The sequence below is a fragment of the Dreissena polymorpha genome, chromosome 1 (genome assembly GCF_020536995.1).
Source record: "Dreissena polymorpha isolate Duluth1 chromosome 1, UMN_Dpol_1.0, whole genome shotgun sequence".
NCBI lineage: Eukaryota > Metazoa > Mollusca > Bivalvia > Myida > Dreissenidae > Dreissena > Dreissena polymorpha.
Window position 1 is genome coordinate 63,288,492 of NC_068355.1, and position 58,940 is coordinate 63,347,431.

At 39.9% G+C, this 58,940-nt stretch overlaps 1 protein-coding gene across 3 annotated transcripts; it reads left to right on the forward strand.

The window, feature by feature from the left end:
- Positions 1-4,252: 4,252 nt before the first annotated feature.
- LOC127831994 (major vault protein-like) lies at positions 4,253-44,242 on the forward strand. 3 transcript variants are annotated; one of them, XR_008026616.1, is made up of 14 exons: positions 5,051-5,201; positions 23,078-23,229; positions 28,687-28,882; positions 29,997-30,120; positions 30,827-31,179; positions 32,399-32,509; positions 32,714-32,833; positions 34,755-34,904; positions 36,005-36,246; positions 36,428-36,625; positions 37,994-38,350; positions 39,716-39,935; positions 40,656-42,664; positions 42,750-44,242. XR_008026616.1 is itself a non-coding variant. In XM_052357133.1 (13 exons), the coding sequence occupies exons 2-13, from the start codon at positions 23,090-23,092 to the stop codon at positions 41,034-41,036; spliced, it is 2,592 nt and encodes an 863-aa protein (XP_052213093.1). In that variant the 5' UTR covers positions 4,253-4,333; positions 23,078-23,089; the 3' UTR covers positions 41,037-44,242. The 3 variants fall into 3 exon arrangements, 2 of the variants coding, with proteins under 2 accessions (XP_052213093.1, XP_052213085.1); XM_052357133.1 differs by lacking the exon at positions 5,051-5,201 and adding an exon at positions 4,253-4,333 and having other exon boundaries at positions 40,656-44,242; XM_052357125.1 differs by having other exon boundaries at positions 40,656-44,242.
- Positions 44,243-58,940: the final 14,698 nt, after the last annotated feature.

Genomic DNA, 58,940 nt, shown 5'->3' on the forward strand with positions numbered 1-58,940 from the left:
TTTATTTGAAGATTTTGTTGTACCTGAAATTTTATCGTATAATGTCGAAATACCGCATGCATCTTGTTTGGCGCTCTTGATTAGACTGAAAAGTTTTTGGAGTTTAATTTTGAACTGGATTCAACTGTTTCTCAATTTTGGTCTTGTATGCCTAAAATATATATCCAATGTAATTATTATATGAAAATGTGATGGTCTTGTTGATCTGGTGTTTTAGATTTAAATTTTTAGATTAATTTTTGTTGTTTCATTCTTTCTTCATTTTGATGTAGAGTTTATCCCTTTTCCTCAATAAGCGTTTGATGGGCTGTGTTATCCATGGTAGGGAGACTTTTGGACCTATTCTTTTTATGTGAACGTTATCTGAAATTCCTGTGAATATAGCATTACATAATTTCTCCCAGATGAATTCCACTGATGCTGTTGAATAATATGACAAAATATCATTAGACACACCCTCCATGCACTCTTTGAATCCATCTCAGTATATTTTCTTATATTTATGTTTTTGATGCATTTGTGTCGATTTAACACTGGCTGTGAAGGAAACAAGTTCGTGGTTTGAGATACCTGGAAAACAAGAAATATCATTTATTAGTGTGTGATTAGTAGTGAGAAAAAACCTCTTGTACTAACAGTAACCATTTGGGTCAGCCCAAATTCTGAAAGTAAGTAAATGAAATCATCATAAAGATTAATAAAATTACAATTGGGTTTAATAGATGGAACATGATCTGTACTCCATTAGAATTTTGGGTAGTTGAAGTCACCTAGGATCCAGAGATTTCTTTTTAATTTACTTGCAAGATCTAAAGATTTTTCTAAATTCCAATGCGCTGTTGGTATCTGCTGCTTAAAGTCTGTAATAAGCTGCAATGTATAAAGGTTAACATGTTTCAAAAAGCTATTTCACCCAAATGATCTCGCAATCTGTTTTGAGTTGTTTTTGCTCAGATGCGATGATTGAATTTTTGACGAGGATAAATACTCCGCCTCCTTTACTTGATGTGTCTTGCCTGAAAGAGGAATAACCTAAACCTTGTGGAAAAAATTCACTATCTTTATGATCGTTATGTAGCCAGGACTCTGTTCCTACGACAATATCTGGTCGGTGGTGATCAAGTAATGCTATAAATCAAGGCTTTTTGTTCACTATGAATTGACAATTTACTAGGATAAGCTTTAATTTAGGATACTGTTTATCATATGACGCTTGGCGTTATGTTTAAGCTGGCGTACTTTGTCGTCTTGAGTCGGGTGAGTCAGTGCGAAGGTCACTCAAAGTGGAAAAGCTATTTTGCAATTTCAGGGAATCCATGGACAAAGATGAGTTGGTAGAAAAATTTACCGCATCACAAATCGAGCACGCGTCACAGGCAACTAGATGATCATTTGAAGTTTGACTGATGTCCAGTGGCAGCTGATGTGAAACCAATTTATACAGGAGTCACATTCAATGGCTGGTTCATTATCTTCTTTTTGACATCGGGAGACATGGACATAAGTAAAATACATAAATAAAATAATGACATGTTACGTGATGGTTTGACAGGTGGGGTAGGACCGCAGCGGCGCATGCTTTCCAAAAGACAAGTGCAGGCGACTGTTCTGGCTGGACGTAAGCTATTGCCTGTTCACTCAAAAAAGGAATACTGTGTCAGCCTCAGCCTGTGGAAACAACCTCAGACAGAAGACTGTAATAAATACTGTTAACAAAATACCTGAAAACATTATGTGCAGGGAAATTGTTGTTGTTGTTGAAATGTACACAAACAAAATGATACAAAGTATATAAAAATAATACTATGGGCTTCCCTCTTGTGTAAGAAACCACGCCTTTACGAAATAATAATTAATTTGGACGTTTAAACCGACTGTTTGTCAGGCAACGAACCCCAAATGCAATCGTCGTGTCCAAGTGGTGATGGAGGTTTCCTCACAATGCAGTTTCGTCACACTGATTTTATGAAGGAGGGCAGTGGAGTTTTCGTCACACTGCTATATTGTATTGAAAAAAATGATATTGTGCATGCGTTAAAATGATCAATCTACTTGCGTTATTAATCTTGTTCACATCGCGAAATTGTATTACCGAATATACTGGAAATATGAACTTTTTCGAAGTAATGTAATATACCAGTCGTGAGAATTTAACCAATATAAACTATTAACTGTAAAATAATACGGTCTTTTACAACTTTTCTTTTTTCGTCAATCGCGGTTGACAGTCCCTTTAACACTTGCATAACACTTTGAATATTATCCTTTATTCTACCATAATATCAACTTTCTCTTGTCGCGTAATATATGAATTAAACACATACTCGTGGAGCAAATAAAAACACGTCTACACCCTATCGACAACCAATTTACAATCATAAGATATTTCAATTATTGATGACTTGATATTGCAAACATATTAATTAGTGCGTTGCAAACAATCAATTAGCGGCACACGCCTTTAATTGCCAATTAAACGAGTTGGCTTAAATTGGCAGCGTGGATTATACAAACTGTGTGCATTTATACATATAGAGTAAATAGCGTCTGTTAAACAAGAGTATATAACAGGGGAGTTGTTTAATTGCAACAACAAATCCAATCATGGCTTCAGAATATCCATGCGTACACTATGAATGGAACGTTAATGACGATGATCGCGCAATATCGTGTGATCAATGCGCAAAAATCGCAACATCTGTCTTGTGACACAGGAATCATTCTAAGACAGTATCGCAAAATGATGAAGGGTGCTGTAGTCGAATGGAAATGTCGCATATGCAGCCGACCAGCAGAAGTCCTACCGGAGGTACCAATGGAAACCGCCGACATAGCAGAGGAGTCGGAACTCACAGCAGAAGTCCTACCGGAGGTACCGATGGAAACCGCCGACATATCAGAGGAGTCGAAACTCACGATACCTGAGATATCGGAGAGTCAAGATAGCTCATACATGTCAGAACTCTCGAGACACAATAAGAGACCAAGTAGAAGATCGGTCATTTTATATAACTGGCCGGAACATCGAAGCACCGATCGTGCCACTGGACCAATCAATACCGGAGCGTCCTCTAGGTGAAGTAATAAGTGGGGGAAGTAAGATAGGCGGCAACAAGCTGATAAGCAGTGTTGGATAAACATCCACTGCTAGGGCACGTACATTATAAATAATAATGATGTTAATATTATGTATATATAATAATTATTTAAGATAATAATAATTCAAAATAATAATAATTTAAAATAATAATAATCATTCAAAATAATAATAATTCAAAATAATAATAATAATTCGTAATAATAAAAAATAAATAATAATAATAATAATTTCTCGTATTATTTCAGCGTATTTTGCGAAGCAGGTGAAGGCTCTTGCAGAGGTTATGTACGGGTCTAAAAAGAATGTGTTCCAACCGGCAGCAAGCATAGTGGAAGACGACGTCAACCTACCGCAACCGGCGAACCTCATCAGGGCTGCTAACCTCTACAGACAAAACATGCAACCAAAAGACCCAACCGATTTGAACTTTGATGTTATACTAATAATAATTTATGAAGATGATAACGACCGCCATTGATATTCAATAATTGATAATTATATATAATATATTGTAAGATATATTGCAGCTCGATATCGACTTCATCGGCGTAGACTTCTTGGTGGATGACGTGCGTGTGGAACTCGCGCAACTTAAAGAAGCCCGTAGATGGATCACTGACGGAACTTTTAAGGTGGTAAAAAGTCCCTTCTACCAGCTCTTCACAATCCACACCTTCGTAAAAAAGCGAGGAAACTAAACAAGTACCCCTGGTGTATGTGTTCTGATGTCGAGGAGATCAAAGGAGGATTACATCCACGTGCTCACACGCATCAACCAACGTATTGAAAACCCGCAGGTGGGTTGGTTCATGTTGGACTTTGAAGCAGGTAAATTAACAAAACAGTTGTAAGATTGCATTGGTTGGTATTTTAATAGATCTACATGTATAATCAAATCAATTCAATTCAAAACTTCAATTTATCTAAATGTATTTAATTCATGAACAGAAAATTAAAAAAACAACATGTTTTAACATGGAAGAAAGGTGTCAATCAAAGGTGCTAAAGTTCTCCGGTATTATTCACATCTATATATTACCATGGTGACGAACCCTCTACCCGTTTTCAACAGTAAATTCATTGCGACGAAATTGCAGTGTGACGAAACCTGTATAAGTTCGTCATTTCTATTTTAAAATATCTGGTTCCCGACTTTCGTCAAATTGGTAATTGCTATAAATAAATATTGATTAGAAAGTAAGGAAGTGAACAAGACCAACCGCCGGTTAAGTGGTAAGAAATTTCGTTATATGTAACGAAAACATTTCTTTTAAATTAAATAAATATCACCTAATGATACACAAATATTTATTGCAACATTATATATATATATTGTTATTTTGTAAATGTTGAGTATTTCGCAATTTAATTACATCGAAGGCGGGGGTACACCACGGGGAATCATGACAATCGTTCGTGCGTTATAAATATTAAAGAAATGTGTTCTATATTATTATTTCAACACACATATTTTGTTATGCCTAAAATATGATTGTGTGCTCTATTTTAACATGATTTTTTTATTATAAATAGATTCAATCATTTGCATAAACAGAGACGTAGATCTATGTCTCCGGCAAAAATAAATATTACTGTATTAATTGATTTCAACTTCAAGCCTGTACGTGTACATGAGTTTGAGGTATTTATTTATGAGTCCATTTCATAATAATACAATCGCAATTCACAATAGGGATTGCATGTATACAGCCCCCCCCCCCCCGTATTTCGCAATATATAGAAACTGAACTCTTAAACTGAAAACGTAGGCACATTTTATATCACATTGAGACAGACTGTGTAAAGATTGTGAAATCCTTCACACCGAATTGATCAACTGGCAATGTTGAGGTGTATATATTGTTATAAAAATAGATATGAATCAAAGAATTACTTGCTATATATAATTTAAGCCTGTAGACTTTACCTGTACATAGCTAGCTGCATTAGTTCATGCTAGAGAATATCAATTAAAGGATAATTAAGTATATATGTTATATTTTGCATGTTAACTATCAATTTAGTGATATTTCAATAATGATTACTGTGTTCATGAAAGTACTGAATTATAATATTCATTAAATCTCTTTGCAGTATTAATGTAAGTATATCTTATTTGTTGTTATTTGTACTTCAATAAGTTAATTTTATAAAATGTTTACTAAATTAAAGTATAAAACATGGTTCACGCTGGGTAAGCGGATACTTTGATAACAGATGGCACTTCGATACCAGATAACAACAAAAGCCACGCGCGAGAGTTGAGTTATTCAGTTTTTTTGCATTTATGTTCTGTTCATTTGGTTTTCAGAGATGTAACATTGTTTGGTCTATTAATGGTAAAGTACTTCATATTGCGGAGCAAGAAGTTCGTGAAAAAACAGTGGATTATAAAAAAAGAGATAATATTTCATCGATAATCATCATAAATTCGATGATCAGTACGTATTTAAACAAAATAAAAATACTCGAACATAAATCAAAAACGTGCCAACTAATTGAAATAAAAGATCAATATGTCCATTAATGTATCAACATGTTAAATTTTAGTTAACTGACGTATTTGAGGAAATTCAAATGTTTTCAGAGTCGGATGCCAAATTTTCATGGACACTTCTTTTACCGATCATCTGAAAAACAATGGCACTTCGATTCCAGATAACTCGACACTTTTTACCAGATATTACACACTCTATTTAGTGAATCAGAAATGCAGAATTCACTGTTGAATACTGTAATAGTAAGCAGGCAATAAATATAAATGTATGTACTGATGTAAATTAAAAACAAATGACCAAAAAATGTTCATATCCCTTTGGAATATGATAATAAAAGGGAAAGGGAAGTATAAAGGGAAGTGCTTCCTATAAGTAGAGCTCAATGTAAAGGGAGTTTTCCAATCTCTCTTAAATTTTGTGGCTAAGCATTAGTATCGTCTTCATGATGCGATTTTAATGAGCACCAATTACCAAGGATTTTATGAGGTGTATTTGCCGCTTTAAGACCCCTTGCTCCCCTTATCTAGAGTCCTGCTATAAGTTCGATTGAACACAGTCGTGTTGATCCACATGGTCTGTTGTATTTTCAATTATCTTAATCTCAATTTACCACTTAAAAACAAGTTGATTACTTAGACAATGATTTTCGGTTGTCACTTGAAATATATTACTTCTGAAATAAGCATTTGAATCTTATTTAAAATTAGCACTTACAATATTAATTATATGAATTAATAGTAATAAGACTTTTGAAAACGAACAAAGCCATTGGTTCTATTTTACATGTGTATGTAATTATGTTATGCATAGATTCCCAATGTGTCGGGCTTGACAATGCAAATTGATTCGTACTTTAAAATGTTTGGTAAGAATAGCCACAATATACATAAATGCATTTCAGGTAGAAGATAAAACTCTGTTATCAGAGTGCCCAATTTGTTGAAAGTCTCTGTTATCCGAAGGGCCCTATTTCGTGAATCAAAGTATCCGCAACTTCATGAATACCACCTATAAAAACATGCTCTGTCTTGGTTTATATTTCATTGAATACTATCAAAATTTTAGTATTTGAAGCACAGTAATTACTTTACATGCTGGAATATAAAACATTTTTTTGCAATATTTCTAAGTAGTTTTATTTTGTTGAAATGTTTACTGTTCATCCAGTTTATGCTGTTTTCCGACCGAATTTTCTATTTTTTGGGGAAAAAATCTACCATTCTTCCGGGATTTTTTACCAGGTTTTCCGAAGCAAAAAACTGGTTATTAGATTGGCGAATGCGGGCGGGCTGGCTGGCTGGCTGGCGGGCTGGCGGAACAAGCTTGTCCGGGCCATAACTATGTCGTTCATTGTCAGATTTTAAAATCATTTGGCACATTTGTTCACCATCATTGGACGGTGTGTCGCGCGAAATAATTACGTCTATATCTCCAAGGTCAAGGTCACACTTTGAGTTCAAAGGTCAAAAATGGCCATAAATGAGCTTGTCCGAGCCATTACTATGTCGTTCATTGTCAGATTTTAAAATCATTTGGCACATTTGTTCACCATCATTGGACGGTGTGTCGCGCGAAATAATTACGTCGATATCTCCAAGGTCAAGGTCACACTTTGAGTTCAAAGGTAAAAAATAGCCATAAATGAGCTTGTCTGGGCTATAACCATGTCATTCATTATGATATTTTAAAATCATTTGGCACATTTTTTCACCATCATGGGACGGTGTGTCGCACAAAAGAATCACGTCAATATCTCCAATGTCAAGGTCGCCACGACTAAAAATAGATTTATTTTAAAACAAACTTACAAAGGGTGTTAATTTTGTTTGTTCATTTAAAAAGTTCAGTTTGAGTTGTCTCCCTTTATCAGATTTTTTTTCACAATGAAAACCTGGTTTTGTGACAATTTTGTCCCTTGTTTATCTGCATACCCAGTGTGGTTAGTTAAATAAATTATGTTTTCAACATATTAAAAAAGTACAAGTCATTTGAACATTGTGTTTGTTTATTTAGGTTAAATATTTTATTCATCAATGACATCAATTTTTATTATTTAATGTTTTTGAACAAATACAGTTAGAAAATTATCTTTATATTAACTTCAGTTAAACATAATGAATGCACTTAATTTAATTCATAACTGTTCTTTATTGTTTTCTATCAGAACCACTTTAATGTATTCATGTTAGCCATTTATAAGAACTTTGAAATAACTTTAAAGGTGTTACTTCATGAATGTTTAGACAGAGCTTAAAAATACAAAAATCCCTGAATGCAGTCTCAAGAGTATGATCAAAGGAAGTACATAAAGCACTACTTTTTAGCAAAATAAACATACACATAATATCAGATTCAAATGTTAATGACTCTGATGTTTCTGTGACTGAATAATTGAAATTTAGGTTTGTTCATTTTATTGCAAAATGCATTTACTAATGAATGAATGAATAATAAATAATTATCTGAAACATGAGATAATAAAGCGCTTATTAACAGTTGCACTAGCGTTCCCATTCAACCTAATCCTTAAGGTCAACTTCTTTGTGAGGGAGTGCTCTCAGGATCTTTCCGAATTCAAATCAAACTTGTCAGTCATGATTACAATTTGAACTATTTACATTGATGTTTACCTTATTGTCAGCTCACAACAACATTGTCAGTCTTAATGTGATCAGGTAAGAATGCCCTCATTGCAGTCCCCATTAAAACGAGAGCGCCGATGGCGTTAAAAGCATAGGTGCAAGATACAGGGAAGAATGGCGTCACGTGGTATAATGTAGTTCGATATCGCCATCCGCGAATTTCTCAAATCAATAATTTCAAACAATTACCGACTATTTAAATAGATAATCTTTCCATTTACATCAGTGTATGAAACGCTTATGAAAAATAATTACCCAAGCCTTTCAAATTTAAGCACGGACAGATCTGTATCGATTCTTTTCTCTATTCTTTTCACATATGAAAATAGACGCTACCCTATTCGTCTGCGTCAAGAATTTGTCGTAAAACTTGTGGTAAGCGTTAGATGCAGACGTGCACAACAGATTGAGTTCTGAATACAGATTTCTGAATGCAGATTTTTATAGAAACTCCTCACAGCAGTTACTTCCCTTACTTCGCCCGGTCAGTAACTTCTAGTATAAGGGAGGCCACTGCGTAGGAGATTGAGATTTATAGTGCAGATAGAATTGTTTTACGAACGAAATTTGTTTTAGGTTATAAGAAGATTTTTTGACATAAAACGGTCTTAGAAAAATTCACTAAAAACGGTGTCAGCAATATTCTTGGAAGAAAACGTTAGAAAAACGTTTCAAAAAAAAAATTGTAAGAATGACCATATACTAAATTAAATAGATATTTCGTCTGATTTTTGATCAGGTAAGGCTTCATAAAGGGCAACCGATGGATGTGGATTTTCGAAATGTGGTATATACCATAAGCATAGGTGCGTAAACGCACCTATGCTAAAAACTGATAAGCTGTTTGAGAACCCTTTGTTTAGGATGCTTTTGGAATTGCCAGGATTCAAAATAAAATCAGAAAAAGTTGATTTTTATCTGTAAAACAAAGCAGTAAAAAGTAACACATTGTTCATGTTTGAGGCTAAAAAATGTATCTCCTTGATGAAATAATATTGGGAATCAAATGGCATAAATAATAACATTGTTATGTTTTTTTATCAATGCAGGTTTATGTAAGGTTGCTTAGCAACTTGCTTAATATATTTTGAAACGCTTTGTTGGAAATGTTTGTTCTGGATATCAGACCAAGTAATATTTGCTGCGTGTACACTAAACATAATCAAGTAAATAGATGTGGTAGTAGTTTACACCCATGTCAATATTGATTGAGTTAACTATTATTGAACCATTAGACCTCAAAGTTGTTATTGGTGTAAGCTGGTTAAAATTTAGTGTAAACTTAATGGAACACTGCACATAACAAGAGTTTACAATCGGGGTATAAATTCTTCTGATTTTACAAGCTATAAATTTTACTGATCGTACAAGCTATAAATTCAACTGATTTTACAAGCTAGCACATTAACATCTGTGTTATACTTGTACTATTGCATGTGTATGCATGTTCTACAATTTTCATGCGACTGGATTCAATATGACATATGAAGTTGAAAGCACACAAAAATAATAAAATTAACAGTATTTTGATAACCAAAAATAATGCACAATTCCATAATATCCCTAACACCAAAAGCAACTTATTAATTATTATTAACTTTCACAAATTTATACATTTTGTGCTGCTATTTCTTTAAATTCCTATCTACATTCAATAGTTGCAATAATCCAACTCCTGGCTATTAATCCTCCATGTCACACTCACAGGGATATGTACCTACATGTATTAAAGTTCAAAGCATTCAAGAAGAACTAGTACATTCCACAGAATCTCATGTATTATGGTATATTATACAATTTTTTAACTGTATTTTTGGCGCTTTTGCATAAGCAAATGTAGAAACAAGTTCCATCAGTTCAATGTCTCTAGAAATTTCATTCATTCAAACCTTAATGTCATCTCTTATACAATCAAAGTTACGGTAAACTTAGTTATTAAACAATAACTATCATCAATAGCCCTCCGAATCCAATTTGTTGTGAGTCAGCTGTCCAACTAGTCAATCGGTCATTTTAACACTTGCTAACATTATACTTAATTTACCTACAAAGTGTGCAGAGGGATACAAAATGATTTTGTATAATGTAACAAGTGTGAAAACAGCTTGACTCCACAAAATTGATTCAATCCATTTATTACTTAAGGGCGGCAATTATTTATATTTGTAAGGTAGCTCTTAGTGCGGCACTGCCGCCCCAACAAGTAGCTCATAGTGCGGCACTGCCACCCCAACAAGTAGCTCATAGTGCCGCTTTGCCACCCCAACAAGTAGCTCATAGTGCCGCACTGTTGCCCCAACAAGTAGCTCATAGTGCCGCACTGTTGCCCCAACAAGTAGCTCATAGTGCCGCACTGTTGCCCCAACAAGTAGCTCATAGTGCCTCACTGCCGCCCCAACAAGTAGCTCATAGTGCCGCACTGCCCAGGGCTCGAATTAAGCACTCGCAAACAGGCCATTTGCGAGTACATTTTAAAAAACACGTCTAAAATGCGAGTGCAACATTTAGATACTCGCCATTTTTTGCGAGTTGGGGAAAAAACAAACAAGGTGCTTAAAGATCTTGGATTAAATACAAGATTTGTTCGCCGATCGAAAGTCTTCCGACCAAGTACGAAAATAATTAAACCCCGTCTAGTTTCGATCTAAAAATAGATCTGAAAATTGGAATTACCCTAATTTGCATAATGTATTTCAGCGGTTACTTCCGTTCTAGCAGAAATAATTTTACGAAATATTTTTTAAAATATATTTACGCTCTGCACTGTATCTTTCTGCCGATATAGTTAGTAAAGAACATTGAAAATTATATTATTGCAATTGAAAGTATGTTATTCCCTTCTTAAGTGAAAATTGGCGATAGTTATTCAGTATGAAGTTTTTTTTAAAACGAAGCTCATTTCGTTAATTCCTCATTCTTATAAATAGACGGAACACGTTTAGCAGACGATTTAAAAACTCAAAAATGTCGTCTACTAAAAAAATAACTAGCTTTTTTGTGGCGAATTCCTCCGTCTCCTCTGTGGAAGACAAAAAAGCCGAGGCCGAACCAGATAAAAAGAAATGCCAAAACAGTTAAGAAATGGGAAGACGAGCTAAAAATAACTTTGAACACGGAGAGAGACCAAGACGGCAATGTGTGTAAGATGTTCTGCGATTCATCTGATTGGTCTCTACCCCCTCAGCAATGCTGAGTGTGAAAGATGCTTTTCTGTTATGAAAAGGATAAAAAGTGATTGGCGATGTTCACTAAGCACTGAAAGGATGGACCAATTAATGCGAATCTCTATCAGAGATAATGAGGGGTTCCAGCCACGCAGAGCTGTGAATAGGTGGTGGATCAGTGGCAACAGTAGCAAAAGGCCAGATGTCGCCCCATATGGACCGAGGCATTAACTTTGGATGATATAACTGATATAAAAAAAAATACTCTTTACACTCAATTGTGTTACAATGTTGCTTTGAAGTTTTTAGTTAAAATAAACATAGGTCCATCCTTTCAGTGCTTAGTGAACATCGCCAATCACTTTTTATCAACCAAAGGATGCATTATTATGAAAACTTGTATTGCGAGTTGGAAATAAAAAATGCGAGTTGAAATATTAACAACTAGCAATTTTTTGCGAGTTGAAAAAAAAAAGTAATTCAAGCCCTGAAGTAGCTCATAGTGCCTCACTGCCACCCCAACAAGTAGCTCATAGTGCCGCACTGTTGCCCCAACAAGTAGCTCATAGTGCCTCACTGCCACCCCAACAAGTAGCTCATAGTGCCTCACTGCCGCCCCAACAAGTAGCTCATAGTGCCGCACTGCCGCCCCAACAAGTAGCTCATAGTGCCTCACTGCCACCCCAACAAGTAGCTCATAGTGCCTCACTGCCGCCCCAACAAGTAGCTCATAGTGCCGCACTGTTGCCCGAACAAGTAGCTCATAGTGCCGCACTGCCACCCCAACAAGTAGCTCATTGTGCCTCACTGCCGCCCCAACAAGTAGCTCATAGTGCCTCACTGCCGCCCCAACAAGTAGCTCATAGTGCCGCACTGCCACCCCAACAAGTAGCTCATAGTGCCGCACTGCCGCCCCAACAAGTAGCTCATAGTGCTGCACTGCCACCCCAACAAGTAGCTCATAGTGCTGCACTGCCGCCCCAACAAGTAGCTCATAGTGCCTCACTGCCGCCCCAACAAGTAGCTCATAGTGCCTCACTGCCACCCCAACAAGTAGCTCATAGTGCCTCACTGCCGCCCCAACAAGTAGCTCATAGTGCCTTACTGCCACCCCAACAAGTAGCTCATAGTGCCTCACTGCCGCCCCAACAAGTAGCTCATAGTGCCGCACTGTTCCCCCAACAAGTAGCTCATAGTGCCTCACTGCTGCCCCAACAAGTAGCTCATTGTGCCTCACTGCCACCCGAACAAGTAGCTCATAGTGCCGCACTGCCACCCCAACAAGTAGCTCATAGTGCCGCACTGTTGCCCCAACAAGTAGCTCATAGTGCCTCACTGCCACCCCAACAAGTAGCTCATAGTGCCTCACTGTTGCCCCAACAAGTAGCTCATAGTGCCGCACTGCCGCCCCAACAAGTAGCTCATAGTGCCTCACTGCCACCCCAACAAGTAGCTCATAGTGCCTCACTGCCACCCCAACAAGTAGCTCATAGTGCCGCACTGTTGCCCCCAACAAGTAGCTCATAGTGCCTCACTGCCACCCCAACAAGTAGCTCATAGTGCCGCACTGCCGCCCCAACAAGTAGCTCATAGTGCCTCACTGCCGCCCCAACAAGTAGCTCATAGTGCCGCACTGCCACCCCAACAAGTAGCTCATAGTGCCACACTGCAACCCCAACAAGTAGCTCATAGTGCCGCACTGCCGCCCCAACAAGTAGCTCATAGTGCCTCACTGCCGCCCCAACAAGTAGCTCATAGTGCCTCACTGCCACCCCAACAAGTAGCTCATAGTGCCGCACTGCCGCCCCAACAAGTAGCTCATAGTGCCTCACTGCCGCCCCAACAAGTAGCTCATAGTGCCGCACTGCCGCCCCAACAAGTAGCTCATAGTGCCTCACTGCCGCCCCAACAAGTAGCTCATAGTGCCTCACTGCCACCCCAACAAGTAGCTCATAGTGCCTCACTGCCACCCCAACAAGTAGCTCATAGTGCCGCACTGTTGCCCCAACCAGTAGCTCATAGTGCCGCACTGCCACCCCAACAAGTAGCTCATAGTGCCTCACTGCCGCCCCAACAAGTAGCTCATAGTGCGGCACTGCCGCCCCAACAAGTAGCTCATAGTGCCTCACTGCCACCCAAACAAGTAGCTCATAGTGCCGCACTGCCGCCCCAACAAGTAGCTCATAGTGCCGCACTGTTGCCCCAACAAGTAGCTCATAGTGCCGCATTGCCGCCCCAACAAGTAGCTCATAGTGCCTTACTGCCACCCCAACAAGTAGCTCATAGTGCCGCACTGCCGCCCCAACAAGTAGCTCATAGTGCCGCACTGTTGCCCCAACAAGTAGCTCATAGTGCGGCACTGCCGCCCCAACAAGTAGCTCATAGTGCCTCACTGCCACCCCAACAAGTAGCTCATAGTGCCGCACTGCCGCCCCAACAAGTAGCTCATAGTGCCGCACTGTTGCCCCAACAAGTAGCTCATAGTGCCTCACTGCCGCCCCAACAAGTAGCTCATAGTGCCTCACTGTTGCCCCAACAAGTAGCTCATAGTGCCTCACTGCCACCCCAACAAGTAGCTCATAGTGCCTCACTGCCGCCCCAACAAGTAGCTCATAGTGCCGCACTGCCACCCCAACAAGAAGCTCATAGTGCCGCACTGTTGCCCCAACAAGAAGCTCATAGTCCCGCACTGCCGCCCCACCAAGTAGCTCATAGTGCCTCACTGCCACCCCAACAAGTAGCTCATAGTGCCTCACTGCCACCCCAACAAGTAGCTCATAGTGCCTCACTGCCACCCCAACAAGTAGCTCATAGTGCCTCACTGCCACCCCAACAAGTAGCTCATAGTGCCGCACTGCCACCCCAACAAGTAGCTCATAGTGCCGCACTGTTGCCCCAACAAGAAGCTCATAGTCCCGCACTGCCGCCCCAACAAGTAGCTCATAGTGCCTCACTGCCACCCCAACAAGTAGCTCATAGTGCCTCACTGCCACACCAACAAGTAGCTCATAGTGCCTCACTGCCACCCCAACAAGTAGCTCATAGTGCCTCACTGTTGCCCCAACAAGTAGCTCATAGTGCCTCACTGCCACCCCAACAAGTAGCTCATAGTGCCTCACTGCCACCCCAACAAGTAGCTCATAGTGCCTCACTGCCACCCCAACAAGTAGCTCATAGTGCCTCACTGCCACCCCAACAAGTAGCTCATAGTGCCTCACTGCCACCCCAACAAGTAGCTCATAGTGCCTCACTGCCACCCCAACAAGTAGCTCATAGTGCCTCACTGCCGCCCCAACAAGTAGCTCATAGTGCCTCACTGCCGCCCCAACAAGTAGCTCATAGTGCCTCACTGCCACCCCAACAAGTAGCTCATAGTGCCGCACTGCCACCCCAACAAATAGCTCATAGTGCCTCACTGCCACCCCAACAAGTAGCTCATAGTGCCTCACTGCCACCCCAACAAGAAGCTCATAGTGCCTCACTGCCACCCCAACAAGTAGCTCATAGTGCCTCACTGCCACCCCAACAAGTAGCTCATAGTGCTGCACTGCCACCCCAACAAGTAGCTCATAGTGCCTCACTGCCACCCCAACAAGTAGCTCATAGTGCCTCACTGCCGCCCCAACAAGTAGCTCATAGTGCCTCACTGCCGCCCCAACAAGTAGCTCATAGTGCCGCACTTCCACCCCAACAAGTAGCTCATAGTGCCTCACTGCCACCCCAACAAGTAGCTCATAGTGCCACACTGCCACCCCAACAAGTAGCTCATAGTGCCTCACTGCCGCCCCTACAAGTAGCTCATAGTGCCTCACTGCCACCCCAACAAGTAGCTCATAGTGCCTCACTGCCGCCCCCAACAAGTAGCTCATAGTGCCTCACTGCCACCCCAACAAGTAGCTCATAGTGCCTCACTGCCGCCCCAACAAGTAGCTCATAGTGCCGCACTGTTGCCCGAACAAGTAGCTCATAGTGCCGCACTGCCACCCCAACAAGTAGCTCATTGTGCCTCACTGCCACCCCAACAAGTAGCTCATAGTGCCTCACTGCCACCCCAACAAGTAGCTCATAGTGCCGCACTGCCACCCCAACAAGTAGCTCATAGTGCCGCACTGCCACCCCAACAAGTAGCTCATAGTGCCTCACTGCTGCCCCAACAAGTAGCTCATAGTGCCGCACTGTCGCCCCAACAAGTAGCTCATAGTGCCGCACTGCCGCCCCAACAAGTAGCTCATAGTGCCTCACTGCCGCCCCAACAAGTAGCTCATAGTGCCGCACTGCCGCCCCAACAAGTAGCTCATAGTGCCTCACTGCCGCCCCAACAAGTAGCCCATAGTGCCTCACTGTCGCCCAAACAAGTAGCTCATAGTGCCTCACTGCCGCCCCAACAAGTAGCTCATAGTGCCTCACTGCCGCCCCAACAAGTAGCTCATAGTGCCTCACTGCCGCCCCAACAAGTAGCTCATAGTGCCTCACTGCCGCCCAAACAAGTAGCTCATAGTGCTGCACTGCTGCCCCAACAAGTAGCTCATAGTGCCGCACTGCTGCCCCAACAAGTAGCTCATAGTGCCGCACTGTTGCCCCAACAAGTAGCTCATAGTGCCTCACTGCCACCCCAACAAGTAGCTCATAGTGCCGCACTGCCACCCCAACAAGTAGCTCATAGTGCCTCACTGCCACCCCAACAAGTAGCTCATAGTGCCGCACTGTTGCCCCCAACAAGTAGCTCATAGTGCTGCACTGCCACCCCAACAAGTAGCTCATAGTGCTGCACTGCCGCCCCAACAAGTAGCTCATAGTGCCTCACTGCCGCCCCAACAAGTAGCTCATAGTGCCTCACTGCCACCCCAACAAGTAGCTCATAGTGCCTCACTGCCGCCCCAACAAGTAGCTCATAGTGCCTTACTGCCACCCCAACAAGTAGCTCATAGTGCCTCACTGCCGCCCCAACAAGTAGCTCATAGTGCCGCACTGTTCCCCCAACAAGTAGCTCATAGTGCCTCACTGCTGCCCCAACAAGTAGCTCATTGTGCCTCACTGCCACCCGAACAAGTAGCTCATAGTGCCGCACTGCCACCCCAACAAGTAGCTCATAGTGCCGCACTGCCACCCCAACAAGTAGCTCATAGTGCCTCACTGCTGCCCCAACAAGTAGCTCATAGTGCCGCACTGTCGCCCCAACAAGTAGCTCATAGTGCCGCACTGCCGCCCCAACAAGTAGCTCATAGTGCCTCACTGCCGCCCCAACAAGTAGCTCATAGTGCCGCACTGCCGCCCCAACAAGTAGCTCATAGTGCCTCACTGCCGCCCCAACAAGTAGCCCATAGTGCCTCACTGTCGCCCAAACAAGTAGCTCATAGTGCCTCACTGCCGCCCCAACAAGTAGCTCATAGTGCCTCACTGCCGCCCCAACAAGTAGCTCATAGTGCCTCACTGCCGCCCCAACAAGTAGCTCATAGTGCCTCACTGCCGCCCAAACAAGTAGCTCATAGTGCTGCACTGCTGCCCCAACAAGTAGCTCATAGTGCCGCACTGCTGCCCCAACAAGTAGCTCATAGTGCCGCACTGTTGCCCCAACAAGTAGCTCATAGTGCCTCACTGCCACCCCAACAAGTAGCTCATAGTGCTGCACTGCCACCCCAACAAGTAGCTCATAGTGCCTCACTGCCGCCTCAACAAGTAGCTCATAGTGCCGCACTGCCGCCCCAACAAGTAGCTCATAGTGCCGCACTGCCACCCCAACAAGTAGCTCATAGTGCCTCACTGCCACCCCAACAAGTAGCTCATAGTGCCGCACTGCCGCCCCAACAAGTAGCTCATAGTGCCGCACTGTTGCCCCAACAAGTAGCTCATAGTGCTGCACTGCCACCCCAACAAGTAGCTCATAGTGCCTCACTGCCACCCCAACAAGTAGCTCATAGTGCCTCACTGCCACCCCAACAAGTAGCTCATAGTGCCGCACTGCCGTCCCAACAAGTAGCTCATAGTGCCTCACTGCCACCCCAACAAGTAGCTCATAGTGCCGCACTGCCGCCCCAACAAGTAGCTCATAGTGCCTCACTGCCGCCCCAACAAGTAGCTCATAGTGCCGCACTGCCGCCCCAACAAGTAGCTCATAGTGCCTCACTGCCATCCGAACAAGTAGCTCATAGTGCCTCACTGCCGCCCCAACAAGTAGCTCATAGTGCCTCACTGCCGCCCCAACAAGTAGCTCATAGTGCCTCACTGCCGCCCCAACAAGTAGCTCATAGTGCCTCACTGCCGCCCCAACAAGTAGCTCATAGTGCCTCACTGCCGCCCCAACAAGTAGCTCATAGTGCCTCACTGCCGCCCCAACAAGTAGCTCATAGTGCCTCACTGCCGCCCAACAAGTAGCTCATAGTGCCTCACTGCCGCCCAAACAAGTAGCTCATAGTGCCTGCACTGCTGCCCCAACAAGTAGCTCATAGTGCCGCACTGCTGCCCCAACAAGTAGCTCATAGTGCCGCACTGTTGCCCCCAACAAGTAGCTCATAGTGCCTCACTGCCGCCCCCAACAAGTAGCTCATAGTGCCGCACTGCCGCCCCAACAAGTAGCTCATAGTGCCGCACTGCCCACCCCCAACAAGTAGCTCATAGTGCCGCACTTGCCACCCCAACAAGTAGCTCATAGTGCCTCACTGCCACCCCCAACAAGTAGCTCATAGTGCCGCACTTGCCGCCCCAACAAGTAGCTCATAGTGCCTCACTGCCACCCCAACAAGTAGCTCATAGTGCCGCACTGCCGCCCCAACAAGTAGCTCATAGTGCCTCACTGCCGCCCCAACAAGTAGCTCATAGTGCCGCACTGCCGCCCCAACAAGTAGCTCATAGTGCCTCACTGCCACCCGAACAAGTAGCTCATAGTGCCTCACTGCCGCCCCAACAAGTAGCTCATAGTGCCTCACTGCCGCCCCAACAAGTAGCTCATAGTGCCTCACTGCCGCCCCAACAAGTAGCTCATAGTGCCTCACTGCCGCCCCAACAAGTAGCTCATAGTGCCTCACTGCCGCCCCAACAAGTAGCTCATAGTGCCTCACTGCCGCCCCAACAAGTAGCTCATAGTGCCTCACTGCCGCCCGAACAAGTAGCTCATAGTGCCTCACTGCTGCCCCAACAAGTAGCTCATAGTGCCTCACTGCCGCCCGAACAAGTAGCTCATAGTGCCTCACTGCGGCCCCAACAAGTAGCTCATAGTGCCTCACTGCCGCCCCAACAAGTAGCTCATAGTGCCTCACTGCCGCCCGAACAAGTAGCTCATAGTGCCTCACTGCTGCCCCAACAAGTAGCTCATAGTGCCTCACTGCCGCCCCAACAAGTAGCTCATAGTGCCTCACTGCGGCCCGAGCAAGTAGCTCATAGTGCCTCACTGCTGCCCCAACAAGTAGCTCATAGTGCCTCACTGCCGCCCAAACAAGTAGCTCATAGTGCCTCACTGCCGCCCCAACAAGTAGCTCATAGTGCCTCACTGCCGCCCCGAACAAGTAGCTCATAGTGCCTCACTGCTGCCCCAACAAGTAGCTCATAGTGCCTCACTGCCGCCCCAACAAGTAGCTCATAGTGCCGCACTGCCGCCCCAACAAGTAGCTCATAGTGCCTCACTGCCACCCGAACAAGTAGCTCATAGTGCCTCACTGCCGCCCCAACAAGTAGCTCATAGTGCCTCACTGCCGCCCCAACAAGTAGCTCATAGTGCCTCACTGCCGCCCCAACAAGTAGCTCATAGTGCCTCACTGCCGCCCCAACAAGTAGCTCATAGTGCCTCACTGTTGCCCCAACAAGTAGCTCATAGTGCCGCACTGCTGCCCCAACAAGTAGCTCTTAGTGCCGCACTGCCACCCCAACAAGTAGCTCATAGTGCCGCACTGTTGCCCCCAACAAGTAGCTCATAGTGCCTCACTGCCGCCCCAACAAGTAGCTCATAGTGCCTCACTGCCGCCCCAACAAGTAGCTCATAGTGCCTCACTGCTGCCCCAACAAGAAGCTCATAGTGCCTCACTGCCACCCAACAAGTAGCTCATAGTGCTGCACTGCTGTCCCAACAAGTAGCTCATAGTGCTGCACTGCTGCCCCAACAAGTAGCTCATAGTGCCGCACTGCCGCCCCAACAAGTAGCTCATAGTGCCGCACTGTTGCCCCCAACAAGTAGCTCATAGTGCCTCACTGCCGCCCCAACAAGTAGCTCATAGTGCCTCACTGCCACCCGAACAAGTAGCTCATAATGCCTCACTGCCGCCCCAACAAGTAGCTCATAGTGCCTCACTGCCACCCCAACAAGTAGCTCATAGTGCCTCACTGCCGCCCCAACAAGTAGCTCATAGTGCCTCACTGCCGCCCCAACAAGTAGCTCATAGTGCCTCACTGCCACCCCAACAAGTAGCTCATAGTGCTGCACTGTTGCCCCCAACAAGTAGCTCATAGTGCCTCACTGCCACCCCAACAAGTAGCTCATAGTGCCTCACTGCCGCCCCCAACAAGTAGCTCATAGTGCCTCACTGCCGCCCCAACAAGTAGCTCATAGTGCCTCACTGCCACCCAAACAAGTAGCTCATAGTGCTGCACTGTTGCCCCCAACAAGTAGCTCATAGTGCCGCACTGCCACCCCAACAAGTAGCTCATAGTGCCTCACTGCCACCCGAACAAGTAGCTCATAGTGCCTCACTGCCACCCCAACAAGTAGCTCATAGTGCCTCACTGCCGCCCCAACAAGTAGCTCATAGTGCCTCACTGCCACCCCAACAAGTAGCTCATAGTGCCTCACTGCCACCCCAACAAGTAGCTCATAGTGCCTCACTGCCGCCCAAACAAGTAGCTCATAGTGCCACACTGCCACCCCAACAAGTAGCTCATAGTGCCTCACTGCCGCCCCAACAAGTAGCTCATAGTGCCTCACTGCCGCCCCAACAAGTAGCTCATAGTGCCTCACTGCCGCCCCAACAAGTAGCTCATAGTGCCTCCTGCCCCCAACAAGTAGCTCATAGTGCCTCTCTGCCACCCCAACAAGTAGCTCATAGTGCCGCACTGCCGCCCCAACAAGTAGCTCATAGTGCCTCAATGCCACCCGAACAAGTAGCTCATAGTGCCTCACTGCCGCCCTAACAAGTAGCTCATAGTGCCTCACTGCCGCCCGAACAAGTAGCTCATAGTGCCTCACTGCTGCCCCAACAAGTAGCTCATAGTGCCTCACTGCCGCCCGAACAAGTAGCTCATAGTGCCTCACTGCGGCCCCAACAAGTAGCTCATAGTGCCTCACTGCCGCCCCAACAAGTAGCTCATAGTGCCTCACTGCCGCCCGAACAAGAAGCTCATAGTGCCTCACTGCTGCCCCAACAAGTAGCTCATAGTGCCTCACTGCCGCCCCAATAAGTAGCTCATAGTGCCTCACTGCGGCCCGAACAAGTAGCTCATAGTGCCGCACTGTTGCCCCAACAAGTAGCTCATAGTGCCTCACTGCCACCCCCAACAAGTAGCTCATAGTGCCGCACTGCCGCCCCAACAAGTAGCTCATAGTGCCTCACTGCCACCCCAACAAGTAGCTCATAGTGCCGCACTGCCGCCCCAACAAGTAGCTCATAGTACCTCACTGCCACCCCAACAAGTAGCTCATAGTGCCTCACTGCCACCCCAACAAGTAGCTCATAGTGCCTCACTGCCACCCCAACAAGTAGCTCATAGTGCCTCACTGCCACCCCAACAAGTAGCTCATAGTGCCTCACTGCCGCCCCAACAAGTAGCTAATAGTGCCTCACTGCCGCCCCAACAAGTAGCTCATAGTGCCTCACTGCCACCCAAACAAGTAGCTCATAGTGCTGCACTGTTGCCCCCAACAAGTAGCTCATAGTGCCGCACTGCCACCCCAACAAGTAGCTCATAGTGCCTCACTGCCACCCCAACAAGTAGCTCATAGTGCCTCACTGCCACCCCAACAAGTAGCTCATAGTGCCTCACTGCCACCCCAACAAGTAGCTCATAGTGCCTCACTGCCACCCCAACAAGTAGCTCATAGTGCCTCACTGCCGCCCCAACAAGTAGCTCATAGTGCCTCACTGCCGCCCCAACAAGTAGCTCATAGTGCCTCACTGCCACCCGAACAAGTAGCTCATAGTGCCGCACTGCCGCCCCAACAAGTAGCCCATAGTGCCGCACTGTTGCCCCAACAATTTGCTGCCCTAGGCCTCTGCCTGGCTTGCTAAGTGGTTAGACTGGGCCTGTCTTTAATATACATGTTACATAGAGTTTAGGTTACTGTCATTACTTATTCATAGATTTGAACTGTAGAAGGTTGACCATTACCGTTCGATGTGATTAAGGTAAAACATGTTTTTTTTAATCTGTAGTTAAGCAAGAGGAATGGTGACTGTGCTTCAAAAGCCACAACATGAATTGCATGTCCATGGTGTGGGTGAAGTTCATGTTCTTACACCTGTCCTACTTTTACTGTGCTTATTGAAAAATAAAAGTAATTTACATTACTCTGTACAATATTTCCTTGTTCTTGCTATGAGAAAACCCACAGAATGAGGACAATTTATTTTGCTATCCCTGTGTTTGTGAATGCCATGGATACAACACTACACTACACATGTTAATGGGACCTATTCATGTTTTGATAAATTGACAAAAATTGTTTTTGAAATTATGTTTTTGCAAGGAAATAGTAGCACTGAACATTAACTATGCTGTAAACTATCCATTATATGCATCTTTTGACAATTTAAAAATATGAAAATTTTAAAGCGTTACAAATGTGAAACGATTGAATTAGCCGTTTTGTTGTTATCGTTTTATTTGTAACATTATGAGGATTGTGCATATAAAGTATAGAATACCTCTGTGATTATATCAGAACAGCTTGCCGAGTGGTTTAAGCCCTATAAGACTTTTACTCCAAGTGTCTGTGGTTCGAGCCCAGGTGTGGATGACTTTTTATGCCCCCAGATCGAAAGATCGGGGGTATATTGTTTTTGGCCTGTCTGTCATTGTATGTGTGTGTGTGTCCCTAAACGTTAACCTTGGTTATAACTTTTGCAATATTCAAGATAGCAACTTGATATTTGGCATGACTGTGTATCTCATGGAGCTGCACATTTTGAGTGGTGAAAGGTCAAGGTCATCCTTCAAGGTCAAAGGTCAAAAAAACTAATTTAAAAACTTTAACCAAAACTTAAACCTTCTTCATTACTTTTGCAATATTGACGATAGCAACTTGATATTTGGCATGCATGTGTATCTCATGGAGCTGCAAATTTTGAGTGGTGAAAGGTCAAGGTCATCCTTCAAGGTCAAAGGTCAAATTTATGGCTTCAAAGCGGCGCAATAGGGGGCATTGTGTTTCTGACAAACACATAACTTGTTTTTCTTTCTTTACCTTTATTTTTGTTTTATTCTGGCACTCTTTAATTTCATTGTTCACATTTATCAATTTAAAACATTTAATGGCAAATTTTGAAACAGGCCTGTGAAAAAGTCCCTTAAAATGTTTAATTGGTCTTGCCCAAAATCATAGATTTATATTGACAGGCCTGTTTCATTATATGCTTTAAAGCAATAATATGAGAATCATTTGATGGCCAAACTTCCGATTTTCTACATGCTTTAAAGCTGAGACTTAGTAATTGACAAGTCCAAGGAGTACAGATTTTAAATCTTTATTTCCAGTAAATCATTACCATGGCAACTACAGGCAAGAAAGAATCTGAGTCGCTGATTCGTATCCCCCCATATTATTACATCCATGTCCTTGACCAGAACAAGAATGTCACGAGACTGGAGATTGGGCCCAACACCTTTATCAGACAGGACCATGAGAGGTGAGTTTGTGCAGAAATAGTCATAGTTACTTCAACATTGATATGCCTCCCAGTAGGGTGGCATATAGCAGTCGCACTGTCTCTCTTCTTCAACACTTTCAGATATTGACTTGATATTTGTTGCATGAGTCTACCTACATGACCTACAGATGAACTGTGAGTTTGTTTCTCATCTGTTGATTTTTTATGTCCCCCACTATAGTAGTGGAAGACATATTGTTTTTGCCCTGTCTGTTGGTCTGTTTGTTGGTTGGTCTGTTGGTTGGTTGGTTGGTTTGCGCCAACTTTAACATTTGCAATAACTTTTGCAATATTGAAGATAGCAACTTGATATTAAGCATGCAAATGTATCTCATGGAGCTGCACATTTTGAGTGGTGAAAGGTCAAGGTCAAGGTCATCCTTCAAGGTCAGAGGTCAAATATATGGGTCAAAATGGCTCATTTAATGTACACTTTTGCAGTATTTCAATATTCAAGATAGCAACTTGATATTTATCATGCATGTGTATCTCATGGAGCTGCACATTTTTAGTGGTGAAAGGTCAAGGTCATCCTTCAAGGTCAGATGTAAAATATATGTGGCCAAAATCGCTCATTCTATCAGACCTTTTGCAATATTGAAGATAGCAACTTGATATTTGGCATGCATGTGTATCTCATGGAGCTGCACATTTTGAGTGGTGAAAGGTCAAGGTCATCCTTCAAGGTCAGAGGTCAAATATATGTGGCCCAAATCGCTTATTTTATGAATACTTTTGCAATATTGAAGATAGCATCTTGATATTTGGCATGCATGTGTATCTCATGGAGCTGCACATTTTGAGTGGTGAAAGGTCAAGGTCATCCTTCAATGTCAAATATATGGGTCAAAATTGCTCATGTAATGTCACTTCTGCAATATTGAAGCTAGCAATTTTATATTTGAAATGCATGTGTATCTCATGAAGCTGCACATTTTGAGTGGTGAAGGGTCAAGGTCAAGGTCATCCTTCAAGGTCAAACGTCATATAGGGGACATTGTGTTTCACAAACGCATCTTGTTGGCTAAGTTATAGGCATTGGACATTTATTAAATTTTCTCTATATTAACAGTTTTCAGGATTTTTTTTCCAAAAGGCCTTTAGATATTTAGCTGATTTTTGATGTGTAAGTCTACGTAGTGGACTTTTATTAAATGTTCTTTTCATGAACAGATTTCAGGAGTTGTTTTTAGATATTTAGCTGATTTTTGGTATGTAAGTCTACCTATATGGTAGAGTGTTAGTGTGTAGTGCGAGTTTTGTTCCAATCCATTCATTTTTAGCTCATGTTTTTTTTTTTTTTAAATGAGCTATTGTCATCATCTTGGCGTCGGCGTTGGTGTTGGCGTCCGGTTAAGTTTTGCGTTAAGGTCCACTTTTCTCATAAAGTATCAATGCTATTGCATTCAAACTTGGTACACTTACTTACTATCATGAGGGGACTAGGCAGGCAAAGTTAGATAACTCTGGCTTGCATTTTGACAGAATTATGTGCCCTTTTTATACTTAGACAATTGAAAATTTTGGTTAAGTTTTGTGTTTAGGTCCATTTTATTCCTTAAGTATCAAAGCTATTGCTTTCATACTTGCAACACTTACTTACTATCATTAGGGGACTGTGCAGGCAAATTTATGTAACTATGACTAGCATTTTGACAGAATTATGTGCCCTTTTTATACTTAGAAAATTGAAAATTTTGTTAAGTTTTGTGTTTAGGTCCACTTTTTTTCTATAGTATCAAAGCTATTGCTTTCATACTTGCAACACTTACTAACTATCGTAAGGGGACTGTGCAGGCAAAGGTCATTCTTCAAGGTAAAAAAAAATATATAATTTTCAAAGCAGCGTTCTCACAAAGCTGCACATTTTGAGTGGTGGAAGTTCAATATCAAGGTCATCCTTCAAGGTCAAGGTCATCCTTCAAGGTTAAAGGTAAAAAAATAAAAATTCTAAAGCGACGTTCTCATGAAGCTGCACATTTTGAGTGGTGGAAGTTCAAGGTCAAGGTCATCCTTCAAGGTCAAGGTCATCCTTCAAGGTCAAAGGTCCAATTTTTTTTATTTCAAAGCGGCGTTCTCATAAAGCTGCACATTTTGAGTGGTGGGAGTTGATGGTCAAGGTCATCCTTCAAGGTAAAAGGTAAAATAAACAATTTTTTTTTTTTCAAAGCGGCGCAATAGGGGGCATTGTGTTTCTGACGAACACATCTCTTGTTTTTTTTAAAACATTGTTAAAAAAAATAAATATTTATTTTTATTATTTTATTTTTGAAATAGTGTCCAACCATCCCACCCAAGAATCCCCCCCCCCCAATTTTTTTTTATGCCCCCTTTCGAAGAAGAAGGGGTATATTGCTTTGCTCATGTAGGTCGGTCTGTCGGTCGGTCGGTCCGTCCACCAGGTGGTTTCCGGATGATAACTCGAGAATGCTTGGGCCTAGGATCATGAAACTTCATAGGTACATTGATCATGACTCGCAGATGACCTCTATTGATTTTGAGGTCACTAGGTCAAGGTCATGGTGACCCGTAATAGTAAAATGGTTTTTGGATGATAACTCAAGAATGCATACATGGCCAACAGGGAGAACTCTGAACAATATAACTGAAGCAACTGGTCTGTAATCCTAAATCTATAATTATCAGTCCAATGAAACATAATCCTTTGAGTAAAATAAAGTGGATCAGTAAAAATATTATCAGAATATGAGATTTTTTGTATATTTTGTATATTAAATATTGTGTTAATGTTAAATTTTGTTGATTAATATAAATATAAGCAGGACAGGGGAGGTAATACACTATTATATCTTTCTTATATACAGGGGAAACAAATGCAATAAGTTTAAATTTCATGTTTAATGAATAGAGGATATTTATCATGTCAGTGTGAGATCATTTGTTATTTTTTAGGATCACATTTTATTATTACTTTGACAAAACAACACTTACCTGAATACCACAATGGATTCCATCCAACAATACCCCACGCCCCTACCAGAATCCCTTCCCTCCCCCCAACCTCAACTCCCCCCCCCCAATTTTTTTTGTAAACATCATCAAATAAATTACCACAACCCCACATTTTACCCCCCTCTCACCACCTTCCCCCCTACCCACCCCCCCACACCCCCTTCCCCCCACCCCCCCCAATTTTTTTTAAACATCTAATAAATAAACCCCCCCCCCCACATTATACCCCCCTCTCACTCCCCCCGACCCCCCCTACCCCCCAATTTTTTTTAAACATTTAATAAATTACCACTCCCCACATTATTCCCCTCTCACTCCCCCCCTACCCCCCTACCCCCCACCCCCCCCCCATTTTTTTTTAAAACATTTTCTAAATAACCCCACCCTACATTATTACCCCCTCTCACCCCCCACCCCCTACCCCCCCTAATTTTTTTTTTAAGCATCTTATAAATTACTACACCCCACATTATACCCCCCTCTCACCCCCCCACCCCCCACCCCCCCCCAATTTTTTTTTTAAACATCGGATAAATTACCCCACCCTACATTATTACCCCCTCTCACCCCCCTACCCCCCCCCCAACCCACCCCCCCCAATTTTTTTTTTAAACATCTTATAAATTACCCCACCCCACATTACACCCCCCTCTCACCCCAACCCCCCTTACCCCCCCAACCCCACCCCCCCCAAAAAAATTCTTTTTTAACATCTAATAAATTACCACACCCCACATTATACCCCCCTCTCACCCCCCTACTCCTACCCCTACCCCCCCCCCCCCAGCCCCCCCAGCCCCTTCCCCCATTTTTTTTTAACAATCTAATAAACTACCACACCCAACATTATACCCCCCTCTCACTCCCCCCCTACCCACCTACCCCCCCCCCCACGGCCCCCCCCCCCCCCATTTTTTTTTTTTAAACAACTTTTAAATTACCACACCCCACATTATACCCCCCTCTCACTCCCCCCTTGATCATGACTGGCAGATGACCCCTATTGATTTTCAGGTCACTAGGTCAAAGGTCAAGGTCACAGTGACTCGAAATAGAACAATGGTTTCCGGATGATAACTTACAAAAGGTCAAGGTCACAGTGACAAAAAACGTATTCACACAACGGCTGCCACTGCAACTGACAGCCCATATGGGGGTTTGCATGTTTTACAAACAGCCCTTGTTTTATTTTTTTCTGCATTTTTGGAAGATACTGTAATAAATGACCACACCCCCACACTATACACCCCTCTCCACCCCTTCCTCCTTTGTGATTGAAATTGAGAAAGGTCCCTACACCTTTAAAAAGAAAAATAGATGAGCGGTCTGAAAAAAATTCTTGTCCCCCCAACTACTGTGCCCTCAAGACGTTTCCTTTTATCTGAATATATAGTGCAATATTGTGACAAAAAAAAACTTTGGGGAGCATCACCCGTCTCCGACGGTTTCTTGTTTATCTAGTGAGAGCGTTAGCAAGATGTTGTGTAGATAAACAATTGATTGTGTATACACCTTGTTATGAAAATTCCTTGCTATGGCCCAACACCTTCATTTTACAAGACAATAAAAAGTAAGCTGTGAACCAGGGAAAACATGCGACATGCCAAGGTTGGTGTCCTTTTACAGCAAGGGCCCTTACTTACAACATGTAGTTTACCTTTAACACTGATCTTACTCTAGGAGTATGTATTCCATGGACATGAAGTATTTTCATCAAAATATCAACAATTTTTCCTTAAATAATAAGGACAAATCATCGCAAATGTGTAAAAAAAAACCTGCATACGGTCAATCAATCATTTTTTGTGTACATGTACATATTGAGTCTGAAACAGTTGTATCCATTTCTTACAAAGACAAGTTTGAAGTTGATGCAGCAGTCTCACCTTTAACTCACTGTTCTAGAGCAGATAGTGTGAAACCCTTTATTTTTTTCCAGCATGAAATCACAGTTAAAAAACACTATTTCCTAAGGATATGAATTCAGCATTTCCTGATTAAAAAAAAGAAAAGAACTTGTGACAGTCATTTTCAGATTTGTTTGAAATACTTGTCTGAGATCAAAGAAGTGGCAATAAATCACGGTAGGGAGAAATGATAACTTGGGAACCACTTTTAGGAGGTGGGCCATGTTTATCACAAGTCAATATAATGGCCTTTTGTTATCAGGTTATAGTTACTGGCCCTACTTATTGTTTGCTAATTAACTAGTTGATCATATTGATTAGTAGTACAATGTATTAGTAGATATGAGGCAGTCCTACGTGTAACTTTATTCTCTATATCAAAGATACTGGACCTGTTCCGAAAAGGGTGTAAAGCAATCAATGTTGTTTTATTGCAAGCATGAAAATTTCCGTTTAGATCCGATAACTTGCAGAGAAAATACGAGAAATACTCTTTATGAATATCTCTATCCCTCTGTGTTGGGTTGTTCAATTATTTTTTTTCCCACGGTTGAAGGGTTGTTGTGGGCCCAGATAAGATGATCACGGTTCCGCCGAGGAACTACTGCGTGATTGAGAACCCCATAATACGTGACAAGGACAACAAGGTCGTACTTGATGGCAACGGCCAAGTACGTCTGCTGCACGCTGACCAGGAGATACGCCTTGCCCAGGACCCATTTCCCCTCTACCCCGGGGAGGTACTCAAACAGGTAACTCCATGGCAACTGTTTTTCTACTGATAAGTAGCACCCTTCTCCCTGCAAAATCCAATGCAATCGTAATTAAATTGTTTTTTAAATAGTTGTTCTGTAAATGTTACAGAAATACATGATTTACTATTACAGGTACTCCTAGACTCAGGGCTATAGATAACAAGCGTACGTGCGTTATTACGCAATTAAAATAACCAAAAACGTAATTAAATTCAAAATAAAGCGTACAAATACAAATTTAATAACGTAATTCCCGTAAAAAAAACTTGCGTCATGAAACGCAATTCTTAAGAATACCGGGCGTATTTTTTAGACTGGTTATTTTCCGTATAAAAATGTACCGCATAGTTTTTATGCCGTCCAATGAAGAAAAGCGGTTATCAATCTTTGAGGTAGTATTGTAATTATTCGTAGACCGTCCGCTTTCTCATTTCATTTTCAAGGTATTCATCTCAAAATGACCCGGAAACGGGGTACATCGCTTTGAACAGCCATAACTTTCTAGAACTCGGTCTTGTTCAACGCAAAAATGAATGAACTTTGAAAGGGAATTCAGTAATTGTTGTTATGTAAAGGTACCTTTTTAAATTCCTTTTGTATAAATAATATAGTAACCTTAGAAGATTTTTTATTTTTTTATATATGTAATTCCCTACATTACCCAATTGAGTTAAAAAACCGGGAGTGAAAAACCCAATTAAGCTCAAAATTAGGGGGTGAAAATTTTTGCTAAAACTCTATTGAATTTTCAAAAACCCTATTGTTGTCAAAAACAGGGGGTAAATCACCCGATTACCCCAAAAGTTATCTATAGCCCTGCCTAGACTGTTTTAAATTCATAAGTATTTTTAAAAAATAATTCAATAAGACCCATCCTTATTGACAGGGTGAAATATGGTGTCGTACTTTTTACGACATTGTAGAATAAATTTAAATGAAGTTTGCAATAAAAAATTTAATGATCAAAATTAGTTAACAAACTAGAACTTTTTATATAATTTATTATAAATTTAATTAAGCTAAACATTTTTTTTTAAATATTTATGAAACAGCCTACTTTCATGTCCTAATGTGTAAAAAAGGCATAAAATGGCAAATTATTCTATTTCAGGCTGTCACACCCCTAAAAGTGGTTGCCCCCAACACAGCCTTGAGACTTCGCTCTATTCTTGACTTTGAAGATGAGACGGGCGAGAAGAGAACAGCTGGGGATGAATGGCTTTTTGAGGGACCAGGTAGGGGCAACACACACTTTCATCAAGGCACTTTCAGGGTAAAATATGCATTAACTGAAACGGCGAACAAGCCTGAATCAGTTTGCAACTTATAGACAACAAATGACATTGTCGCAAGTCTGAATGCAATACTGATTTAAAAATGCTTTTTTAGATGTCAGGCTTTTCATAATCATGAAGACGGGCTTTATTAAGATTTATTTTGGACAGAATAAGTTTTATGATTCCGTGTTTCTGCACATTACAAATGATTGGACACATCATTCTCAAACAATAAAAATGCTGATTAATACAATTTGAAATTAATTGTAACCAATAACCAATAACTAAGAAAAACGTTTTGTGAATAATCTTTATTCTTACTGTTTACATAAAAAAGTCAATATTACTACAACTAACAAGATTTTTACTGCACAAGAACCACAACTAATGATTCCATGATTGTGAGTTAATTGACCTTTCTTAACATTCTTTTACATATTTGTCTAGGGCTTCACTCCTACTTACATATTAAAATATTTTCCTCTAAAAATACTAACAAATTCTTAAAACCAAACAAGTATTTTTTGTTTTTAATAGTTGTTTTCATGTTAATTTTTTTAAGTTGACAATTTTTTTTCATTTTTATTAAATGTTTTTAAGTTCAATATTTAATGATTCAGTCCTTGAAGTAATAAAACATGTAACACAATTTCTTTCCAAACAGCAACGTACATTCCTAGAAAGGAGGTTGTCGTTGAGGAAACTGTTCGCGCAACTGTAATCAAGCCAAACCAGGCAATCAGACTGCGTGCCCGAAAGGAGTGCATAGACCGGGAGGGCAGCAACCGAGTGACGGGTGAAGAATGGCTGGTAAAAAGGACTGGAGCCTACCTTCCTGGGGCTTACGAGGAAGTGGTGGATGTTGTGAATGCATATGTGCTTACAGAAAAGAAGGGGCTCCATATGCGTTCGTTGCGCACGTTCAAGGACGATTTCGGAGTCGTCCGTAAGAACGGGGAGGAATGGCTGATCACTATGGACATGACAGAGACACACATTCCCAATGTGTATGAGGAGGTATGTGAGCTGTACTTTGGCATAAATAACTTGACATGCATATCAATGGTAACTTTTTTAGGCTGATTCAAAATATGTATAAGAACATAAAATCATGTATCTGCTGTAACGGTTCATACTCTGAGTTCTTTTTATCAGAAATTGGGGTCAGACAAGGTGAAAATCTATTGCCAGTGCTCTTTTCGTTATTCTTGAATGACCTACATTCATACCTGCACTCTAATGAATCCAATAAAATTGAACTTGGTGGTCCCAATTCTGCAGTATCATGGCTTAGGCTTCTGATCCTTCTACGCAGACGACACGGTCATTGTATCCAATACAGCTGAAGATCTACAAAAAAGTCTAGATACTTTTAATAATTATTGCAAAAACTGGCACCTTAATGTAAATTTTACCAAAACAAAAATAGTTGTGTTTTTGGTGCAAGACAAACAAGGAATTTCCAATTTAAATGTGTCAACAATGGCATAGAAATAACAAATACATATCATTATCTAGGAGTAGCTTTCTCTAGTAATGGCTCTTTCTTGAACGCATGTAAACATGTTAAAGAAAAAGCAGCAAAAGCCTTGCAACTTTGAAACTTGTTTTGGCCAAATATGGCATGATTCCCTTCGGGCGCTTAAACATAAAACCCTATATTAAACCAGGTTTTCCGAAGGAAAACACTGGTTATTAGATTGGCGAATGTCGGCTGGCGGGCGGGCGGAACAAGCTTGTCCGGGCCATAACTTTGTCGTTCATTGTAAGATTTAAAAATCATTTAGCACATTTGTCAACCATCATTGGACTGTGTGTCACGCAAAAGAATTAGGCCAATATCTCCAAGGTCAAGGTCATACTTTTGAGTTCAAAGGTCAAAAACGGCCATAAATGAGCTTAGCAGGGCCATAACTATGTCATTCATTGTGAGGTTTTAAAATCCTTTAGCACATTTGTTCACCATCATTGGACGGTGTGTCGCACTAAAGAATTATCTCAATATCTCCAAGGTCAAGGTCGCCACATTTAAAAATAGATTTATTTTGAAACAAAGGGGGTTAATTATAAACAGTTCAGTTTGAGTTGTCTCCCTTTATCAGACTTTTTTTTTAAATTGAAAACCTGGTTTTGTGACAATTTTGTCCCTTGTTTTGTATAAGATACTTGATAGATCCAGTGTTCTATACCTATACTCCTGTAACAATGTTTTTATCATTTTGTCCTGTTACTTCAGGTGGTTGGGGTATCCAATATCACCTCACTTAGCAACCGTCAGTATTGCGTGATTCTGGACCCTGTTGATGAAAAGGGCCGCCCACAAATGGGACGCAAGAAGCTGGTCAAGGTGAATATGGTCCTTTCATAGGTTGTTATAGATGATTTTGATGATTATGATGATGATGCTAATGATAATAACAAAGATGTATGTGTTTATAATTATTATAATGATTATAATAATGATTACAAAATTGATAATAAAGACAAGCATGACTTTTATGACAACAATTATGATATCATGAAGTACACAGATGATGGTATATGGTTTCAGGGAGAGCTGTCATTTTTCCTGATGCCAGGTGAGCAATTGGAGCGAGGCATACAGAACGTCTACATCCTGGGGGAAGACGAGGGACTCATCCTGCGGGCAAACGAGACATTCACTGATGGGGTAGGGCACATTGATATGTACAGTGGTGTTAGTTAATCAGACATTCATAGATGGGGTAGGGCATATTGAGTTGTACAGTGGTAACAGTTAATGAGACGTTCATAGATTGGGAAGGCCACATTGAGATGTACAGTGGCACCAGTTAATGAGACATTCATAGACAGGGTAGGGCACATTGAGATTTACAGTGGTACTGGTTAATTAGACATTCATAGATTGGGTAGGGCACATTCAGATGTACAGTGGTATTTTTATGCCTCCGAAGGAGGGCATATAGTGATCGCATTGTCCTTCTGTCTTTCCAGCATACTTATGCGTTTAGGTTTCGAAAAATGCACATAACTTCTATATCGCTTCAGATGTAACCTTAATATTTGGTATGCATGTGTATATGGACCAGGCCTTTCCATATGCACACACATTTTGACCCCTTTGACTTTTACCTTGAACTTAGGGTCCGCGTTAAGGTTTCAAAATCTGCGTTTAGGTTTCGAAAAAAGAGTTTTTATGGGGCATATGTCTTCCGATGGAGACAGCTCTTGTTGTGAATAAGACATGCACAAACGAGGTAAGGTATACTGAGATGTTCAGTCGAACTGCTTAATGAGACATTCATAGATTGGGTAGGGCACACTGAGATGAACAGTGCTGTTGGTTAATGAGACATTCATAGACATTTATAGAAGGATTAGGGCGTGAAAAGATACTCAGATGTACAGTGGAGTTTTTTAATGAGACATTCATTGACACATAGGGAACATTTATATATATAGTGGTATAAGTTATTGAGACATTCACTGACGGGTAGGGTATGTTGAGATTAACAGTGGTGTTGGTTAATAAGACATACACAGGCATCGTAGAGTGCATAAAGATGTACAGTGGAATTAGTTGTTGAGACATTCATAGACAGGGTAGAGCGTGAAGATATAAGGAGATTTACAGTGGTGTTTAATGAGTTGTTTATAGACTGGGTAAGGGTACATTGAGATGTACTGTGGTATTAATTATTGAGACAATTATAGACAGGGTAGGGCACACTGCGATGTAAAGTGGTGTTAGGCAATGAGACATTAATATACAGGGTCGGGCATATTGAGATGTTCAGTGCTTTTAGTTAATGAGACATTCAAAGATGGGGTCAGGCACATTGAGATGTACAGAGGTATTTGGTATTAAGACAATCATTGACAAGGTAGGGCACACTGAGATGTACAGTGATGCATGTATAAGCTATTGAGACAATCATAGACAGGGTAGGGCGTGAAGATATACTGAGATGTACAGTGGTATTAGTTGTGAGACATTCATAGATGGGGTAGGGCACATTGAGATGTACTGTGGTATTAATTATTGAGGCAATTATAGACAGAGTAGGGCAAACAGATGAACAGTGGTGTTAGTTAATGAGAAATGCACAGACAGGGTAGGGTGCATTTAGATGTACAGTGGAATTAGTTATATAGACAGTCATAGACGGGATAGGGCGTGACGATATACTGAAATGAACAGTGGTTTTAGTTAATGAGACATTCATAGATGGGGTAGGGCATATTAAAATATACAGTGGTTTTAGTTAATTATACATTAATTGGTATTAGTAAATGAGACTTTCATAGACAGGGTTGGGCACACTGATCAGTGATGTTGGTTAATTAAACATTAATAGATGGGGTAGGGGGCATTGGATGTACAATGGTACTGGTTAATGAGAAATTTATATATGGGTTAAAAAACATTGAGATGTAGAGTGGTATTAGTTATGAGACATTCATAGACAGGGTAGGGTATGAAGAGATACTGAGATATACAGTGATGTTGGCATATGAGACATTCATAGAGGGGGAAGGGCACATTAAGTAGTGGTAGTTAACATTTGATAATGCATTATATGTATATATTTGTGTGTGTCCCTTTTCAGGATGTGACACGTCGCCCTGGTGATCGCTGGATGATTCGTGGCCCCAAGGAGTATGTGCCGCCAGTTGAGGTGGAGGTCGTGATGAAGAGACAGGCGATCCCATTGGATGAGAATGAGGGCGTGTACGTGAGGGACATCAAGACTGGAAGGGTAAGAAAACTGGACATGGAGATACATTGTCCTTTTCCTGTTCATTTTACTTTTATGTTTTGTAAACCAGTTAATTATTAAATAATTTACTGTAAATGCATATCTGCAATACTTTCAACGAGTTATAGCATCCTTTGGGATTCTCTCAAGAATCAGTGCGAAACCATTCTTTATGAATAGTCCTAATGGTTTTTCAAAGGTCTAAATGTTATATCAATAGACTCCATGATTTTTTATTTATCTTTATAGTTTATCAGTAGTCCCAATTGTTTATCAATATTCCCAATTGCAATTGTTTATCAATAGTGCAAATGTTTAATCAACAGTCCCCATGGTTGATCATTAATACCAATTGTTTAAAAACAGTTTAACTTGTTTATCAACAGTTCAACATTGCAATTGTTTATCAATAGTCCAAATGGTTTTAATCAATAGTCCCAATGGTTTATTGATTGTCCCAACTGTTGATTTATTGTTCAAATAACAATTGTTTATCAAAAGTCCCCATTTAATATCAATAGTGCTAATGGTTTATCATTAATCAATAGTGCCAATGTTATCTTAATAATCTCCATGGTTAATCATTTATCAAAAGTCCCAATGGGTAATCAATAGTCCCGTTGGTTTATATATAGTCACAATGGTTTATCTATAGTTCCTTTGATTATGAACAGTTCCAAGGTTTTTCTTTTATCAATAGTCCAATTGTTAGTCAGCAGTCACCGTAGTGTAGTAAAAGTAATATTGGTTTTTCAAAATTGGATTGGTTCAATAAATAGTCCAAATGGTTAATCAATTGTCAAAATGATTAACTAATAGCCCCGATTGTGTATTAATAGTCCCAATGGTTTATCTCTAGTCTCAATGTCTTATCAATAGTCCCCACATTTTATTGAATTTCCCATAGTTTATCTATAGTCCCATTGAATATCAATAGTCATTATGGTTTATCCATGTCCCCATCATTAATCATTTGTGTCAATTGTGTATCAAAAGTGTTGATAGCAATTGTTTACCAATAGGCCACAAGGTTTTATCAAAAGTTCCCATGGTTAATAAAAAAAAGGTTTAATCACTAGTCTCTATATCTGTGACACTAGGTTCGTGCAGTGACTGGTGAGACATACATGATCAATCAAGATGAAGAACTCTGGGCTAAGGAGCTGCCCCCTGCAGTGGAGGCCCTTCTAGCTGCGGCAAAGGATCCTATAGCTGATCGTGGTGACCGACGCACAGGGCCCGCAGAAGGTTCCAAGCCCCGTGACAAGACCCGAGTGATATCCTTCCGGGTGCCTCACAATGCTGCTGTGCAGATCTATGACTACAAGGAGAAGAAAGCAAGGTGTGTTCAATGAATTCCTGAATTAAATATTAGATAAAATGAAATAATGTAATAGAATTTAACAATAATAAACTTGTCCCTTTTGTTAAGTTTCATATCTGGGCATACAAATTAATGCAGCATAATACTAAATTAAACAGACATTTATAATACTTATAATTCTTTCGGTTCCCCTCTGTAGAGTGGTGTTTGGCCCAGAGCTGGTGATGCTGGGACCCGATGAGCAGTTCACTCAGCTGAGCATCTCTGGAGGCAAGCCAAAGAAGCCAAATGAGATTAAGTCCCTGTGTCTGATGCTGGGGCCTGACTTCATGACGGACATTATCACGGTTGAGACCTCTGACCACGCCCGCCTCTCTCTGCAGCTCTCGTACAACTGGTTGGTGAAGAGCCAATTTGAAAAATCACATTAATGTGTATTATTTATTGACTTTCAGTTCTATAAAATTGTGTATCACTTTATATTTCTATGCTCTCCAGCAAGATTCTATGACCATCATTTTTATGCCCCCTTTCGAAGAAAAGGGGGTATATAGTTTTCGCACTGTCAGTCTGTCACACTTTTTGTGTCCGCTCTCTAATTCAAATAGTTTTTATCAGATCTTTACCAAACTAGGTAAAGTTCGAATATGGGTCATGCCAGGTAAAAAACTAAGTCACGGGGTCGAAAAAAACAAATCCAAGGGAACTTATAAGCTTTAAATGGACAATTATCTGACCTGCCGAATTATATATTTTTGTTAAATAAATCAAAGCGGCGCAGTAGGTGGCATTGTGTTTCTGACAAACACATCGTGGTAAAAGGTCAAGGTCATCCTTCAGGGTCTAAGGTCAAAAAAACAAATCCAAGAGAAGTAATAAGCTTTAAATGGAAATAATTATTCACTATAGAACATAGCAACTTGATATTTGGCATGCATGTGTATCTCATGGAGCTGCACATTTTGAGTGGTGAATCTACAGTCACGGTAGTGGCTTTTAATTATTTGCTACTAAAAATAGAGATTTGTTAGAGACAATTATTTTCAAGGGAAGTAATTTATATAATTATAAATCTCAGATTATATATTTCCTTACCAAGAATTCAAGTTCTTTTTACAGTTACTGTACAAATTTTTTAGTTTGATTATTTACAACTCAAATGATTGATTTGTCAAATTTTTTTTTTTTAAATGATATGATTATCATTTCTTTCCTGTACTAATTTGTGAATGGAAGGGTTCATTACATTACATACCTGTGCACTCTGTCTATGATCTCTTTGAGAAACCACAGGCCTTGGTTGTCAGTGACGTCTGACTTGGTCATTTTTGACTGTCTACAGACCCCCCCCCCCCCCCCCCCGCGGTTGGATTTGACAAAATCCAACGGTAGTAATAATAAGCTTTAAAGGGAGATGAATTCTATACCTGCCAATGATAAATAGAAATTTTATTCAAAGCGGCGCAGTAAGGGGGCATTGTGTTTCTGACAAACATATCTCTTGTTAAGAATATATTGGGGAAAAAAACTTAAAATGTGAAACTTGTGTATGTAAAGTTATCAAAAAAGTTCAATGTTTGTTTAGTTTCAATACCTCAAAAGTGTTTTAATGCCATTTGCCTACTAAAACTTCTCTCTACCATTTACTTTCTTTAAGGTCTTAATTCTGCAGTTTAAACAAAATTTTTTTATATCTTAAAAAAAAAAAATTCTCTGATTGTTGTGAATCATGTGAACTGATCAACACCCATTTTGTCTGTTTTAGGCACTTTGAAATTCAGGACAAAGGCAAATTAGATGAAGCTGCCATGATATTCAGTGTCCCAGATTTTGTTGGGGACGCCTGTAAAGCCATTGCCTCCAGGGTAAGAGGGGCAGTGGCACAGGTGCCCTTCGATGACTTCCACAAAAACTCCGCCCGTGTAATTCGTTCATCTGTGTTCGGACTTGACGAAAAGGGCAAAGTGCGAGACCACTTCATGTTTAAGCAGAACAACCTGATAATCACAAGCATCGACATTCAGTCCGTGGAGCCAGTGGACCAGAGGACTCGTGACTCTCTGCAGAAATCCGTTCAGCTTGCAATCGAGATCACAACCAACTCCCAGGAGGCCACAGCAAGGTGAGAAATTAACCAGTAGACAAATATTGATTGCTGGTCAGAGTTTGCTAGTATGAGCGTTGAACAATTTGATCTTCAGGTCAAATCTTATAAAAACCTTTCTACAACTTTAGAGGCCAATTTATGACTCAATATTGATATCACTTGGTCAGAATGCTTATCTTAACAATATCTAGGCCAATATCTAGGCCAATTTTTACCAAAAGCAAGATAAACAGGTCCTATTTGATAACTCTTATGGTGACACTTGGTCAGAATGTAAATCTTGAAAATACCTAGGCATATTTCAAATCTGATCATGTGCGTCTAGAATCGAGGTCACAAGGTCCAAGCCTTAAAACAGTTTCATCTCTCAAAGGGCAACATTTATTACTCTAGCTTGATTACACTTAGTCAGAATGTTTTACTTGACTATATCAAGGCAAATAAATAATCTGGATCACGTGCATAGACAATTGAGGTAACTATGTAAAAGCTTAAACACATTTTTATGCCCTCAGATCGAATGATCAGGGGTATATTGTTTTTGGCCTGTCTGTCTGTCATTGTCTGTCTGTCATTGTCTGTCTGTCATTGTCTGTGTCACAAACTTTAACCTTTGTCATAACTTTTGCAATTTTTAAGATAGCAACTTGATATTTGGCATGCATGTGTATCTCATGGAGCTGCACATTTTGAGTGGTGAAAGGTCAAGGTCATCCTTCAAGGTTAAAGGTCAAATATATGGCTTCAAAGCAGCACAGTAGGGGGCATTTTTTTCACAAACACAGCTCTTGTTTCTATCTAATTGCAACATTTATCACTATTGATTGAAAATGTTTGTCATAATGTTTATCTTGAAAATATCTAGGCAAAGTTTGAGTCTGAGTAAGGTGCAATTGAAAAACAAGATCAGTAGACAAAGTCTTAAAAAATCACTCTTTGCTACTTAAGAGGCCACTTGTATGGCAAAGTCTCGAGGAAACTTGGTCATAGTGTTTATTTTTTTCTATATATGGGTGATGTTTGATTTTGTATCAAGTTGGATAAAAAAACTACCAGGTCATGTCTCCAACACTCGGAGTGCTTGAACTGCGTGCTACCGGGCTATCTCGTTAACAATTACATAATCTCTTGTTTACCTCAGAAATACAAATGCACAATAAACTCAGATCCTGATTGACCTAAATAAAAAGAATCTACTTGTCAGCTGATTTTGAAAAATTATTTGTGTTGCATTAAAAATCCAGGTGCACATGATACATCGTAAATTATTGTACAACTTCCATGACAAAAATCAGGGTTGCAAAACTATTTCAGTACTAATACTGATTTAATATTTAACAAATCTGCATTGCTCTATCTTTCTCCACAATGGTCTTTCAGACATGAGGCTGAGAGGCTCGAGCAGGAAGCCAAGGGTCGTCTAGAACGCCAGAAGATCAGTGACGAAGCAGAGGCAGAGAAAGCCCGTCGAGACCTGCTGGAATTGCAGGCCCTCAGCTCAGCTGTTGAGTCAACAGGTCAGGCGAAGGCAGAGGCCCAGTCCCGCGCTGAGGCCGCCAGGATTGAAGGAGAGGCTGCTGTGGAGCAGGCCAAACTCAAGGTACAATGCTAATTGCTTGTGATTGGGTATCAGGTAAAAGGCTGAAGAAGATAATGCACAATTTGACTCAGTGTAATATTATTTTGAGGTAAACAAATGATATTTTGTTTATAGGGGTCATTTTGTGAGTTAATGGTATTGAGTTTTTTGATAGAATGGTTTCTATGAACATATCACAATGATCTTTTCCCCATACTCATTTTTAACATTTTTAAATTGGCAAAAGTGTAAGAACTTGTTATCAAGTGCAGTCTTTTATCCTATTACCAGATGAAAATCGATTATATAAAACGATCGTATAAACATGAGATTTATACTATCGCTATTTTTATATCAGATTTGGGGTTTTCCAAAAATTGTAGAATATGTTTTTGTCAACTACGGAAAGATAAAATCATAAAAAAATGCGATATTTTATAATTATTAATGGGAAAGGGGAGGAAATAATAGGATAAATAGAATATTATGAGAGTTTGGGTTAAAGATCAAGTTTATCATGCTCGACTCGAACCATGGTAGTGCTCGGCAAGCCTCACGCTAACATGGTTCTAAGCCTTGCATGATAATCTTGATATTTATCCAAAACTCACATAATATTCTCTCTTTATATAGTGACTAAAATAATGTCTTTTATTATTTAGCAAAAACAGTCCAATAGAAATAGATGTTACAAAGCTACTATATTAACCTATTGTAACCATTAACACTTACATATTTCAGTCCCAAGCCATGAAGATTGAGGCAGAATCTGAGCTCTCGCAACTGACAAATGCCAGAGAAGCCGAACTGAAATTCCTGAAGGAACAAAATGAGCTGGAGCTTTCGAAATCTCGCGAGACAGCAGATATCGAAACCAAGAAATTCAAGCAGATGGTGGACGCCATCGGAGCAAGCACCCTGCAAGCTATCGCCACCTCTGGGCCAGATATGCAGGTCAGGATGCTTCAGGCTCTCGGCATGAAGTCCACTGTGATCACGGACGGCAAGACACCCATCAATCTGTTCAATACTGCCCAGGGGCTCATTGGGGGCATGGGTGGGGCAGTTGTGCCATCCAAGAGGTCACGTCGTGAGGTTGTAGAGGAAGAGGGCGACGATTAAATGGATGTACTGGGGCTTGCATATACTTTGAAATTTTTGTTAAATGTTTTGACTGCCCCTTCAAAATTGATGTGGACTTTGTGTTTCACATTGATTACGAACAATGCCTTGGTTTTATTTATATAAACATGAAACATTTTTAGCTCATCTATTTTTTGAAAAAAAAAGAGCTATTGTCATCACCTTGGCGTCGGTGTCGGTGTTAAGTTTTGCGTTTAGGTATACTTTTCTCATAAAGTATCAATGCTATTGCATTTAAACTTGGTACACTTACTTACTATCATGAGGGGACTGGCCAGGCAAAGTTAGATAACTCTGGCTTGCATTTTGACAGAATTATGTGCCCTTTTTATACTTAGAAAATTGAAAATTTTGGTTAAGTTTTGTGTTTAGTTCCATTTTATTCCTTAAGTATCAAAGCTATTGCTTTCATACTTGCAACACTTACTTACTATCATAAGGGGACTGTGCAGGCAAAGTTATGTAACTCTGACTGGCATTTTGACAGAATTATGTGCCCTTTTTATACTTAGAAAATTGAAATTTGGTTAAGTTTTGTGTTTAGGTCCACTTTTTTCCTCAAGTATCAAAGCTATTGCTTTCATACTTGCAACACTTACTAACTATCGTAAGGGGACTGTGCAGGCAAAGTTATGTAACTCTGACTGGTATTTTTACATAATTATGGGCCCTTTATACTTGAAAATTTGGTTAATCTTTGTGTTTTGGTCCACTTTACCCCTAAAGTATCATAGATATTGCTTTCATACTTGGAACACTCGCAAACTAACATAAGGGGACAGTAAAGGACAAGTTGCATAACTCTGGTTGTCATTTTAACGGAATTATGGCCCTTTTTTGACTTAGTAATTTTGAATATATGGTTACATTTTGTGTTACGATACACTTTACTTCTAAAGTATCAAGGCTGTTGCTTTTAAATACTACAAATACTTTCATACTATTATGAGGGTACTGTACCTGGCAAGTTGAATTTTACCTTGACCTTTGAATGACCTTGACTCTCAAGGTCAAATTATTAAAGTTTGCTAAAATTGCCATAACTTCTTTATTTATGATTAGATTCGATTGATACTTTGACAAAACAACTCTTACCTGACATACCACAATAGACTCCACCCAAACCATCCCCCACACGCCCCCCCCCCCAAACTCCCGCCCCCCTCGAATCCCCCCTCAACCCCCCTCCATTATTATTTTTTTAAATTAAAGATCATCTAATTAATGACCACCACACCCTCACACTATACCCCCCACCCCAAAAAAATAATGTTAATGCCCCCGGTAGGGTGGCATATAGCAGTTGAACTGTCCGTCAGTATGTCAGTCAGTCTGTCCTTCCGTCCGAAAAAAGCTTTAACATTGGCCATAACTTTTTCACTTTTGAAGATAGCAACTTGATATTTGGCATGCATGTGTATCTCATGGAGCTGCGCATTTTGAGTGGTGAAAGGTTAAGGTCATCCTTCAAGGTCAAATGTCAAATTTATGGTGTCTGTCCAACTGAAAACTAACATTGGCCTTAACTTTTTCAATATTGAAGATAGCAACTTGATATTTGACATGCATGTGTATCTCATGAAGCTGCACATTTTGAGTGCTGGAAGGTCAAGGTCATCCTTCAAGGTAAAAAAATTAATAAATAAAAGTGGCATTCGTTCTCATGAAGCTGCACTTTTTGAGTGGTGGCAGTTCAAGGTCAAGGTCATCCTTCAAGGTCAAAGGTAAAAAAAATAATGATTCAAAACAGCGTTCTCATGAAGCTGCACATTTTGAGTGGTGGAAGTTCAAGGTCAAGGTCATCCTTCAAGGTCAAGGTCATCCTTCAAGGTCAAAGGTCAAACAAAATATAAAAAATTCAAAGTGGTGTTATCATGAAGCTGCACATTTTGAGTGGTGGAAGGTCAAGGTCATCCTTCAAGGTCAAAGGTATTTTTATTTATTTTTAATTCAAAGCGGCGTTCTCATGAAGCTGCACATTTTGAGTGGTGGAAGTTCAAGGTCAAGGTCATTCTTCAAGGTCAAGGTCATCCTTCAAGGTCGAAGGTAAAATTTTTTTAAAATTTAAAGCGGCGTTATCATGAAGCTGCACATTTTGAGTGGTGGAAGTTCAAGGTCAAGGTCATCCATCAAGGTCAAGGTCATCCTCCATGGTTAAAGGTAAAAAAAAATAAAATCAAAGCAGAGCAATAGGGGGCATTGTGTTTCTGACAAACACATCTCTTGTTTTTTTCAAACATGGTTAAAAACAAAATATTTATTTTTATTATTTTATTTTTGAAATACTGTCCAACCATCCCACCCAAGAACCCCCCCCCCCCAATAAATATTTTTGTTTGCATTTTTGGAAGATAATGTAATAAATGACCACACCCACACACTATACACCCCTCTCCACTCCACCCCTCCCTCCTTTGTGATTGAAATTGAGATAGGTCCCTACACCTTTAAAAAGAAAAATAGATGAGCGGTCTGCACCCGCAAGGCGTAGCTCTTGTTAAAGTTAGCGACCACAGATATAAATCATTTTATAAATATATTCACCATGAAATTATCAAAAATATTTATTGCAAGAGTACATATCTTACATATATTTCTGTATTTCCACTAAATAAAATATAGGTTTTGTAATAGATGTTTGTTTTATAATAAATTGGATGTTAAAAAAGTAAGAAAGCATAATTCAATTTAATCTAAATCAAAACTAAACTAAAACAGAAAAACAACAATAACCATCACTATATTATATCATATCAAGTAATTTTGTTGTAATTCAAATTCCATAAAGATTTGTTTAGTTGGGTTTAAAAATATTAAATATTATATTTATAATATTTTTGCATTTTGTTTGCTTTATAGATGATTCTCAGCCGTTCATGACTTGTACATCAAACTTTAAATACAATTAGTTTATTTCTATTAATGTTTATATGCTTTTTTATTATATAGTGGTATTTAAATTCTGTTAATGTTTTAATAACATTATTAATCTGTTGATGTTTGTTTGCTCTTTCTTACTTACATTAACTATAGCTTTGCATCTGGTTGTATAATTTTGTTGACTCTTTATTTAATTTTCTATAAGGGCTCTGTGATATGCATTGACGAGTACTTGAACTTTTTGTGCGTTTGTTTATCATAACATATATTTATGTACCTTGTTTACATTAAAATTCTTTAATCAACATGTTTGCTTGTTAATTTTTTAAAACATATACATGTATATGTGATTTTTTAGTATTTCCGTAAGCAAATACAAGTCAAATTAAAAGAGGCTATGACTACAAAATTTGTGTATGAGAACTCGTTAAATAAAAGGTATGTTATGTAAGTGAATTAGGTATTACATTAATGGTTTAATTTACACTTACATACACATGTAGTTTCTTAGATGTGAATGTTTTAAATAAATCCTTCAGGCATTTATAGTCTATTAAAGAGGGAGTAGACAAACTCCGTGCTATAATGGTTGATTCATGTTGGCGACATGTGCAACTATATATTATATATGCAAATAATATTCATTACTGTTCGCGTATTGAATCTTTTAATCTGATTACAAAATATTTTGTTATAATATTTGTTCGTATTTCATTGTAACAAATTGATGTGCAGTTGACATTTGCAGAATTGTTGATTATTAAGCAATTTATTTTGAAACACGCTTGTGTCGCACATGCAATAGATGTACAACTCACACATAACATCTGATAAAACGAACGTCTGCTGTTCTTTAAAACTTATCAAAATATTATGTCATAATTTTAATTGCACGTTAATTGTTCTTGTGGTGTCATCTCGAACATTATTTCCTGTTTTACATACACAGAATACAAACAGATCAATGTATAAGCTTAGTTTGGCACTCCACTAGTTTGTAATTTATGTTTGTCCTTTCAAACAGGTGTTATTTAAATCAAGCAATATACATTTCTCGGTATTCCGGCTATCTCCTGATATCGGTTTAAGTGTACGTGTATCATGACGAGATTCGTCCGACCGATGTATGTGTCCCTTGCAAATACATTGAGTGTTGCCGATATACGTACAGTGATACCGATGTCCGTCGATGTCTAGTGAGACTAAAAATTGATCCGGACGCCTCTGGATGCAACAAAATGACCCGTTTGGTGTCCGTGCGATCATCTGCCAGGCGCCAGCCCGATTAGCGAAAAAATACGCCGTCCGCTGATCAGACGGTGATCGATCTCTATTTGTTACTGAGGTATAGCCCAGATTTAGAACTAATTAATTAGCCAATAGCATTTCAGAAAAATTTCCAGCAAGTAGACCTTATTGTATATATTCTTATATTTAATTTGCCGATTTTATATAAATCTTTACAAAACATCTGTAGTACCAACATCACTCCAAGATGAATGAATTTAGCGTTTCCAATGTACACTTTCATCGTTAGGAATTCATACTATTCTGCCTTTTCCAGCTTCTCACCGTTCATGGTGATTTTTGCACGGGTGTTGTTTGTGCTGTAAACCATGATCTTCGACTTCTCTTAGCTGACCTCCACGTTATATGTTTCTGCTCATTCATGTAGTCTGTTTGTATACTCCATGGAGTTGCCACCCATGAGGTCATCAGCGAATCTCAAAATGGGTTTGCCACTGGTAAAAATAGAGATGTTGTTGTATTCAAGAGCCTATTGCATTATCGTCTCAATGAAAAGATTAAATAAGATTGAGGATAGCAGACATCAATGACGGACGCAAACTCGTGTCCCGGAGAAGTCACCCTTCTGTACACTGAGAAGTACTGCAATACTGGCGTTTCCGTATATGTCTTGGCAAGCAATCGGACGATACTTTATATATATATAATTATAAAAAAAACTGCAATTTGACGATATGGGATACAAATAACAATGCAATTTCAGTATGTATAGGTTGGGCCCTTTATTTAGTTACCAATTAAATTATATCGCAATATTAATTATCACTTGTACTCTAGTGTTATAAGCTTTTTACACACAGTCGATAATCATACTAGAAACGTGTATTGTCTATATTATTGTATATATATACATACATTAAATGAGACACAAAAAGTATAAATAAATCCAAATTATTATGAGGGTTTTATTTATTTGCAGTTATAATTCGACCTGCTCAAGCCTTTAAGTCAATTCTGGGATGGCAACGACCAAGTTTACTTTACTGTGCAGCGACGGTCTCTTGTTTGCTGTATACAGCTGCTCCACCTTGGAGCAAGTACAAGAACAAGTACTTTTTTGCAACAGTAATTCTATTGTACCTTGTCAGGTTTGTAGAGGTAAAATAGAATTTACATCGTTTGAAACTAAAGGAGACGAAAAGTAGCCTGAAATTAAGTAAAGGTTGAAGTAAACAAAGATTTAACTGATTCATATCATATGATATGTCCCTTTAACATCGATACTGACAGTTTCTTATAAAAATATAAGATACAGAATACAAGGTTCTACATTCGAAATCTGAGTAAAAATAGTATGCTTTGATGAATTTGATGAATTGATCGTTGATCGATATGATTCCTTCAAGATAAGAATGAATATTTTCAATAATGTCATTAACGCACATCAGGAACAGGATGCTTGAGCAAGGGTCGCCTTGTTTAACACCAGAGTATGAATTGATGTACATGTATTCGGATATTTAATTGTTTAGCCTGACGGCTGATTCCATTGTTTCATATTTAAACTTTGTTCATTTATTTCATTATCTATATTATCAGATGAATCGTTTTCGATTAAGTCATTAAAATTATTTAACATCTCGTTAATGTGTGCTTGATTTGCATTTTTAGCTCGACTATTATATATGAAATATAAAAAGTGGAGCTATCCTACTCACCCTGGCGTCGCCGTCTGTGTCTGCGTTAGCGTTAGCGTGCAAATGTTAAAGTTTTCGTACTACCCTAAATATTTTCTTTGTCCCTTGACATATTGCTTTCTTATTTTGAATGCTTGTTTACCAACATGACCCCAACCTATAAACAAGAGCAGACAACTCTATCAAGCATTTTGTCATAATTATGGCTTCTTTTCCACTTAGAATATGCAGCCAATGTTAAAGTTTTCGTACTACCCCATTTATTTTCATTGTCCCTTGACATATTGCTTTCATATTTTGCATACTTGTTTACCAACATCACCCCAACCTATAAACAAGAGCAGACAGCTCTATCAATCATTTTGTCATAATTATTGCCCCTTTTATACTTAGAATATGCATATTATTGATAAATCTATGTTAAAGTTTGCGTAATACCCCAAATATTTCCTATATCCTTTGACATATTGCTTTTATATTTTGCATACTTGTTTACCAACATGACCCCAACCTATAAACAAGAGCAGACCAGTGTATCAAGCATTTTTACATAATTATGGTCCCTTTTACACTTAGATAATTGAAAATTTTGCTTAAACTGCCATAACTTCTTTATTTATGATCACATTTTATTATTACTTTGACTAACAAAACTTACCTGAATACCACAATGGATTCCACCCAAAAAATACCCCACGCCCCTACCCAGAATCCCTCCCCCCCCAACCCCCCCCCCCGAAATTATTTTTTTTAAACATCATCTAATAAATTACCCCACCCCACATTATACCCACCCCCCCTCTCACCCCCCCCCTACCCCCATACCCCCCCCCCCCAATTTTGTTAGCTCACATGATTGCTCAGGTGAGCTTTTGTGACCAGTCTTTGTCCGTCGTATGTCCGTCCGTCCGTTAACATTTGCTCGTAAACACAACAGAGGCCACATTTCTTCTCCCATCTTAATGAAACTTGGTCAGAAGTTTTGTCCCAATGAAATCTCTGCCGAGTTCGAAACTGGGTTGTTCATGGTCAAAAACTAGGTCACTAGGTAAAAAAAAAGAGAAAAACCTTGTAAACACTGTAGAAGTCACATTTCAAGCCCAATCTTCATGTAACTTTGTCAAAATGTTTGTCTTAATGATATCTTGGTTGAGTTCAAAAGTGGTTTCGATCCGTTGAAAAACATGGCTGCCAGTGGGCGGGGCAGTTTTCCTTATTTGGCTATAGAGAAACCTTGTAAACACTCTAGAAGTCACAATTTGTGCCCAATCATGATGAAAGTTGGTCAAAACATTGGTTCAATTGATGTCTCGGACAAGTTCGAAAATGGTCGAGATCGGTGAAAAAACATGGCCGCCAGTGGGCGGAGCATTTTTCTCTATATGTATATAGTGGCAGTTTTCCCAATTTGGCTAAAGAGAAACCTTGTAAACACTGTAGAAGTCACATTTCATGCCCAATCTTCATGTTACTTTGTCAAAATGTTTGTCTTAATGATATCTTGGTTGAGTTCAAAAGTGGTTCCGATCCGTTGAAAAACATGGCTGCCAGTGGGCGGGGCAGTTTTCCTTATTTGGCTTTAGAGAAACCTTGTAAACACTCTAGAAGTCACAATTTGTGCCCAATCATGATGAAAGTTGGTCAAAACATTGGTTCAACTGATGTCTGGGACAAGTTCGAAAATGGTCGAGATCAGTGAAAAAACATGGCCGCCAGTGGGCGGAGCATTTTTTTCTATATGTATATAGTGGCAGTTTTCCCAATTTGGCTATAGAGAAACCTTGTAAACACTCTAGAAATCACAATTTTTGCCCAATCATCATGAAAGTTGGTCAAAAAATTGGTTTAATTGATATATCGGACAAGTCTGAAAATGGTCGGGATCAGTGAAAAAAACATTGCCGCCAGTGGGCTGGGCATTTTTCTCTATATGTATATAGTAAAAGCATGTGAACACAGTAGAAGTCACATTTTTGGCCCAATTTTCATGAAATTTGCTCAGAACATTTGTTTGCTTGATACAAGAGTTGAGTTAAAAAATGGTTCTGGTCAGTTGAATAACATGGCTGCTGGGAGGTGGGCAGTTTTCTCATTATGCTCCCCCCCCCCCCTTCGTAGAAGGGGGGTATATTGTTTTGCTCATGTCGGTCTGTCCGTCCACCAGATGGTTTCCGGATGATAACTCAAGAGCGCTTATGCCAAGGATCATGAAACTTCATAGGTACATTGATCATGACTCGCAGATGACCCCGATTGATTTTCAGGTCACTAGGTCAAAGGTCAAGGTCGCGATGACCAGAAATAGTAAAATGGTTTCTGGATGATAACTCAAGAACGCTTATGCCTAGGATCATGAAACTTCATAGATACATTGATCATGACTCGCAGATGACCCCTATTGATTTTCAGGTCACTAGGTCAAAGGTCAAGGTCACGGTGACCCAAAAGCAGTAAAATGGTTTCCAGATGATAACTCAAGAACGCTTAGGCCTAGGATCATAAAACTTCTTAGGTAGATTGATCATGACTCGCAGATGATCCCTATTGATTTTCAGGTCACTAGTTCGAAGGTCAAGGTCACGGTGATCCGAAACAGTAAAATGGTTTCCAGATGATAACTCAAGAACGATTATGCCTAGGATCATGAAACTTCATAGGTACATTGATCATGACTCGAAGATGACCCCTATCGAGTTTCAGGTCACTAAGTAAAAGGTCAAGATCACGGTGACCTGAAATAGTAAAATGGTTTCTAGATGATTACTCAAGAATGCTTGTGCCTAGGATCAAGAAACTTCATAGGTACAATGATCATGACTCGCAGATGACCCCTATAGATTTTCAGGTCACTAGGTCAAAGGTCAAGGTCACGATGACATGAAATAGTAAAATGGTTTCTGGATGATAACTCAAGAACGCTTTTGCCTAGGTTTATGAAACTTCATAGGTATATTGATCATGACTCTCAGATGACCCCTATTGATTGTCAGGTCACTAGGTCAAAGGTCAAGGTCACAGTGCCAAAAAACGAATTCACACAATGGCTGTCAAGGTCACGGTGACTCAACTTAGAAAAAGGTTTGCAGATGATATCTCAAGAATGCATACGCCTAGGATCATGAAACTTTATAGGTTCATTGATCATGACTCGCAGATGAAATAATGATGAAACTTGACCAGGATGTTTTTCTGGACAATATCTTGGTCAAGTTTGACATTTGGTAAAGATTAAAATGAACCGACTCCTCTCAGGTGAGCGAATTAGGGCCATCTTGGCCGTCTTGGTGTAAGCATCATCTAATAAATTACCAGACCCCACATTTACCCCCCTCTCACCCCCTACCCCCCCCCAAAAAAAAAACCATATTTTTTTTTCCTTTTTATGTCCCCCACTGACATATTGTTTTTGCCCTGTCTGTTGGTCTGTCTGTTGGTCTGTTTGCGCCAACTTTAACATTTTGCAATAACTTTTGCTATGTTGAAGATAGAAACTTCATATTTGGCATGCATGTGTATCTTATGAAGCTGCACATTTTGAGTGTTGAAAGGTCAAGGTCAAGGTCATCCTTCAAGGTCAGAGGTCAAATATATGTGACCAAAATCGCTCATTTTATGAATACTTTTGCAATATTGAAGATAGCAACTTGATATTTGGCATGCATGTGTATCTTATGGAGCTGCACATTTTGAGTGGTGAAAGGTCAAGGTCAAGGTCATCCTTCAAGGTCAGAGGTCAATTATATGTGGCCCAAATCACTTATTTTATGAATACTTTTGCAATATTGAAGATAGCAACTTGATATTTGGCATGCATGTGTATCTTATGGAGCTGCACATTTTGAGTGTTGAAAGGTCAAGGTCATCCTTCAAGGTCAGAGGTCAAATATATGTGGCCCAAACCGCTTATTTTATGAATACTTTTGCAATATTGAAGATAGCAACTTGATATTTGGCATGCATGTGTATCTCATGGAGCTGCACATTTTGAGGGTGAAAGGTCAAGGTCATCCTTCACAAGGTCAAGGTCATCCTTCACAAGGTCAAGGTCATATATAGGGGGACATTGTGTTTCACAAACACATCTTGTTTTATTTTTTAAAGATCGTCTAATAAATTATTGAATATGAACAATTTCCCCATGCTGGCTTACGTTATAATGTCAAGCACTCGAATAGTCGAGAGCGCTGTCCTCTGACAGTTCTTGTTATTATAAGGTTTATAGCATTTTAAAGTGTTTTCCAAAACGTTTTTGGTGGCGTCTATTCAATGTTTAATAATCGCGTGCTTTCATTCATGTTATGTCAATATTTTGCTTTTCTTCGAATAGCGTTATACTTTGTTATATAATGTACTAATCCTTCCTTTTGTTAAGTATATTAGAGTCAAGATGTCAGGCAGCAAGGTCGACGCATCGACTCCAAAACGAGCGACGGAGTGATGTCTCGCCAAGACCGGAAGTCAGGAGGCCGGCGATTGGATCGGACTCTTCCGTCGACGGGGAGCTGTCCTATTTAGATCTGGACACTGGTCGGGTGTTGTCCGAAAACAAAACCGGGAACATGATGCTATCCTCAACTGCATATGGCATGATGATGAGTAAACTTCTATCGTTTGAAAAGGGGTTTGAAAAACTTTAGAAACTTGACAAACTTGACAGCAAAGAAATATGTGGTAAAACTATGTCCGTGAAAATGCAGGACTTCGAACAACGTCTAAATATCAATGAAAAAACAACCAGAGAATTGAAAGATTCTGTTTCATTCATGAGTGATCAATTCGATAAAGTAGCAGTAAGTTGTGCACAGAACTTGAGTAATATCGCCAAAATGTGACTCTGAGCTAAACAATTTAAACAGGAGAACGACGAATTGTGCAGTGCTCTTTCAAGCTTAATGCCTTGAATAAATCTTTGAAAGAAAATCCTTTGGGCTTGAAATGTAGAAGTATGCGAGATAACTTGAAATTCACAAATATACCAGAAAATTTCCAGATGGGTGATGGTGGCCGGAGATACGAAGATACAGAAACAGAACTGACTAAGTTTATAACGCAGAAACTTCAGATAACCGGCATACAGTTCGAACGCGTACATCGGATCACGCCCGCTAGAAGTAACACGTCAAGACAGGAGCCGCGCCCGATTGTTGCGAAATTTACACTCTTTAAGGAGCGAGAACGCGTCCGACGCTCTGGCTACAAACTGGCGGGTACGAACTTTGGAATTAATGAACAGTTACCGGAGGAAATAGAGCAGAACCGCAGGAAGCTCTATCCACTATTACGCCAGCTACGACGTGAAAACGAACGTGCAGTTCTTGTTAAGGACAGGCTCCTCGTTAACGGCAAAAAAATCCGACCTGAGGACCTTCCGCATTCTCAGCCACAAGATGCGCCTCCCCGTCCCTGGAGGCAGAATGCGGCCCCCTGCCCCTGGAGGAACAGTTAGTCCTTCAGCCAAGTACCCAAAATTGAGGTGGGGTGTACCAGCAAGCGGGACAAAACTACACCTAAATATCTTGGAAGATGCATGCCAGTAGCATATGAAAATGGTTGATAACAGTCTGGTACTGGCAGCTTTTGGTATTTTTTTCTCTTTTGAAGATGGGGCCTCAATCAGCTTAATTTTCATACATTGTCTGGGAGAAATTGAACCGAAGTAGGGTCAATATACACATTGACCCCCCAAAAATTGCTACAAAACGTATTTTATATGATCCTGGTAGGGTAGGTCCTTCAAAACATATTAAAAGTTTACCACCATCGGACCTCCGGAAAGTTGTGTTTTTTTCAAGATGGTCGCCAAGATGGCCGCCAAGACCTAATAATGATCATAACTATGTAACTATCCAATCAAATTTGACGAATTTGGTGTCTATACCTAGGTTTCATTGGGCAAAGATCACATAATGATCATCAGAAATTGTTTAAGTTTAATTTAGTACACACAAATTCAACATGGCGTCGACAATGGCCGCCAAGATGGCCGCCAAAATATATTTATGATCATAACTATGTAACTATCAACATAATTAAATTTGATGAATTTGGTGTCTATACCCAGGTTTCAGGGTGCAAAGAACACATTAATATCATCAGACAGAGTGTAAGTTAATTATGTTACACAGAAATTTAACATGGCGTCCTAAATGGCCGCCAAGATGGCCTTTAAGATGGTCGCCAAAACCTATAAAATGATCATAACTATGTTACTATCCACTCAAATTTGACGATTTTAGTGTCTATACATAAATATCAGGGGGCAAAGAACACATTAAGATCATCAGACATTGTTTACGTTTATTATATTACGCACAAATCCAACACAGCGTCAAAAATGGCCGCAAAACATATTTATGATTATAAAATATAACTATGTAACTATCCACTCAAATTTGATGAATTTGGTGTATATACACAGGTTTCAGAGAGCAAACAACACAATAATATCACATTTATATCATCTGAAAAATTGTAAGCTGATTATGTTATACAGAAATCCAACACGGCGTCCAAAATGGCCTTCAACACAAAACGAAGGACCACAAGTCCATAACTTGTTACTAAAACGTTATGGTTGATATGTAAAATGCCAAAGTTGAGGAGACAAGAAACACTTTAATCGAACTGAGGTCATCACTAAGGAGTTGAATACTCATAAAATCCAATATACGACATTTGGAAGAGAGAATGAACCAGCACATGACTTCATGTTTTACCTACTTCTGTAGACTTGATTTTTTACCGTTGCTGAAAATCATTGAAGATTAATAACAGCCTGAATAAGCACGAGTTCTTTCAAAAGGTTAATATTATACGCCTTGCGCTCCTTTGACTATTTATTTACATAAAAGCGTAAGTAGATGGTCTAATTGTCCCTTTCGAAGTTATGCAGGATCAAGATGAGCACATATGCATCCTCGCCCACCAACGTTGTGGTGCTACGACGGGATCGTTATATTGTATTTAACAATTTGAACGTCTGCATCCCCTGAAGACAGAACAACATAGCATCACATTTTAGTCAGAGGTGTGCTGATCAGAGCAATCATGCCGGCCTTGTTTCTGTCACGAGACAAAAAGTCTTCCTTTTTTACATGAGCATTCTGTTTCTTTGCTGAAACTCACAATATGATTTACGTTTTCGGTGCGTTTTGTCTTTGTTATAATCACCGTCTTCGTAGCCATCGAACCCCATTGTCGCTTGTCCGTAATGCCTTTTACTGAATCTACATAAGAATCCGGCAATTGCGTTATATAAGTCGCCCTTCTCCATGGTTAACGATGCAGCAAAGTGTCACTATCATGCATCTGTTTCATGAATACAGTTCATCACATCCTCACATGATGTGTCTACAGCATACTCTCAAATTGCCTGAGCGATCTGAGGCTTATCTGCTGTACAAAGTATGTTCTTGGCTTCAAAGAAGGCAGCAGGATGGGAGCTCAGTTCATAAGACAATACGACTGCAAGGGAAGGATCTCCATATTTTGACACCACCAGAAAACGCTGGAACAAAAGAGCAGGATCAAAAGCACTGTCAGAAGCGATATTAACAGCCAAGCTATTCCAAAGAGATTTGGCTCTGTATTTTCTCGTGAATTTATAAGCTAAGACCGACTTTCCTATGATATCTCTTATGATCGTTTTTCCAAGCGCCTAAATTGCATGAACATCCACATGTGACCCAGCCACTATCCCATTGACCATGTTTCTGAGAGTAGGATCAGCTGTATATGTTGATCAGGTTGTAATCTGTGTCTGCATTTTCTCTAGATCAGAAGGATGCACGCTTCAGTTGAGTCTTTGTGTTGTGGACTTGAAGTATAGATCAGGTCTGTGAAATCCTGCATCGGATGTTGCAGATAGGGTCCAAGGGGTTTGCATTTCCTCAGTCATTCCACTGCCGCGAGTTAGACCACATGTGCTCTATAAAAACATCATCAATGTTTTCTCAATAACAAGATCAATTCCTAGCCCAGCCCAGCACTGATGGCTCCTACAAACAACGTGAACACCAATACCGAACTTTCGATAAACGTCCGGATGCGTTTCCTCTATGTTGCTTATTTGCTGCAGATATATGTAGTAATACGCAGATTGCAGGTAATGTATACAGCAGCAGCAAAGATGGATAGCAAATTGGGCACTTCCTAATGCATCAACCAACACCCAGTACGTACGATATGCTTTAATCAACACCATTGAATTGTTAATCATAAGCTAATAATTCAGCCATACTATGCTTGTCTTTGAGGTTTGGGCAATTTCATGTTTCTACTTTTGTGTAGCCCTCTCGAGTTTGATCAAAATCGCATAACATATCATCTGCTAGCGTCGTTTTGCCCCAGAAAAGGGAAGAGTACAAATCCTTGGCATGATCCAGCAGCATCTGAATGTCTGGATCTTCTTTGGTCATTTCGGCTGAAAACTGGCTGTGTATGCACTTTTCAACAAGAAGATGGTCCCGTGAAGCCCTCTGGACAGCTTTTCGTTTCACAATGTGCACATTTGCATTGCTCAATAGACAGCCTCAAGTATGTCTTGAGAGCGGTTTCTTCCATGATGGATTCTTTGCCCCAACCCCGCAACTTCATACGTTTATGAAACATCCCTTTGTGGCGCATCAATGATGATTTCGGCAGCTTTCCAATGCTAGGGTTGGTCAAACGTTACAATGGTGTGAAGGTTGTGGCAAGGTCGCAAACTTAGACTTATGTTGACCGAATGCACACTTTGTCCCCATTGTACATATTAATCATAGGCAAAAATCTAACGCAACAAAACTATCTAATCTGAGTGGATAGTTACACAGTTATGATCATTAATAGGTTTTGGTGGATATCTTGGCGGACATTTTGGACGCCATTTTGGATTTGGGTGTACTATAATAAACTTATACAATGTATGATGATCTTAATGTGTTCTTTGCCCCTTGAAACCCATATATAGCCATCAAAATAATCAAATTTGAGTGGATATTTACATAGTTATGATCATTTATAGATTTTGGCGGCCAACATGGCGGCCATTTTCGACGCCATGTTGGATTTGTGAGTACTATTGTACACTTAAACAATGTCTGTTGAAACTAAGGAATAGACACCAAATTCATCAAATTTGATTGTATAGTTACATAGTTGTGATCATAAATAAGTATTGGCGGCCATCTTGGCGGCCATCTTGAAAAAAAACTTTCCGGAGGTCCGATTGTAGTAAACTTTTGATATGTTTTAAAGAAGCTTCTACCCTACCAGGTTCAGTTAAAATACCTTTTGTAGCAAAGTTTTTGGTGGTTGAAGTTTTTTCCCATATATTGACCCAACTATTTTGGAGGCTCGCTAGTTTTTAGGAACTTTTCTTGCAATCTCATTAATATTCATAGATATGCAAATGTACTAATTTGCATATTTAACTGCAGATCATACGAGGTAATAATCATAATTTTCATTTTAACACCAAACTTTTTTTCTAGAACCAATTTTGAAGAATTATTTGAGAATTATACTCGCTAAACTAGCTATTTAGTCAAAGACTGACGGTTGCCATAGAAACAGCTCAATAATAGCTTATAGCTGCCCAACTGAAATTGTTTTCACACATTTCGTTTCTTTATATTGAGTATACAATCAAGTAGGATATGTGTTGTTTTCCCCCCCTGAGTGGTACACCCCAACCCATCTGGCTGTGCGGCTCCCAGCACCGGCCAGAGTCCACAGCGGACTCCAGCTACCCAGCTCAGAAGTAGTCAACGCAAATCCGAACAGCCGGCGTCCATGGACACTCATTTATAGGGTTGCCACGGTGGTGAGTCTCCGCGCAGTGTGATATTTTCCTTCCTTAATGTAAGTGGCTTAAAATTTAAATTACTTATACCAGAATTTTGTAACATGGTTTCAAGCTTCGATATTTTTGCATGCTCTGAAACGAATTTAGATGAATTTGACGTTATTGATTTCAAGAACTTTAACTTTGTATCTAAAACTCGAAAACAGAAAACTTAAAAAAATCCGTAGGTATAGGTGTCTTCATTAAAAATCAGTTGCAACAAGATTTTAAATTAATTGATACAGATTGTAAATGCGTGCTTTGGTTTAAACTAGATAAGCGGTTATTTAACGCTGACGAGGATTTTATCTTTGGGGTAGTTTATGTACCCCCTGACAACCCAAAATATTTTTCTATGGAACTATATGATAACTTTTGTGATGAAGTAGAACATTTTACATCGAACCATAAGTATGTTATCTTACTCGGCGACTTTAATGGGCGCACTGGTCTTCTTTCTGATATCACTGTTGTTGACAATTTCCTATGCGAACTAATTGATATCAATCCTAATGATGTTTTCGACATAAGTATTAACCATATATTACAAGCATCGCATATGTCATTGTAAAGAGCCTCACATGATCATAATGTCAATAGAATGGGTACAAAATTAATTGAGCTCTGTAAATCACATGAGCTTATGATAATTAACGGTAGGGCAATTTCTCGATAAAAATGATGGTAAATGTACATGTAAAAATTCCTCTGTAGTTGACTATACAAAGGCATCTAAGGATTGTCTCAAATTCTTTACCCATTTTGAGATTACTGAGTTCTGTCCATTGTTGTCAGACGCGCACTGTTGTATAAATTTTAATCGTAAATCACTTTATTATGAAAATGTAAATTTAAAGCTAGGTGTTGAAAAAGTTAGACAATGGACTACTGATAAACATGGAGATTTTTTATCGAATAAAAATATTAGGGATGTCAACGAATATCCGAATATTTGGTCCCGCACCGAATATTCGAATAGTATTTTCCAAATCGAATATTCGGAAGAAAAAATAAAAAAATCGAGTCATTTCAAAGACTTTTTATTCGTGAAATTTGCTTCAAACATTGTTTACAAAAGTTGTTCCTCATCTCATAGTGTTTATTGCGGTAGTCGCGATAATGCGTCGCTATGGTGATGCCAGTACACATGTCATAAATCCCGGGAAACTTAAATTGACCAAAGACAGTCAATTTGTGTCAAATTATGACAGGTGCAAATTGCATAGGCAATTAAAACACCGACCCGCATTTGATCTAATGACTCGAATTACATTTAAAATTATCAAAGATTAAATGAGTAAAGGAAAAGCCGACTTGGCGTAAAAAACAAATAAAAACTTATGCAAAAGATTTTTTATTGACGTAAATCGCATTCTCCAATCGAAAATGGTTTTTTTTTTGCTCTAATTAAATTGAGTAAAACCTCTAACGAGTATTTGCGTATCCTAAGGTCCAAACTTTAATTAATAACTCAGTATTCAATCAGGTACTTTACTGAAAGAAATGTTTTTGGTATTTCGCCCAAGATGTACAATATTACAAGTTTAAAAACAGTTTTTATCATTCAGTTTTAACAATTACATCCAGCTATAAACAATCTCAATATCAAAAGTCACTCAAAATTATCAAATTTATATGAACGTTTTGAAATTTTTGATGTTATAAACACTGAAAGCTAGACGTGACTGTTACCGTTCAATGCCCGCAAGAATGAACCCACCTACCTTCCAATTCGCCGATTCCCCTACCCATCTCCCTTTCAATGAAGAATAAGTCCGATTTCTTTTTTCGATCAAGCTTTTAAACAAATATTCAAAAATATTTGATCAACATATAATAATAAATAAACAACAAAATCAACTTCGAATTAGCGACGGAAACGTTCTTTCAATATTTAGTCACTTCCGGTGAACCTTTGGTAAAAACGAAAGAAGAATTCACAGAGTAATGGTACGGTAAACAAAGCTGATTTTGTTGATTTTTTTTCCGACAGATGTTGATCGAATATCCGAATATTCGTTAGGAAGGATGACCGAATATTCGAATACCAAAATCGGTATTCGTTGCCATCCCTAAAAATATACAAAAAGTTAACTTGATTCAGAATTTGTTATATAATGATACGATTGATAATGATAAGGAAGCTATTAACAACATAGTTCTTCTGATTGGCGAATGCTTCGTCGATTCAGCTAAAAATACTTTCAGCGTTTTTAGTAATAGTTAAAACAA

Excerpts from the sequence above, each read along its gene's own strand:
- LOC127831994 (XM_052357133.1), top strand. The coding sequence starts at position 23,090 with ATGGCAACTACAGGCAAGAAAGAATCTGAGTCGCTGATTCGTATCCCC. Across the intron at positions 30,121-30,826 it reads ATGGCTTTTTGAGGGACCAG|CAACGTACATTCCTAGAAAG; the intron begins GTAGGGGCAACA and ends CTTTCCAAACAG. Across the intron at positions 32,510-32,713 it reads GACGCAAGAAGCTGGTCAAG|GGAGAGCTGTCATTTTTCCT; the intron begins GTGAATATGGTC and ends ATATGGTTTCAG.